The following is a 69,822-nucleotide window of genomic DNA, read 5'->3' on the forward strand; positions in this document are numbered from 1 at the left end:
GCCCAAATTTGGTGCGGAATGCAGTCTTCCACTCGTCGCCCTCTTTTATACGTACCAGGTGGTAAGCTCCTCGGAGATCTAGCTTGGTGTACACACGAGCATCTTTTACTTGGTCGATAAGCTCAGGTATCAGGGGCAAAGGGTAACGATTCTTAATCGTTATCTGATTTAGGGCGCGGTAGTTAATACAGGCCCTAAGGTCTCCTTCCTTTTTAGGTACGAAGAACAAAGCGGAAGAGACTGGTGACTTTGATGGGCGAATGAAACCATTGGCCAGATATTGATCCAAATACTGGCGCAAATGCAGGTTCTCAGGTTCAGTAAGAGCATAAATCCTACTACAAGGTAGTTGTGCATTGGGTACCAAGTCGATTTGGCAATCGTAAGATCGATGCGGAGGTAAGGTGTTAGCCTGCTCTTTCTGAAAAACGTCTTGGAATTCTTGGTATTCAGATGGTAGCTGTACAGGGGTGGAAGTTACAGAGGCTAGACCCATAGCTGGATTCCTTGGGTAACAGGTTGGTTCACAATCAGGAAAAGTTATCTTCTTTGCTCGCCAGTCTATTCTCGGATTATGTGTTTCTAACCAAGGGATTCCAAGAAGTACTTGAAATTGTGGGGCCTTGATCACATCAAACACGATTGCTTCCCGATGTCCGTCCTGACCCACCAGAGTGATTTCAACTGTGGAATGCGTTACAGGCCCTGAGGCTATTTCGGTTCCATCAACTGTAGTAATTACATCTTGGGCTACTTTCGGGCGGAGAGGAAGCTTAATCCTGGAAGCCAATTCACGGTCTATGTAATTTCCAATAGCTCCACTGTTTATGTATGCTTTTATAGCATGCAACTGCTGAGGCTGTTTTGGGTTCACAAGCACCATTGGCATGACAAAATGCGAGGTCAAAGAGTTTGTTTTCAAGCTCGGCAAGCGGACCCCTACGCTTGTCGGGCTAGGTCGTTTCCCGAACCAGGTGTCAATAACTCGTTATCAGTGGCTCCAACCACCTTCTTGGGTGGTTTAACTGGACAACTTTGAAGAAAGTGACCGGAAGTTCCGCAATACAGACAAAGTTGCATTTGTCGCCTTCTCTCTCGTTCCTTCTGCGTTAATGGTCCTTTAACACTGCCAATTTGCATAGGTTCGGAAACGTCAGTACTCTTGGAGTTAACGTGGGTCTTGATAGGTACTCTGGTTTCATACTTGAGCCGATCTGCTTTTCTATTTTGAAGTCTGTGATCAAGTTGAACCACTAAGTCTATGTAGTCTGCGCAGGCCTGGGGTGGATCTACTATCTGAGCTATAACATCTTTAAGCTCTCCGCGCAGGCCTCAATGAAACAATGTGATCCTTTTATTTTCAGGCCATCCGGTTTCCACAACTAGTCTATTGAAGGTGGCGATTTAGGACAAAAGATCCTGATTACCTTGTCGTAAGGATAGCAGTTCATTGTCAAGGGCCTGTCCCTGCGAGTGTTGAGCGAACAATCTTTCCATGCTGGCCTGGAAGCCCTGGAAATCCCGGAGAATGGGATCATCCTGATTTACCAATGGAATAGACCAATCGGCAGCACAGCCACTGAGGTAAGATAGTACAAAGGCTACTTTGGTCTGGTTGTTGGGGAAGGCCCCGGGCCTGCATAAAAAGTGTAAACGGCATTGGTTCATAAAAACGGCATATTTCTTGGGATCCCCCGCAAAACGTTCCGGCGGGGCCAAAGGCATGTGTCCAGGTAGATTGATTTGTACCGGGTTATTCGAACCCATTGTTGTAGAAATATCTCCGGAAACAGGTAAAGGAGTGTGCTCTGCCTGGCCCTGCAATAACCTTTTGGCCAGATCATCAGTTCTTTCCTTGGATAGGATTAGTTCCCTTCTGAGAGCATTAGTCTCCTGGCGGGCTGAGTGCACTTCTGCCCGTAATTCCCCTAAAAGATGGGCCAGCTGATCTGTCTCGGAAGTCTCCATAGCGCCCAGGTGGGAAATTGTGGTAAGGCTTTGCGTTCTGTAATGCTCACCTGGTTCCCACGGAGGCGCGGCGTCGAAGACGCAGAACTCTGAAGATGGACAGGAAGGGCCCCTCTATTCTGGCTTCCCTGGCTCGTTGGATACCCTCCTGTGCGTGAAAAGGGAGTATTACCAACTGTGGAACAATGCTCAAGCCTCCCACTCCCTTCCAACCCTCCACGATACCTCCTCCACGATTCCCCGTGAATCCTCACCTTAGGGTTTGGAAGGATGAGCTCTCCATCCTGCTTCTGATGCAGGGGCGCGTTGAAACCCAGTTACTTCACTGGATTGAGGATTGATGGGAGTTCAGGTAAGCTTGACTGTTCAGGTAAGGCGCTGTAAAAGTTCTGTTCAAAAGTTCAAGCTTAATAATAATGTTTGTTGTCTAATTGCAGCAAGCGCTAATGCTTATGTCTTTTTCCCCTTAGGGGCCGGTGTTCGGAGTGCCGGAGATATGGCGCCGACCCGAAGTGAAACAGTTCTGGATGAGCGCTCAGGTAATGTCTTTGCATTCGCTCATTCAATGTCTTTGTCTTTTTTCCCCATTGGGGCCGGGGTCCGGAGATGCCAGGAAGCGGCAGGACCCGAAATGCAGTGGGAATAATCCAACAGGTAAGACTTAAAAGGAAACTGAGCTTTCCTTATTCCTTTTCTCCCTCTCACCTTTGTTCTTGTCTTTTTTCCTCTAGGCGCCGGGGCGTAGCTGAATCCGGAAGATCGCTGCTGAAGATGGAAGCGCCTTGCAAAGGTGAGTAAAATGCAGCGCTGCAGCGATCGAAACGAAATGCCTTTAAAATGATGTCTTCCTTTTCAGGGCCGTTGGAGAAATGACTCCGGGATGCAGATTTAGCAGGTAAGGGCTTTTCTTCTCCTATTCTCTTCCTTTCTCCCCTTGCAGTTGTTCCAGGGTGCTGGCAGGCGTGGCTGAAGTCAGGATGCAGGAGCTGACACGGTGAGCATCCAGCTGCTAGGTGCAGAACAACGCGAAGCATGTGTGGCTGTTCGGGTGGGGTTTAAATAGCCTTGGAAGAAGTTCCTGGTATGTATCCTTCCACCAATCAGGTATGTATCCTTCCCCGACCACACCCGGGTGGTGAAGTAGTCCTACAGGTTAAGTAGTCCCATTCAAGCCTCAAGAGGGCCTGGATGAAGCAGCAAGGTCTGCATCAGGTAAGTGTGCACCCAAGCACTTAAACACATATCCTCTTCTATGAGCCTGGCGCCTAAGGCGCCAGGACTGGGGTCCACTATGAGCCTGGCGCCTAAGGCGCCAGGACTGAGTCCAAAGGGCCCCGACTTGGGCCCGCTGAGACTTCCCTGGGGAAAATGATGTCTGCCTCTGGGGTTGCTGGGCCCGGCCTGGCTCCTTAGAAGTAGGCATCATGACAAAAGGTGGAGGAACAACTCTCAGATGCAAGAGGCTGAGCCACTGCAGGCAGCAGCCTTTATACTGCCTAGCCCAGCACAGAGGCAGGCTAATTGGTTGCACCTGGCTAAACACACCTGCAGGCAATCGGCCACCTCCCTTTCTGTTCCTGGGCTGGTGGAAGCAGGGCAAGTCTCTAGGGCTTCTGGGGGGTGTAGTTCCATTGATAACCAATAGGAACAGCCAGGAATCAATGCTTGTAGCCAGGTGCATTATGGTATGCGTAGTTTGTTGGAAATAATAATTAAGCAGCAAAGTCTCGCAAATGGGAAATAAAGTTTCCAAAGTAAATATAGATAGATCCAAGAGTCTGTTGTAAATAAATGATAAACATATAGTCAAAATTGAGCGTAAATGGATGCGCCCATGGCGCAGGCATGACACATGGTAATAAAAAATGTGATGAAACAGAATGCTGCAACACTCTGAGTAAGCCTGTAGGGGTGAAACAAGTTTGTGTTTGCTATATAGGATAATAAAAGCATATTTTTCAAACAAAAAACTGATGCAGTGTCTGAAATTAGCTATCAGTTTCTGGATGTATGTTTCATCGAGTGCAGAACCCTCTAAGTGTTCTAATAAATATATAATAACATAAATATATATGCATAAAAAAAAAGTACCATAGGAAACCCTGAAAAATTAAGTGCCAATAACTTGACTCATCCGACGGATTTGGCTTATATTTTGCAATCAAAATTGTACTTCCGGGCCCCATCAGACTGGAAAGTTTGGGAAAGATCGTTAAAAAATAAAGACGTTAATAAGAAAACAAAAAAAAACTGTTTCTGCCTAGTCCCCATTTATTTTCCCACATAAGAAAATGTAATTTTTTTTTGCTCGAGTGCACATCTTAAACTGCTGTATGAAACAACTTGGACGTGAAGCGTTGACTCGATTTCCAGAGGGGAATGGTGGCGGGGCGTTTTGGGGTTATTGCGTCCAGTAGCTTTTTAAAATATTTGACAGAGAAGGGGGTGCCCCTTTCTCCCAAAATTATAGTGATATCTCCCATGGTGCTTTGCAGCAGAGAGGCTGACAGGATTTTCAGAAATGAAAAAGCAAGCATTATTTACCAACATTCGATTGCGAATAACTTTTGACTTGCTGGTTGGGTTTGGATGAAATTCTCAAAACAGAAAGCCGGTTAAGAGCCCCCTGCCCTCCCAACTGCACATTTTAGGGAACAATACGTTATCAAATGTAAAAGTTATTAAGAAAACAAAACACCACAATTTCACAGTTTTCAGCCCATTTCATTTTCCCTTGGAGAAAAAGTGCAGTATTTGAAGAGCCGTAGCATGAAAACTGCTGGGCAGATTTGGACCGAATAAGAAACAACTTGGGCATAAAGTGTTCACCTAAATTTCTTGACTGGTTTGGGGTAAAGCCATCCAGTAGTTTATACAATATTCAACAGAGAAGGGGGTGCCCTCTGCTCATTAAAACCTTTATATTGGCCTTTGTGTTTTTTACAGCAGTGAAGGTGAGCGAGACTAATAACTTTTGACTTGCTGGATGGATTTGGATGACATTTTCCAAACAGTCTGTCAAGAGCCCCACTAAACTAGACATTTTGGGAACAATAAAAAAGTTATTAAGAAAACATAAAAACGCTGTTTTCAGCCTACTCGCATTTATTTGCCCATAGAGAAAAAGTGCAGTTTTTGAAGAGCTGTAGCCTGAAAACCGCTTGGGAGAGTTGCACCAAATAAACAATTTGGGCACAAAGCATTGAGTTAATTTTCTTGACTGGTTTGGGGTAAATGCATCCAGTAACTTTTCAAATATTCAGCAGAGAACGGGGTGCCCCCTGCGCCTTAAAACCTTTATATATGTCGTGGTGCTTTGAGAATGAGAATAAAGAAAAAAAGTATTTGGACAGCTACAGTGAGGTGGGAGGTGGAAAGTGGACACAGCCGGAGGCCATGGCGAATGGGCCGAAAGTGTTTTAAAATATACAATGGGCACATGGCCCTCTAGTGGGAGGAAAAGAAACATATAGGGGGAACATGTGCAGTGAGCACGGCCGTGGCCATCTAGTTGGACGAAAATAAACTAATTGGGGGAACATGTACAGTGGTCACACCCTGGCTAGTGGGCCCAAAAAACATGAATAGAGGCCATGGTCAAAGGCCGTGGCCACCTAATGGGTGTAAAACAAACATATTGGGGGAATATGTTATATATTGGGTATACAGTGAACATGGCCGAAGCGGCTTTGCAGTGCTGTAAAATATACAATGGGCAGGGCCTAAGGCTGTGCTTACTAGCCAGAGCCAAAGACCCTAGCTAGTGGGCCCAAAAAAAGAGGGTGAACATGTGCATGTGACCACGGGCAAAGGCCAAGGCTAGTGTCCCGGTAGTGTTTTAAAATATAGAGTGGGCACAGCGAAAGGCCCTGGCTAGTGGGCTCGAATGACATGGAAAGTGGGCATGGCAAAATAAACATATTGAGGAAACATATAAAGTGGCCATGAATGAAGGCACATAAAAAAAACGATGGTATAACAAAACCCTTGAAACACGCCGACTTAAGCTGATCATGACTTCCCACATTTGCTGAATTTCAAGGATTTTGTTATGATAAATCGGGTCAACTTTATATATAATACTAATACTGGTCTATCTCTCCATGCCAACACCTGTCATCTTGTATCATGCAAAAAATCCATTAATTACGGTGAATTCATCCGGTATCGGCGTAACTGTACGAACATTGCCTGGTTTGACCATCACTGTGCATTGACAGCCAGGGATTTTTTGAAACAAGGGTACGATAAGAGAACTATTGAAATGGCTTATCTCCGAGCACGTGGAATGTCCAGAGACAAATTACTGTATGACACCAATTCTAAAATTGTTACCAACGACGACCCTAGACTCATTATTTCATTTGATACCGCCTCCAATAACATACGGAAAATCATTGAAAAACATTGGCATGTTATTACTTTAGATAATGATCTCAGGCCTATTTTGGCCAATCGTCCGACCATGACATACAATTGTGTGCCCTTCCTGAGAGATAAACTTGTGTCCAATTTTCTATTCCCAAGTGGTAAGAATCAGCTTTCTACTACCTGGCTCCCCACTTCTTCAATGGGATTCACCAAGTGCATGAAATGTAAAGCTTGTGCCCATGCCACCGTACAGAAAACATTTGTACATCCGGTCACAAAAACTCAGCAAAAGATCAAATTTTCTATCAATTGTGACACTAATTTTGTCGTGTATGTGCTTTCCTGCCCTTGCTCGAGATGGTATGTCGGGAGTACGACATGTAAACTGAAACTCAGAATTTTGCAACATCTGAGAGCCATTAAGAACTCTGACCCGGCATACCCAATGGCCAAGCATTTTAAAACTGAACATGACAATAATTTGAAAATGTTAACTTTTTTTGCAGTGGCACATGTACCTCCTCACCCTAGGGGAGGTGATTGTGTTCTGAAATTGAGACAACTTGAAACCAGATTTATTCTGGATTTCGATACCAAGTATCCCAAGGGTCACAATGTAGATGAGGAGCTGTATACTTTCCTGGGCACTTGATGATCTATTGTTTTTCATATTTATATGTGAAATTCTGTTTCCACCTTGTTATTGCTTTCTTTTTGCTTTCTTGTTTCTTCATTTGTTTGTCCATTCGGACTTTATTTTTCTGTCGCTGTATGGCTTCCTTAGTTGTGGGTTGATTATCTTATTTTTCATTCCTTTCCTTATTTTCCTTGACTTATGTTTCAGCTGTATATTTTGCAATGTAAGGGGAGTGGTACACTTTATGTCATGTCATGTTTACATCACTGAGGTATATACGCAGTCCTCTATATGTCTGTGACTCTTGCTCTTTTGGGTTTTTGCCCACTGTGCTCTGAATAGTGGTTTTTCCAGTTTTATCCCTTGATCTATCTTTATTATGTCATTCTGGGCTTTTTAACATTTTGTGTCCATCAACATCCCCCGATTGAGGTACTGGACCATTGGGAATGTTTTTTGCTGCTGATGCATTTGCACTTTAATACAGCCTCATTATTATGAGGCTGGATAGACACACTGTTGTCTTGCTGCTACATATGCACTTTAGTTAGGAAATTGCACTTGCACTTTTTTGAACACAATGTTCTATTAGCCGCTTTTTTTCAGCTGGTTTTTCCACGTTCGATTAATGGACACAGTATAACTAATTGATATATATGATTATTTTTTATTATTACTTCTGTGGCTTCATCATGCACATTATGGCCTGGTTACATTTGTTAGATGCTTTGATGGTTTTAACACTGGACAATCATTATTTTTACACTAATTAATTGCTAATATGGGATATTGGGCTGCTTTATGTGCATGTACATTGTAATTGATGAATTAGTTGCGATCTTCAATGTCATATTCATGTGATCTATTGATTATGTATTTACATTTTCAAATCCCTTTGCTAGTCTGGTCTGATGTTGGGATTGCATATTTTATTTTGTAACGTAATTTGTCTTGCATAATTTGATGTTACATTTTAACATGTATACAGCCTATTTATGCACTGTGCATTTAGCCTGCAGCCCTGTCTTCCCTGTTCCCTCTTCCTCCATTTTATAGGGGTTTGTTCCAGTACCTTTACCATTTGCATTACTTGCCTCCATGCATTCTGACCCTCTTCCAACATGGCCGCCCGTGTTTCTTCATATAGCCATAACCCTTTGTTGTTACAGACATAGTCAAAGGACTGTTGTTTCCATGTGTATTTATACTGACTAACCTTTCCTCCCCTCACGTGATCAAGCGCTTAGTTAGCGCGAAACGCGTTGTTTGCAGGCTGTGTACCACGGATCCTGCTTTTGTTCGTCTCTATGTTGCTGCTCGTGTGTTGTGCATTACATTTTACAATGCATTTTTTTATCTGTTAAACATTAAAGACACCTATATTTTTCATACGGTGTCTTTGTATGTTTGTCCGGATCTTTGGAGGGTGCTATTAATGCCTGGCCCGCGGGAGTGCGGTTCGCCATTTCCTCTTTCTGTTTCGATATATATATATATATATATATATATATATATACACACACACACACCAGGCATCAAGAACAAAGTGGCAGTCTGTTTGTCAAGACTCATGAAACAGATGGAAGAGACGAAAGAGGACAATAAGGAACAAGTCCTGGTAGTGGAAGCAAACCTATTATCCCCACAAGAGGTGGGATGACAGTATGGATGATATCCCAGGTCTTAGAAGCACTCAAGTTAGGAGAATAACCATAGTACAAGTAAAGGCCAATGGGTTGTAAGAAATGGAGCCAGATAAGTCCCGGGAGGATAGCTCAGCGGCAACGTGCTCCCCTTGGAAGCAGGACGACACGAAGCAACACAGGTTCGATCCCCGGGTCAGCGCTTAGAAACCTCTGGGTATTTAAGCGCACTATAAATACGCAACTAAGACAAAAAAAACAATTACACAACTAAAAAACAAACAATTCCTGTAACAGCGCCTCGATGCCTGCGGGCTGTGTGAGCGCTTTAAAAATGCAAAATAAATAAATAAAAAATAAGGGACAAGCTACAAGCAGTTTGGTGTGCAGAGTGTGAAGAATCCTGCGTATTCTTCACTAAAACCCTGCCCAAAGTCTCCTCCCAGGTGGCCAGGGGAGGGCAGACGCTTCCTGATCCCAATCCTGGGGGTGGTGTACTGCAGGAGGATCACCTGGGTGGAGACAGGGCTCAGGGTAGTGAGGACATTCTGTGGGATAGGATACAGTATTTTTCCTCTGAAAGGGATACTCTTACCACTATGCCAAATGAGGCTGTGGCTTATTGTCATTTTGATATCTGTCAACCTTCTAGTAAAATTGGGATGGTAAATTCTAAGGTTGTAACCTCACAGCCTGTGACTGACGTGTGGCGTTCAGGTTCACTCAAAAACCCTTGCCGGTAACTGTTATCAGCTCTAAAGAGGCTTGCGTATGAGTAAAAGCGAGTATAAATTGTTTGTCGTTGTGAAAGCTTTTCTTTTCAATGGAAATGTATCAAGTGCACTTCTAGTAAAATGTATAGTGCTTACATACAAAGAAAAGCATTTCATTTCCATTTTTGAAGTCCTTATGTTGCCGGAAAGGTCACGCATCTCTAATAAAAGGGAGAAGCTTGATAAATTGCTCAGAAAACCCTAACGCAGACTTTTACTATTGTTACAAGATCTTATGGCATCAAAAGAAGGTCATGTGTGACTAATTGTGATTCCTGATCGGAGTGTGAAAGTATCTCCATGTTAATACGTGGGAATACAAATCCTTACAAACATTTAAGGTTAGAAATCTACCTTAAGGAGTGGTCTCCTGTGCCTAAATTTGTTTCTCCTTTGAACGTTAAGAACAAGTATTCGCTAAACTCAGAATTGTATTAACAAGAAGAACAAGCATTACCCAAGCCAGGAGGCGAACCATTTCTATAGTGAAGAAAAGCCTGTTTAAATCTATCCACCTACCTGATGAAGTTATTAAAGGTCCAGTGTCCTCTGATCCACGAGTGACATTGCTATATGAATTTAGAAGTGTGGCAATACAGCTTCAAGGGAGCTACTGGAACCAAGAAGGTGTGAACAAAGCTGAGCAAGGGAGCTCAGTGCTTTTAAGAAGTTGAACAAATCTGTAATGCTGAGACTGGTGAAGTGGAGAGAAAGTCAGTCTGGAAGTAGAGGCAGGTCGTCCCTGTGGCAGTAAGGCAGACAGAAGAGGCAAAGGGGCTGCCCTTTTCTTGGAGCTTAGGAAAGAAGAATGCCTTGCCTACCTGTAGAGGTCGAAGTGTCTTGTCTTTTAAATTGCCTAATCATCCTGAAGTATAAAGTTGAAGCAGAAATACCAGAACTGTGGTTGGGTATAATACTGTCAGTGGATGTCACATTGAAGTTGGTTGAAATAGTGGCATACTGTGGAACCACAGAAGTTGTTCCCAAAATAACAGTAGTGGCAGGGTGGTAGTCAAGAGGAAAGCAACAACCCAAGAGAAGCATCCTGACAAATATACCAAATGTACTGCAGAGGTTACGAACACTTGTAGAGTTGTAGAAGGAGAAGTTGATAATATATTCTTTTGAACTGTGGCAAAACAATCTTGGAAGGAAGATGTCCAGCATTAGCATTGGTGCTATTTTCTTGGCTGTAATTGGAAGGGGAACATTTCAACAGAAATTTGAAGAACTGTTACCAGTGGATTTTTGTTTGGTGAACTTTTTGTTTCATTTGGTACTTAAAAGAACTGGTTCAAGACTTTACTTTTCTTTTAGAACATTTGGGTAGAAATTGACTTTGAACAATCCTGGGTAAGGGATTTTTCCTAGGACAGCTGAAGGCCATCCGAATTAATGGTTATTTGGTATTCAAACATTTATTTTGTTTATGATTTACAAGAAATATGTACGGGTACGATCCTTGGTTGGAAGGCGCTAAGATGCCGTAAGTAATTAGAGGATGGAAGTCTGCGCAGTCCCAAGTGACCCAAAAGGCTACCCGAAGGCCTAAAAAATGGTAAGTAACTACTGGGTATTTTACCCAAACAACAATTCCTGAACCATAAGACATTTATGCTACATGTTCTGCAAGTGATTCCCTCTGTGAATTTAAGATTAAGGTGCATTTTACCTAGCATCACTTGCCATTATCGAACTTGTGACATTGTTATGGGCACTATAAGACCTAGGATTTTTCTGAAAACTTGACTGGCCTTGAGGGCGACCGAGTGTTGGTCGAAACACGTGGCGGCTGTTCTGAATTTCAATTAAAACATTCACTACATAATGGGATGCTGACTTTGTATTTGAATGAACCTGTATTAATTGCAATTTGTGCAACTAACTAATACGGTAGAGCGCTGTTACCATAAGACCCTACACCCCCAAAACTCTTACTTACCATTGTTTATTATTTACTTTGTATGTCTTGTTTGAAAATTGTGGGATGATTGAAAGGGTTCTTAGCGCGACATAATCTGTGTGTGAAAAATAATTTCAATGATGTAGTCGCTACCACCTGTCACAGTGCGTGCTGGCAAAAGAGTTAGCCCACTAGACTCTCATTTGGTTCAATGTAAAAAGATGCCACCACGCTGTCTGCGCTAGTTTACATATGTAATTTAATAACAGATGTCCAGTACATGACCTGTGTTTCCACCTGTGGCCTTCCTCAGAACTGGACTACAAATGATTCAAACATTATCAACCATATATACAAAAATGATAATGCAGTTACATAAATCATCACAATTTGCATTGCATAATTGTAGAATAGTGACAAAGAATGAGGGGTTGGACAAGGGTAGGATATGTTTGGTAGCCAGAGAAGCACACAGAAAGAAAAGGAAAAAGATATAAAATATATTAAATAATAACACCAAATGAAAATCTGGTATACATATAAGAACATGTTCACTGAATGTTTCTGATATATACCAAATATATAGGAAGTGTTCCTCTACCTGTCTCATTATCAATGTTCCAATGTGTCATTCTTTGTTTGCTACTTAGTATAAGATGCCACTTATTCAGATAGTCATCCAAGTCTGCTTGATACCCATTAGGACACTTAAGTATAACTAAGTTAGCTTGTTTTATTTACTTTAAAAAAAAGACTTGATAATCTATGCATGATCCTGCAACATATTGTGCTGATTGCCCAGTGATGATTTACGGTTGAACAGGCAAACTTACCATTTTAAGTATTAATAGGCATACATTCAGTCGCTAATGCCATATTTAATGTTCCGGTGTGAATTCACCATACTGTAAATATCATCAGACAAAGAGAACTCTACTCATAATACAATAAATATATCTGGTTGTCTATTGTGTGAAAACGATTTATTCAGTGCCGTTTGCTGCTAATTGAGTCCAAGAAGCAAAGCCCTCAAACTTTTAATTCTGTTGTATCAGATCATTGTAATGGGTTTTGATGAGCCCTAATTCCGACAGGAATTCCATTCTTAGAATTCCTTAACTGCTATTCGTGAAGAGAAAATTACTTATGAAGAAAACTCTAATTGTCTGTCTCTAACTTTCCAGACATATTGCAAACGTTTGTGTCAGCACGACCCGTATAGCATGCTGTCCATAATATTATACCCGTTTTCTGATTTAGAGCAGGATCCTCATACACCAACGCCGCGACCGAGGGGAAGTGGCAACACCAAAACAAGGTAGAAGTGTAGGTGCGTCATTTTGGTTGTATTGTGAGAATTCAGTCATCGTTTAAGAGTGACATGGAGCAAGTAGGAGTGTGCCACAGTGTGGTGCTGAGAGCATACATATACATATAATGGTGAATATATCAGGGCCCATTTTGTTCTAGCCTCAGCCTACCATTAGGTGGAAAGACTGGAAGGAAGACTTTTTAAAATTAGCTTTGGCGGTATATAGGCCTAATTACTCTGTGGAAAGGAAAGATGCATTGCTTAGGGCATGCTGGTCAGGAAATATTCAAAAGGTTGATCCACAGCAACCTGAGGACAGAGTGGGTGTGAACATGTTTGAGACTAGCATTGCTAAATTGGACAAGCATTTTGAAGTGAACGAAAACAAAATATTAGTTAGGTACCATCTTGCCATGAGAAAACAAAAAAGAAAGGAGACCATTGATATTGATATTGATATTTTATTTCTCTTGCGCTCGTACACAAGTGTTTCAGAGCGCGACAAGATAAGGGTAGGGGAACAGGGGAGAACAAAACAACGATCTTACTAGGCCCAGTGACATTGAGTACGCGCAGGTGCATGGGAGAAGGGGAGGGGAAAAGTGCATGGAAGGGGGAGAAGTGGAAAGTGTGAAGCAAAGGAGAATGTGTGGTTGTTTTGAGGGGCCTTGTGATCAAATGTCAATTTGGACATTGTCAGGAAGGAAACCTCAGGAAACAGTTTATGATTAAATGTGCTAATGATCAAGTGCAGGAGGAATTGTGGAAAGAAAAGGATCCCAACTTGGATTGCGCTCTAGAGATTGCCAAACAAGTGAAACATACAGCTTTGTGCATTGAAGAATTAAACCAGGAGGAAGATAAAAGTGCTGGGAAGAACAATGTGGTGCATAAAGGGAGGAGTACATTGAGCCAGGGTTATGGGGTTAAGAGGGATGCTGATTCGAGAACTAGAGACAAAGGAAAAGGGAGAGGTTTTGCTTTAAGGAAGAAGGGATCTAATGATAGTAAATTTAATCTTCAGCCTGGGAAATGTTACATATGTGGCAACACACAGCATCTTACCATGGACAAGGAGTGCACTGCTGTATATGTTGAATGCAGGTTGTTTGGTAGGAGTGGTCATCTGGCCAAACGCTGTAGAGTGACAACAAATCGAGCTAGTCATGTGAATGAGAATGCCTCTGAAGACGATACAGAATCTGTGATATATGATGGTTTGGAAATCATACAAGTTGTTATTGCAGTCATGGGGGGTGAAGATAAAGAAGCCCATATCTGTGATTAAAATAAACAGCTAGGGATAAATATGTTAATTGACAGCTGAGCTGATCATACGCTAATAGGGTAAGAGACCTGGGAATCCAAACTGGGACATTGCATAATATGAGAGGCTAAAGTTCAGGTGAATGGCTATCGTGAAAATCCAATTAAGATTAAGGGACAAATGCAGGGTGAGTTAACATTTCAAGAGTGCGACAAGTAGGATGTGTGTAACAAGTGTTGGAGGTGACTTGAGTTGTCAAGGGGTACTGGGGATTAAGTTAGATCATAATGCGACAGAACAAGTATACACTGACAGTGGAAAAGAAGTTGCTGTGGTAGAGACGAACAAGAGGTACACAGTTGGGCGAAAAGTGTATTTGGCGAGAGGAAAGGTGTCTTAAAGGGTTTAGTCACAAAATCAAACTTAAAAGAGGAGCAACTTCCACTGTAGAAAAAGTAACAACAGTACTGTTGTCTCTCAGGAAGGACGTTGAGTTAGAATTAAACAGGATGTTGAGTGAGGGTGTGATTTAACGTACAGATGTGTTTGAAAGGGTTAATCCCATTGTTGTAGTGAGAAAAAGTAATGGAGCTGTTACGATTTGTGTAGATTTGAGAGAGGTCCACAAGAATGTTGTGGCAGAGGGTTTCGTTTCCAAAGATTGGTGAGCTTATCACTGATTTGTCTGGGGGAAACTGTATTCTCTTCTTGAACTTAGGTCACTGTATCACCAAATTAGGTTGCACTCAGAGACATCTGATTTTACAACTTTCATAATACTCAAGCCTCCCACTCCCTTCCATGCGTATGTTTAAATGTGCTAGGATGCTGTTTGGCTGGATATCTGTGGCAAGTGTATTTCAGAAAGTATGGGCAACATTCTGGTATTCGGAAGGGTACCTGGTTACTGCCTTGCTCTGCCCAGGTCGGTACAATAATATCAAACGAATGAGCAAGGTCAGGTTGATCTCTGCTGAAAAGTAACCACTGCTACACCCTGAGTGGGTAACCCCTTGTGTGGGTGGTCACAGAATTCTCATGAAACTGTTCTTCTGTACAAAAGGGTTTTATTTTGAAGTGCAGTGGTAACACACTGGTATTTTTCGAAAACATAGGACATTCACATTTGAGGACATACAAGGTGTAGTACCTAAGTACGAATGATCAAGTAGTCAATATTTGAGACCTCTACTTGTACAGTTTGTTCATTCTCTATAGGTTCCTTGGGAAGGAAGCTTAGAGAGTTCAGTGGAATCATAGACAGGTAGGGGGCCCATAGAGTGTGGGCACAATCAAGAGTTGAACAACAACATATAATACACGTCAACACGACAGTGTTTTGGCCATTTTGCGTGGAGCTAGGTGAGCTCTAATGGCGTAGGCCTTCACCAGGACAGGAGTGTCTTTACGAGTGGAAGGTCCTATGTGGTCTGTAGGAGTGAAACAGACAAAGAACGTGTCAGGATGAACGTGGTCAGCAAAAGATCTAGCAGAGAGAAGTTATGAATACGAGGTAAGGCGGATGCCAGTGCTTACCGAATCCGAGGAGCTTAGTGGCTCAGATTAAGAAGTAGAAGGATCCACTTCTTTAGGATGCAGTCGTCATCTTGTCAACAGGCACGGTTAGGTCTGTCAGGGGATAAGGAGGTAGGATTACTAAATGGCTCCCCAAGGGTGCGGTTCCTCTCTAGCCCATAGTTAGCGTGTGACTAGGGAGGTGGTGGTGTAGGTCTTAATAGATTTGGTGAGAGTAGACCTAGTGGTGGTCCCACCAAACGTGGAGTGCACTTAAATGGGATAAAAAGGGCTTCTGTGGAATCACAAATGCCGTTTAACAAGTGCACAGAGAAATTAGTGCAAATCTGTATTTAATACAATGTGATTAAAAAGAGTGCCCCTTCTCAACGCTCCTGGGGGAAGGGTGGACCGTGATCTATGTGGGCTGTGCAAGTTCTGGATTACGGTGCCGCAACACGTGTCATGCAGCCTATGGTGTAGGTGGCACGATGGGCTATGGGCGTTTAAATGTGCAGAGTCATACTGTTTAGAGATTCCTTACAGTGAGGGTAGGCCTACCAGTTTCTGTGCATAAAGCCGCGTGCAGTAGAGCTTACCTATTGCCAGTGCATTCAGCTGTCAAGATCGTTGAAGCAGCAGTGTGTCGTCTCAGATGTCGAGGATGCAAGTGTGTAGAATGCAGGCTAGGGCCATGTTAAAGAACAAGGGCCCTGTGGTGGGGTGACTACCTAGATGCCCGTTTGGAGTTGATGCAGGTAGTCAGTCGGGCCAAAATGCAAGTCATGCAAGGTGTGGCGCAGGATGATGATGTTAGCCCCTGTCAATCCCATTGGGTGTCTGGGGCTAGGGCCATGTTGAAGAACAAGGGCCCTGTGGTGGGGTGACTACCTAAGTGCCTGTTTAGAGTTAATGCAGGCTGTCAGTAGGGCCAAAATGCAAGTCATGCAAGGTGTGGCGCATGATGATGATGTCAGCCACTGTCAATCCCTTTGGGTGTTAGCTGTCATGTAGTATAGAATCAGGCCTGTGTTACTTCATTCCCACATGTTGTTCATGACAGGTATATGACATCAATGGTTTATATCAATTTACAGATGTTATTACTTTAAAAAAAAAAGATTTGACACAAAATCAAAAAACAAATTGTTACACAGTGCAAATTCTTGTTTTTCGAAAATGGAAAGTCTGGCCAGATGCAAGGTGGATGTGGTTTCTCAGAGAGCATCTGCAGCCATATTGTATAAAACACATTGCTGTAGACAGGTGTTCTGTCATAGGACATACATACTGTTACCATATTTTACAGGAAATGCTTCCACTCTACAGTTATGTTCAAACCCTCTTTGACAGTTCATAGTTTGTGGACCCATTTCTGTTCTAGTCTGGTCAGGGTTTTGTCAATGTCTCCACCTCTACCGGTGGTGTTCACTTTCTGTGAGACACACCACTTTATATCCATGTTGGTGTGGTTCTTCTTAACATAGTGTTCAACTAGTGGTTTGTCCGGTACCTTGTTTTTTATACAAGACCGGTGCTCGCCAATTTGGGTATTCACAGCTCTCATGGTTTTCTCAACGTATAGAAGTCCACATGGGCATTCAATGGTATAAATAACTTGTTTGGTATTACAGTTCGTGTGATCCTGTAAGGTCCACGAGATCTCTTTGTGTGTGAATACTTTGGTTGTCTCGGTGAACTGACAGGCCATGCATTTGACACATCGGTAGTGTCCTTGGACAGGTGGTAAGTTCCATAGAGTATTGGGTTGTTTTGGAGTTTCAAGAAACGTATGGACCAGTGACTCTTTGATGTTGCGGTTTTTCTTGAAGGCAAAAAGGGGCACTTTTTGGAGAGATCCAGTGTTCTTGATCAGAGGCCAGTGCTGCTTGCTTGTCTTTTTGATCAAATTGCTGAGGGCACTGTAGGTTGTCACGCATACCAGTCTGTCCAGTTCTTTTTTGGTGGTTTTGGTGAGGCAGATAGTACGGTCTGTGTTTGCTGCTCGTTTGCTTGCGTGTTTCACGGATTTCCTCGAGTAGCCTCTGTTGAGAAGGCGGTTTTGTAGATCTGTGGCGTGTTTCTCATATGTGTCACGGTTGGTGCAATTCCTCCTTATCCTCAAGAACTGTCCGTAGGGCAGGTTATATTTCAGACCTTGATGGTGATAGCTTCCAAAGTGTAGTAAGGTGTTCCGGTCTGTAGGTTTCCGAAATAGTTCCGTGTGTAGATAGTCTCCTGACCTGTAGATGTGGAGGTCTAGGAAGTCAATCCCGTGGAAGTCCCAGTACATCGTGAAGTTGATGTCAGGATTGCATAGATTGAGCCATTCCTGGAATGCAGTTAGGTCTTGTTGGTTCCCCTGCCAGATGAGGAGCACATGGTCGATGTACCTTTTCCACAGCTTGATGTTGTTTCTGTAGGGATTAGTGTCTGCCATGACGTTTTCGGTTTCGTAATGTGCCATGTACAAGTTGGCAATATCTGGTGCAAAGGTGGCCCCCATGCTGACCCCTTTGATTTGTTTGTACAATTGGTCTTTGAATAGAAAGACATTTTCGGTCATTGCAAGTCTCACACATTCTAGTATGAAGTCTGTAGGGACGGTTTAGGTGTCCTTTCTTTTATCCAGAAAGAGTTTCAATACCTCTAACGCCTCTAGTTGTGGGATTGAAGTGTAGAGGGCCTCTACATCCAGGGTGGCTAAGATGTAATCTTGTTTCATGTTGATGGTCCCCAGCATGAGGATGGTGTCCGTGCTGTCTTTGAGGTAGGAATTCATTTGGTTCACAAAAGGTTTCAAGAAGAGGTCCATGTAGACTGATAGGGGTTCGAAAATCGAGTCACAAGCCGATACGATCGGTCTTCCAGGAGGTTTTTGTAAGTTTTTGTGTATCTTTGGCAGTATGTAGAACGCCGGGATTCTACAACCCAATACTCTATGGAACTTACCACCTGTCCAAGGACATTACCGATGTGGCAAATGCATGGCCTGTCAGTTCACTGAGACAACCAAAGTATTCACACACAAAGAGATCTCGTGGACCTTACAGGATCACACGAACTGTAATACCAAACAAGTTATGTACACCATTGAATGCCCATGTGGACTTCTACACGTTGGGAAAACCATGAGAGCTGTAAAGACCCGAATTGGTGAGCACCGGTCTTGTATAAAAAACAAGGTACCGGACAAACCACTAGTGGAACACTATCTTAAGAAGAACCACACCAACATGGATATAAAGTGGTGTGTCTTACAGAAAGTGAACACCACCCATAGAGGTGGAGACATCGACAAAACCCTGACCAGACTAGAACAAAAATGGGTCCAAAAACTACAAAATGTCAAAGAGGGTTTGAACATAACTGTAGAGTTGAAGCATTTCCTGTAAAATATGGCGACAGTATGTATGTCCTATGACAGAACACCCGTCTACAGCAATGTGTTTTATACAATATGGCTGAGATGCGCTCTGAGAAACCACATCCACCTTGCATCTGGCCAGACTTTCATACAGATCCTTTCCATTTTCTAAAAACAAGAATTTGCACTGTGTAACAATTTGTTTTTTGATTTTGTGTCAAATCTTTTTTTTAAAGTAATTACATCTGTAAATTGATATAAACCATTGATGTCATATACCTGCCATGAACAACAAGTGGGAATGAAGTAACACAGGCCTGATTCTATACTACATAACAGCTGACACCCAAAGAGATTGACAGTGGCTGACATCATCATCATGCGCCACACCTTGCATGACTTGCATTTTGGCCCTACTGACTGCCTGCATTAACTCTAAAAAAGCGCTTAGGTAGTCACCCAACCACAGGGCCCTTGTTCTTCAACATGGCCCTAGCCCCAGACACTCAATGGGATTGACAGGGGCTGACATCATCCTGCGCCACGCCTTGCATGACTTGCATTTTGGCCCGACTGACTGCCTGCATCAACTCCAAACAGGCATCTAGGTAGTCACCCCACCACAGGGCACTTGTTCTTTAACATGGCCCTAGTCTGCATTCTACACACTTGCATCCTCGACATCCGAGACAACACACTGCTGCTTCAATGATCTTGGCAGCTGAATGCACTGGCAATAGGTAAGCTCTACTGCACGTGGCTTTATGCACAGAAACTGGTAGGCTTACCCTCACTGTAAGGAATCTCTAAACAGTAAGACTCTGCACATTTAAACGCCCATAGCCCTTCGTGCCACCTACAGCATAGGCTGCATGACATGTGTTGTGGCACCATAATCCAGAACTTGCACAGCCCACATAGATCACGGTCCACCCTTCCCCCAGGACCGTTGAGAAGGGGCACTCTTTTTAATCACATTGTTTTAAATACAGATTTGCACTAATTTCTCTGTGCACTTGATAAATGGCATTTGTGATTCCACAGAAGCCCTTTTTATCCCATTTAAGTGCACTCCACGTTTAGTGGGACCACCACTAGGTCTACTCTCACCAAATCTGTTAAGACCTACGCCACCACCTCCCTAGTCACACACTAACTATGGGCTAGAGAGGAACCGCACGCTTGGGGCGCCATTTAGTAATCCTACCTCCTTATCCCCTGACAGGCGTGACCGCGCCTGTTGACAAGATGATGACTGCATCCTAAAGAAGTGGATCCTTCCACCTCTTAATCTGAGCCACTAAGCTCCTCGGATTCGGTAAGCACTGGCATCCGCCTTACATAGTATTCATAAATTCTCTCTGCTAGATCTTTTGTTGACCACGTACATCCTGACACGTTCTTTGTCTGTTTCACTCCTACAGACAACATAGGACCCTCCACTCGTAAAGACACTCCTGTCCCGATGAAGGCCTACACCATTAGAGCTCACCTAGCTCCACGCAAAATGGCCGAAACACTGTCGTGTTGACATGTATTATATGTTGTTGTTCAACTCTTGATTGTGCCCACACTCTGTGGGCCCCCTACCTGACTATGATTCCACTGAATTCTCTAAGCTTCCTCCCGAAGGAACCTATAGAGAATGAACAAACTGTACAAGTAGATGTCTCACATTTGACTACTTGATCATTCGTACTTAGGTACTACACCTTGTATGTCCTCAAATGTGAATGTCCTATGTTTTTTAAAAATACGAGTGTGTTACCACTGCACTTCATAATAAAACCCTTTTGTGCAGAAGAACAGTTTCATGAGAATTCTGTGACCACCCACATAAGGGGTTACCCACTCAGGGTGTAGCAGTGGTTACTCTTCAGCAGAGATCGACCTGACCTTGCTCATTCGTTTGTTGATATGGGCAACATTCTGGGCAGCATTAAGGGTGTGAAATATTATCAAAATGATATGATTAAGTTTGGAATGTGATGAAGTTAAGCACAGTGAATAACCGAGGAAGGTGTTGGGGAAATTGGGACTGTCAGGGCTCACTTTGACATTGGAAAAGTGCAAATTTAGGAAGTCAGAGGTTGACTATTTGGGCTACAGTTTGTTTGGTGAAGGAGTAATAACAAAATGCACTGCAGTCAAAGGGCCTCATCACGAGTTGGGCTGTATTCCCGGCTGTAATACCGCTGACTGTAAAAGCCCTAGCACCGACCGGTCCGGCTGTATTACCACCGGATCACGAGTTGGGTGTTAATGGTAAATCCCCATTCCCCATTGGGTCCATTGGATTCAATGGGGTATTTTCAGCGCTAATTATGCGGGCTAATACAGCCGGCGGTAATACAGCCGAAAACAGGGGATTTTCACCTCCAGAGAAAGGCTGGAGGTAAAACAGCCCATTTAGCGCCCAACTCGTGATAAGGCCAGCCCTTAAATGCGGCTGTAATACCTGTCACGCTCACCTGATTCCCACGGAGGTGCAGGTCTGGCTTCGAGTGCTGATGCTTCTTCAATGGTGAAGCGCAGGACTCTGAAGATGGACAGGAAGGGCCCCTCTACTCTGGCTTTTCTGGCTCGCAGGAATATTCCCCTGTGCGTGAAAAGGGAGTATTACCTACTGACGGAATAATGCTCAAGCCTCCCACTCCCTTCCAACCCTCCACGATACCCTTCCACGATTCCCCGTGAAGTCTCACCTTAAGGTCTGGAAGGATGAGTTCTCCATCCTGCTTCTGATGCAGGGGCGCGTTGAAACCCAGTTACTTCACTGGATTGAGGTTTGATGGGAGTTCAAAATAAGCTTGACTATTCAGGTGAGGCACTGTAAGAGTTCTGTTGCAAGTTCAAAAGTTCAAGCTTAATAATAATGTTCATTGTCTTATTGCAGCAAGCGCTAATGCTTATGTCTTTTTCCCCTTAGGGGCCGGGGTTCGGAATGCCGGAGATATGGCGCCGAGCCGAAGTGAAACGTGCAGTTCCAGTAAATGACAGGTAAGTTCTGGATGAGCGTTCAGGTAATGTCTTTGCATTCGCTCATTCACTGTCTTTGTCTTTTTTCCGCATAGGGGCCGGGGTCCGGAATGCCAGGAAGCGGCAGGACCCGAAATGAAATGGGAATGACCCAACAGGTAAGTCTTAGAAAGAAACTGAGCCTTTCCTATTCCCTTCCTTCTCTCACCTTGTCTTCTTGTCTTTTTCTCTCTAGGGTCTGAGAAGTGGGTGCGGATCCGGATGATCGCTGCTGAAGATGGAGGCGCCCAGGAAAGGTGAGTGAAATGCAGCGCTGCAGCGATCGAAGCGAAATGCTTTTAAAATGATGTCTTCCCTTTCAGGATCGTCGGTGTGATGTCTCCGTGATGCAGCTTTAGCTGGTAAGGTCTTCTTTCTCACCAATTCTCTCTTATCTCCCTTTGCAGGCGACCCAGGATGCTGACAGGCGAGGCTGAAGTCCAGATGCAGGAGCTGACAGGGTGAGCGTCCAGCTGCGAGGAGCAGAACAACGCGAAGCGTGAGTTGCTGATCGGGCGTGGTTTAAATAGCTTTGGAAGAAGTTCCAGGTATGTATCCTTCAACCGATCAGGTATGTATCCTTCCCCGACCACACCCAGATGGAAAGTAGTCCCACAGGTAAAGTAGTTCCATTCAGGCCTCAAGAGGGCCTGGATGTAGCAGCATGGTCTACATCAGGTAAGTGCACATTAAAACACTTGAACACATGTCTAGCTTTAGCCTGGCGCCTAAGGCGCCAGGACTGTGTCCAAAGGGCCCCAGCTTGGGCCCGCTGGCACTTCCCTGGGGGGAATGATGCCTGCCTCTGGGGTTGCTGGGTCGGACCTGGCTCCTTGGAGGTAGGCATCATGACAGTACCCCCCCTCAAGGCCCCTCCCAAGGTTGTTCCCTCCGGGGGTTTTGGCTTGTTCGGAAATCTCCGGTGGAACCTTTGTATTAATCGGGGTGCGTGAACATGGTTACTAGGCTCCCACGATCTCTCCTGAGGTCCATATCCCTTCCAGTCAACAAGATAGAAGAGTTTTGACTTTAACACCTTGGAGTCTAAAATGTCTTTAACTTCGAATTCTAATTCCCCTTCAATTTGAACTGGGTCTGGAGGCTTGGACAGTCGGGTCCCTGGTTGTACTGGCTTCAAAAGTGATGCATGAAAAACTGGATGAATACGCATGCTAGACAGTAAATCCAGTTTAAAGGCAACGGATTGATTATAGCCTTGATGGGATAAGGTCCTATGAATCTGGGATTGAAGGTTCGTGGGCCCTTGAGGGGTAAATGTTTCGTTGCTAGCCATACCTGGTCTCCTACTTGGTAAGGAGGAGTTTTACTTCGGTGCAAATCAGCGTTTTCTTTATACTTTTTCTTGGCTTGATGTAAATGAGTTGCAGCTTCTTTGAAGGCTCGGGTTATTGTGGAATGCAGATGATTTACTGCGGGCATTTCCAGGGTCAGAGGTGGATCTAGGTCAGAGGTCCGAGGATGGTGACCATACAAAGTATAAAAAGGAGTTTGTCCGGTTCCAGAATGCACTGAATTGTTGTATACATATTCTGCGATCCAAAGGATGTCTTTCCAATTTAACTCGGATTGGTGTAACATGCACCGAAGATATTGCTCGAGAGTCTGATTGGTTCTCTCGGTTTGTCCGTCGGTCTGGGGGTGGTGGCTGGTGGATAACCGCACATCTATTTGTGCTAGTTGGCAACACTTCTTCCAAAAATGGGAGATAAATTGACTTCCACGATCCGAGACTAATATGGAAGGGAAACCATGTATGCGAACTATATTCTCCAGAAATTCCTTGGCCAAGGTGGAAGCTGAAGGCAAGCCTTTTAAAGGGATAAAGTGGGCCATTTTGGAGAATAGATCCACAATTACAAGGATAGCTTTGTAACCAGCACAAGGAGGCAGGTCAGTTATAAAGTCCATTGACAAGGTGTGCCATGGTGCCGGTGGAATATCCAAGGGTTGAAGTAGGCCGGCTGGCCTTTTCTTTTGACCCTTGTTTTGGGCGCAAATTCCGCAAGACAATACAAAAGACTTTATGTCTTTTCTCCAAGAAGGCCACCAGAAGTGGCGTTTGATTTTTTCCTCCGTTTTAGCGATACCAGGGTATCCTTCCATTAATGATTCATGATGATGGGCAATAACCAGTTCTTGCAATTCTTTACTTGGCAGAAACAACCGCTCCTGGAAGTAGGGTAAATCATCCTTAACGGTGTAATGAGGACTCTTTTGACTCCATTCCAGTAAGGCTGAAGAGTCTAGAAGTTGTTTTACTTGCGTTTGGATGTCCTCAATAGTTTGCAATGAAGTTAGGCCTAAGATTCTTTGTTCAGGTATGATTGGCACAGGTTCTAAACTCGAATTGGGTTCTTCCATGCCAATCCGGGACAAGGCGTCCGCTTTACCATTCTTGCAGCCAGGGCGATAGGTAATTACAAAATCAAATTCCGCAAAGAATAGAGCCCATCGGAGTTGTCGTGAAGATTGAGCTTTGGCCGTCTTTAAATACTGTAAATTTCTGTGGTCCGTAATTACGGTGATGGTGTGTCTTGCCCCGAGAAGGTAGTGACGCCAAGCCTTGAAAGCAGATTTAATAGCCAGTAACTCTTTGTCGGTAATTGCGTAGTTGATTTCAGGAGGAGAAAATTTCCTGGACCAAAAGGCCACAGGGTGTAGTTGGTTAGTTTCTGGGTCTCTTTGCGACAGGACAGCTGCCATGGCCGAACTGGATGCGTCAGTTTCCACAATGTAAGGGAGATCTGGGTGCGGGTGCTTCAATACAGGTGCAGAGGTGAATTTGGTTTTCAGGTCCTGAAAGGCTTGTTCGGCCTCAAGAGTCCATTCAAAGCGTTTGTTTTTCTTTAGGAGAGCTGTGATGGGTTGGACTGTTCGGGAAAATTCCGGGATGAATCTTCGATAGAAATTGGCGAAGCCGAGCATGCTCTGAACTCCCTTCACCGAGCTAGGAGATGGCCATTTGAGGATGGCGTCCACCTTTCGCGAGTCCATTCGGACTCCTTGAGGTGTCAGGATGAATCCGAGAAACTCAACTTCTGTGGTATGAAAAACGCATTTTTCGAGCTTTGCAAATAGTCTGTGCTGGCGCAATTTCTCAAGAACTGCCCTAACATCTTTTCTGTGATCGGATTCTGAAGAAGAGTACACCAGGATGTCGTCAATATAAACAATGACACAGACATCGATAAGTTCCCGAAGAACATCATTCATAAAGTACTGAAAGGCGGCAGGTGCATTGCACAAACCGAAGGGCATCACCTGATATTCGAAGAGCCCAAATTTGGTGCGGAGTGCAGTCTTCCATTCGTCGCCTTCTTTTATACGCACCAGGTGATAAGCTCCTCGGAGATCTAACTTGGTGTACACACAATCGTCTTTCACCTGGTCGATAAGCTCAGGGATCAGGGGCAGAGGATAACGATTCTTAATCGTTATTTGATTTAGGACGTGATAGTCTATACATGTTCTAAGGTCGCCCTCTTTTTTCGGCACGAAGAACAGAGCTGAGGAGACAGGAGACTTGACGGGCGAATAAAACCATTGGCTAGGTACTGATCTAAATACTGACGCAAATGCAGGTTCTCAGGTTCCGTAAGAGCATAAATCCTACTACAAGGTAGTTGAGCATTGGGTACCAGATCAATTTGGCAATCATAAGACCGATGGGGAGGTAACGTGTTAGCCTGTTCCTTCTGAAAAACGTCTTGGAATTCTTGGTATTCTGACGGTAGCTGTACAGGGGTGGAAGTTGCTGAGGCTAGACCCATAACTGGATTTCTTGGATAACAAGTTGGTTCACAATCAGGAAAACTTATCTTCTTTGCTCGCCAGTCAATTCTGGGATTATGTGTTTCTAACCAAGGAATTCCAAGAATTACTTGAAATTGTGGGGCCTTGATCACATCAAACACAATTGCTTCCCGATGTCCATCCTGATCCACCAGTGTCATTTCAACAGTGGAATGCGTTACAGGCCCTGAAGCTATTTCGGTTCCATCTACTGTAGTAATGACATCTTGGGTTACTTTCGGGCGGAGAGGGAGCTTAAAATCCTGGAAGCCAATTCACGGTCTATGTAATTTCCAATAGCTCCACTGTCGATGTATGCTTTTATAGCATGCAACTGCTGAGGCTGTTTTGGGTCCACGAGCACCATTGGCATGACAAAATGCGAGGTCAAAGAGTTTGTTTTCAAGCTCGGCAAGCGGACCCCTACGCTTGTCGGGCTAGGTCGTTTCCCGAATCAGGTGTCAATAAATCGTTATCAGTGGCTCCAACCACCTTCTTAGGTGGTTTAACCGGACAATTTCGAAGAAAGTGACCGGAAGTCCCGCAATACAGACAAAGTTGCGTTTGCCGCCTTCTCTCTCGTTCCTTCTGCGTTAATGGTCCTTTAACACCGTCGATTTGCATAGGTTCGGATACGTCGGTACTCTTGGAGTTGGCGTGGGTTTTGATCGGTACTCGGGTTTCGTACTTGAACCAATCTGCTTTTCTATTTTGAAGTCTGTGATCAAGTTGAACCACCAAGTCTATGTAGTCTGCGCAGACCTGGGGTAGATTTACAATCTGAGCTAGAACATCCTTAAGCTCTCCGTGCAGGCCTCGATGAAACAATGTAATCCTTTTGTTTTCTGGCCATCCAGTTTCCACAACCAGTCTATTAAAGGTGGCAACGTAGGACAGGAGATCCTGATTACCTTGTCATAAGGATAACAGTTTGTTATCAAGGGCCTGTCCTTGAGAGTGTCGAGCAAACAATCTTTCCATGCTGGCCTGGAAGCCCTGAAAATCCTGGAGAATGGGATCATTCTGATTTACCAATGGAATAGACCAATCGGCAGCACTGCCACCGAGGTAATATAGTATAAAGGCTACCTTGGTCTGGTCGTTAGGGAAGGGCCCGGGTCTGCATAGAAAGTGTAAACGACATTGGTTCATAAAGACGGCATATTTCTTGGGATCCCCCGCAAAACGTTCAGGCGGGGCCAAAAGCATGTGTCCAGGTAGATTGATTTGTACCGGATTATTCAAACCCATTGATGTGGAAGTACCTCCGGGATTAGGTAAAGAAGTGTGCACTGCCTGGGCCTGCAGTAACCTTTTGGCCAGGTCATCTGTTCTTTCCTTTGATAGGATCAGTTCTCTTTTGAGAGCGTTAGTCTCCTGGCGGGCTGAGTGCACTTCTGCCCGTAATTCCCCCAAAAGCTGGGCCAGCTGATCTGTCTCGGAAGTCTCCATAGCGCCCTGGTGGGAAATTGTGGGTAGGCTTCGCGTTCTGTCACGCTCACCTGATTCCCACGGAGGCGCAGGTCTGGCTTCGAGTGCTGATGCTTCTTCAATGGTGAAGCGCAGGACTCTGAAGATGGACAGGAAGGGCCCCTCTACTCTGGCTTTTCTGGCTCGCAGGAATATTCCCCTGTGCGTGAAAAGGGAGTATTACCTACTGACGGAATAATGCTCAAGCCTCCCACTCCCTTCCAACCCTCCACGATACCCTTCCACGATTCCCCGTGAAGTCTCACCTTAGGGTCTGGAAGGATGAGTTCTCCATCCTACTTCTGATGCAGGGGCGCGTTGAAACCCAGTTACTTCACTGGATTGAGGTTTGATGGGAGTTCAAAATAAGCTTGACTATTCAGGTGAGGCGCTGTAAGAGTTCTGTTGCAAGTTCAAAAGTTCAAGCTTAATAATAATGTTCATTGTCTTATTGCAGGAAGCGCTAATGCTTATGTCTTTTTCCCCCTAGGGGCCGGGGTTCGGAATGCCGGAGATATGGCGCCGACCCGAAGTGAAACGTGCAGTTCCAGTAGATGACAGGTAAATTCTGGATGAGCGTTCAGGTAATGTCTTTGCATTCGCTCATTCACTGTCTTTGTCTTTTTTCCGCATAGGGGCCGGGGTCCAGAATGCCAGGAAGCGGCAGGACCCGAAATGAAATGGGAATGACCCAACAGGTAAGTCTTAGAAGGAAACTGAGCCTTTCCTATTCCCTTCCTTCTCTCACCTTGTCTTCTTGTCTTTTTCTCTCTAGGCTCTGAGAAGTGGGTGCGGATCCGGATGATCGCTGCTGAAGATGGAGGCGCCCAGGAAAGGTGAGTGAAATGCAGCGCTAAAGCGATCGAAGCGAAATGCTTTTAAAATGATGTCTTCCCTTTCAGGATCGTCGGTGTGATGTCTCCGTGATGCAGCTTTAGCTGGTAAGGTCTTTCTCTCCAATTCTCTCTTATCTCCCTTTGCAGGCGACCCAGGATGCTGACAGGCGTGGCTGAAGTCCAGATGCAGGAGCTGACACGGTGAGCGTCCAGCTGCGAGGAGCAGAACAACACGAAGCGTGAGTTGCTGATCGGGCGTGGTTTAAATAGCTTTGGAAGAAGTTCCAGGTATGTATCCTTCCACCGATCAGGTATGTATCCTTCCCCGACCACACCCAGGTGGAAAGTAGTCCCACAGGTAAAGTAGTTCCATTCAGGCCTCAAGAGGGCCTGGATGTAGCAGCATGGTCTGCATCAGGTAAGTGCACATTAAAACACTTGAACACATGTCTAGCTTTATGAGCCTGGCGCCTAAGGCGCCAGGACAGGGGTCTAACATGAGCCTGGCGCCTAAGGCGCCAGGACTGTGTCCAAAGGGCCCCAGCTTGGGCCCGCTGGCACTTCCCTGGGGGGAATGATCCCTGCCTCTGGGGTTGCTGGGTCAGACCTGGCTCCTTGGAGGTAAGCATCATGACAATACCGTTACCACCGCATTTAAGGGCTACAGCCCAACTCGTGATGAGGCCCAAAGTCATAGCTGAGATGGCTACTCCAGGGAGCAAGATGGAAGTAACTTTGTTTCTAGGATTGATAGAATACTATGCTAAATTTTTCAAAAGCTTATCAAGTACAAGTAATGTGAGGAAGCTGACCACAAAGGCGTGAAATTAGAGTGGTCCGAGAAGTGTGAAACTGAATTTAGAGGTGCAGAAGATGATATCATGAGTGCACCCATTTTGAAAGGTTACATGGATGAATTGAAAACCATTGTCTATTCTGATGCATGTGAATTTGGATTGGGAGCTGTATTGATGCAAGAAGATGGTTCAAAGGAAACTACCATTGTGTTTGCTTCCAGAGCGCGCAAGGATGTAGAGTTGTGTTACTCATTTATAGACTAACAGGTATTGGCTGTTGTATGGGCGATTATGGAATTAAAGTTTATTTATACGGAAGACCGTTTCTTGTCTAAGAAGATCATAAGCCTCTTATAGCGATAGTCAACAAGAGGGGTTTGGATGGTGTGTGAAGAAGAATTGTCAAGTGGGTTACAAATTTGCATGGGTTGGATTTTGTGGTAGAGCATGTATCTGGTAATGAAATTACAGTGGCTGCTAATTTGTCCAGCAATCCAATTGTAGATGATGATGATGATAGTGTAGAAATGAGCTCAGAAGACAATATCAGAGATATATTTACTGTGGAAGAATGTCTCAAAGGGGAGGATTGGATCAATGCATGTTTGGAGGATGATATTTATCAAGCGATTAAGAGGAAGGTATAAAACAAATGGATTAAGAAGGGCGATGAGGGAGTTAAAGGAGATTGTGAGTTCCAAAAATATTAGAGAGTGAAGGATGAGCTGGGTGTTCAAGGGGAGTATGTATGCAGGGACAAAGATAATTAGCGCCACATGGGAAGAGGGAAGTGATTGTAAAACTGGGGCAGGAAGGACACATGGGGATCTCCAGGACAAAATCCATAATAAGAACAGATTTATTGTGGCCCGAGATGGATGAATTAATTGACACTTAAATTAAAGAATGTGGAGAATGTAGAGACAGTGACAACGAATTAGAGACTAGAGCGCCTCCGATGGTTGTACCACAGATGCCTAGAGTTTCATAGGGGACAATTGCGGTTGACTTGTTGGGTCCATTGAACTTTGCAGGTGCTCGAAATAGTTATGTCATAGTAGTGATGGATTTGTTATCCAAATGGCCAGCGGTGGGAGTTCTGAGAGATGTCACATCAAAGAGCATAATTAGGTTTTTAGAAAATGTGTTTTGGAGTGAAGGGTTACCTTCGAAAATATGAAGTGACAATGGTCTGTGGTTTATTTCAAGAGATTTTCAAATATGGTTTAAGGATGTTGAAATTGTACATAAGAGGACCTCCTTGTATCATCCCTAGAGTAATGAATGCATCGAGAGGTTTAATAGGACAGTGATGGATGGTATAAGTTAAGGTGAATAAGAACTGGCAAAGGGCTTTAATGTGCTGAGTGTTTCAGTACAGAGAAACTCCCCATGGTACAACTGGTGTATCTCCTTTTGAAGTGCTTAGAGGTCGTAGACCAAATACAATGTTGTCGCCAGCCTGGCTAAATTTGTTTAGAATGATAAGTGTCAGATGTTGAATGTATCAGGGACCGGATCAATAAGAGTGGAGAAATGTCTAAATTGAGATGATTGATTGTAAAAGTGAAAATGTTTATCAAGGAGATAGAATAAAGATAACTTAACCAAGGGAAGGAAGGAAATGCGAGTCTATATTCCCTGATGAGAAGATAGTTGAGGAAGAGTATGTGCTGCGAGGGTGGCAGGAGGTGAGGTCTGAACAAAGAGTGGCTAAATTGAAAGAATTAATGCATGTATGTTCACACAGGAGGTGAGTAAAAAATTGTTCATATATCATATATTGCATATGCTTTTATGCCAGCCACAGTCACTTACTGTTAACACATTTGGGCCTCATCACGAGTTGGGATACCGCCAGGGCTAATAGCGTTACTGACAAACCCCCCCCCCCCCCCAGTGCTATTAGCGCCGGATCACGGGTTTGGGGGAACGGGAATTCCCCATTTCCCAATGGGCCATTCGGGAATTCCCCATTGAGCCCAATGGGGAATTTTTCGGTGTGACTACCGTCGGCGGTATTGCCGTGCAGTAATTACACCAGAAATTGGCGAATTTGCAGCAGATTTACCCCCAGCTCAAAGCTGGGGGTAAATCCTGCCAAGGCCGTGATTTGGCAGACACTTAAATGCGGCGGGAATACCGCCGCATTTAAGGGTTACCGCCAAACTCGTGATGACCCCGATAGTCTCTTGTACACATTTTTAATAGTTCATGTGTAAACGTTGAAGAGGGAAGGAGATGTGTTATATAGTTATCCTTAAGATGCAGTTTATAGATATCCTGCTTGACAGGAACACTGTGGGCCTGATTCATGGAAGTGTTTTATAATCGGGCAATCCCATAGGAAAACGTTCCATGAATCAGGCCCCATGTGTTTATTGTTCCTATACAGAATGTCGTTCAGTTTAAGAATACAAGCAAAGAATCGTAATGTAAGGTGTGGGCAGTTAGGACCTGGAGCTGTAAGAGGGAGGTTGCTCTGCAGTTGTTTTTTACCAACTTAATTAAAGAGGTTATCTTCAACTAAAAGGTTCTTGTGCTTCATAATAGTGAAAAAGTCTGTGCTCTTTTTATCTACTAATGGGGAAGAAATTTACAATCGATTCCAACAGAATCTGCCTTCTTTGAGCAGGTGCTAAAAAGAGGTAAAACCTGAGTAATACTGTGCACTAATTCCAGTGATACTGTAATTTTATCCCGGGCCCTTTCCCAACCTGGAAAAAATCTGCAAATGCTGCAGAGTGTTAGCACCTTTCTTAACAGTGTAGAAACCTGGAAAAGAACCCTCTTTGTGGCTGTTGGATGCACGTAAATGTCATTATGCAGAGAACTATCGAAGTGAGATGTTTTTACTTGTTTTATTCGGCCATTAAACACAGCGGAGAACCTAGTCATGGAACTCTTTTCTGCAAAGTTTGATTTGAATGTTGTTCAGAGCTGTTTTTATTTCCTCGTGCAGATTGGACAATTGGCTGCAAGTGGGTCGGCATCCCAGCATCCAGAACCCCCAATTCCTTACAGCATCAAAGTATGGCGCGCCTGAACTGTGGACAGAAAGAGAAAAGGCGATTAGTTTCTCGCTGTAACAGATTTGATACATTTTAAATTTTATTGGATTTGCAGATCAATTTTATGTTCACTTTTTTTTTTTATTTCTTACATTTTATAAAGTGACAAATTCTGCCGATACTGATTCGGAGCACCGAGAAAGAGGGTTGCTGTCCTATAAATTGTATTTTCCCATATTGTTTTAGCAACCAAGGTTGCACCTGCACATTTCCCTACACCTGCTCTGCCATTTATGATCCTTCTGCAGGTTCACCTACTGAAAAATTGCTACGATTTTTACTTCTCAGGAAACGGTTCATAATCCTACCTCTTGGTCAATATGATTTGCTAGGAGGCAGCAATTTCAGTGCGTTCAAGTGGTTAGGCTATTGATTTATACGCCAATGATGCTGTTCCAAAGATTAAAAGCGAATGGAGCATTGTTCCTGCATCTTGAAATCACCAATTCAGGTTAGCTTCTTTACAGATCATCCAATTCACAGCAATTTTGCATGCATTTACCAAATCCAAAATGTGCAATTTTTCTGCAAGTGGTCAAGGGCCTTGAAGAGGCTGCAAGGTGACACAGAACGCTTGCCACCAGCCAAAACAGCCAACCTCCAAGCGTGCACAACACTAATAAACCCACACTGACATTCATCAACTGCACTACCACCAACCAACCCACAGAAGCAACCATCAACTGCTGCAACAAACCCAATATAGGCAACCAACGCAATCACCCTCTAATGTCAGGACAACCGAGTATCGCCCACAGGCAGATTACAGGCTGGCAATACAGGTCCATGCTATCTTAGCAACACCAGGACTCATCCCTCGCGAAGGCTCCAGTTCCTGCACAGTGATATCACTGTGGATAGAAAAGTCTTGAATGCACCATGCTGCATGCTTCACGCCAAATGGGCTTTTTCTGGGCACATGGTGACATTACCGCAACTTAAAGTGAAAACACATTTTAAAGACATAATAGATACAGAAATCATCTTGTGTCAGAAGAAATAGTGACTTTTTTTATTGTGTTATAGTCAAAAACTTTTCACAAATACAGAGAATACATATACAATTATTTCTTGTCAATTAAAATACATAAAACATTTTAGGGAATGAAGAACCAAAAAGGACACAAAGATAAGGAGAAAAGAAAAAACAGTAACCAGATTAAGACTCTCCCTAAATTGAACAATTCATCATAAAAAATAAAAAAATATATAATTTGATAAACCCCAGAGCATTTAAAAATCTGAGTAACAAAACTAAACACAAAGAAATATCCGCTGTACACAAATGCTGTACACTCAGTGAATAGAGTGACGCGACTAAAGACGTCAAAAAGATCTTCTGTCAGACTATATGATTACAAATTTAGAAAACTGGCGATGACAAAAACGGTTTTTGAAAAGAATATTTTTCAAAAAAGGACTATGATACTACAACATTTTTCAGTTCTGTAATAGCAAGATATGGCCAGAAAAAAAGTGCTTGTTCATGAAAAGCTTTGGCCTGGTGAATTTCGGATTTTGGTTTCTTAGAGAATGGGTTTATTAATTTTATTACACTACCGCAAGCAACCTGCGCTACTTTACAACCACCTAACCGAGCATGCATCAGCCGCACAAACCACACAACCTCCAGCAGAGAAATCAGAATCTCTACAACACAACCGTGATCTATGCTCCACACAACATTGTCACTACGACTTAAAACCACACTTCCACCGTCCATTGTTTCAATACAACCACATAACACCCAAACATAGCGCAAAAGCTCAAAGCCAGACCCTGACCACCCCTCAGTCAGACCTCATCCCGTCATACCCCAGGATGCCAGTGTTGGAGCACAACCACTATCGAGCCACTCTGGGAAAGCGTCGCTGATGGCAACCCACCACTGGGAAAACAAAATCTGGCGTACGGATATGCCTCTACCGCTAAAAAGCCATTGAAAGAATAAATAAGTTCTGCTCTTTACAATTACTCCATAACATAACAGGACAAATGCACCATAAACAGTCGAAAAAACACCAGAAGTTCACAAAAGATGATTTTCCAAAGGTCCTGGGTTGGGGAAATAAATTCCAGTTTTGTTAAAAACACATCGTATTGAGTATGCCTGACTTTCAGTGTGCACCAGTCCTAAAATTGTAGTGTCCGGCGTGCAGCATAGCTAGTATTGTGAGGTTCTACTCTTGACCCCATGAAATACAGATAATAACAAGTTGTACTAGTGAGTCGCGCTCGCCTCAACAAATTAATACAGCCTGTATTTTCTTAAGAGTGGATTGCATAATGATCTACATATGCTATGTGGTTGCTGTTGTGTCTCACTCTGAGATTGGGTTGCTGAAATGCCTTGAGACGTGAATCAATCAATAATGAAAGTTTTTTAAAAAGTGGATTGCAATAAACCAAGAATACTGGATAGTTTCACTTGCAATAATTTGTTGATGCGACTCACTAGACTCACTAGTACAACTTGTTAACATCTTCTTAATAGAATGCAATCTTAGCGTAGGGAAAACAAACTCTGAACTCTTTTTGCTCCGCCAGCAACGTCCCTAGTTTATATAAGGAAATTCACAGAGCCCAGACCACTTTCTTTATCAGGGCCTTTTCTGACGTCACAGAAAACAAGGCAAGAAAACATTAGCAGAACGAGTCTCCACAATGGAATCAAACAATAGATTTAGTCTTTCTGCTTCTGATTTGCCAATTTAGGCATGACTAATGATGATTCATGTTGGGGTTGCAGTAAAAAAGGTGGCACACTAACTGTCCAAGAGTGGTGGGATTCTGGAGTGAGGTTCTGAACAGGTTGGACACAATATTGGGAGTAGAATTACCTAGGTCATCATTCTCAAAAATGTTGCTTTCAAACTCTGGGAGGTGCATGATAGCTAGAGAACATAGTGGGTGGATTAACAGAGTATTGATGGTGGCTGCTAAGCAAATTCTAAGGGTTTGGAAATCGAGGAAAAAGCCAGATGTAGAGGGCTGGTTGTCAGATTTGTGAATCCTGGCTAGTTATGAGAGAGTTATGCTAAAAAACACAGGAGCAGGAAGGCAAATATTCTGAAATTGGGGGACCATTTGAAGAATTGTATAGTTGAGGCAAGTATCTTTATAATGAAGGGTTGACAAGATGTGAGGGATAGGGGAATAATAAGGAGTATTGTCTTTTTGTTTGTTGGTGTCTGTTGTGTATGTATTGTCTAGCTTTGATATCTCTGCTTTTGTGTTGTACTAACGTATTGTACTGATTTATTGTCGATAAGGTAATGGAAGGTCGTTACGGTTAGTATATTATTTACATGAGTTGATGCAGCAAAAATTAGTAGTGGATAAGTATTACATGACTGTCATGAATATGTTTTTATTGTACTTCCTTAAAATGAAAAACAGTAAAAAAAAAAAAATATACCACCCAAGGGGATAAATAAACTGGAATATGCGGATGACGTCGTGAATTTAGGCGCGTGGGTTCGGATGTGTTCTTGACGGCTGAAATTCTGCTCTCATGAGCCTTCAAATACATATTGGATATATCTTGGGGTTATGCAGAAAAAAACAAATCCTTTATGAAGGTAGTCACAGTCTTTGCCACCCTAGATACATGGATGTGTCCTCTTACGGCTCACAAACACACAATCCAAGGTCTCCAGTTCCATCACCTTAAGGCATGTTATGTTATGTTGATTTATACTGCGCACCACTACCACAGAGGGGCGGTCTCCAGGCGCTCGCATGGCTCTGCAAGAAAGAGAAGGGAGTTAGATAGTGAGGGTAGAGTGATAGGATAGGGCCAGAACCAGGAGAAACTGGTGTCTGTGTGTGTTGGCTTGCCAATGGTTGATTGCGTGCACTGGCTTGTTGTATCCATATTGGTAAGGCCCAATTCCTGAGTTGTTTTCTATGTGAATGTTTGTTATGTTGCAGGGGTGTCTGTGTGTTTTATGTGTAGACAGGCTGGTATTTAAGGTTGTGGTTGTGCGCACTGGCTTGTTGTATCCGTATGGGTAAGGTCCAGTGTCTGGGGTCGTTTGTTGTATGCGAGTGTTACTTAATGTTGGGTGTGTGTTAGTGTATAAGTTGTCTGGTCAAGTGGGCGTGTATAGTATTTGAGTGGTGTGTAGGGGGGAGCAGGAGCAGGGTGGTTAGTACATTGGCTGCTCTCCAAGTTCTTCTAGGTGGTTAATCTACACAATTCTATCTAATGTGACATATGACTCATCTTCAAAATCCTATCTAGTGATACGCATGGTTAATTTCGGCGTGAGAAAAGATACCAGGCCAAGCTGCTAGCAGGGACCATTTAAACCACCCAAACTGCTCATCATTACGATAATGGATGAACAGATGGAGTGCCATATAGGCGTACTCTAGCCATCACATTCCCCACCATTTCAATTATCAATTATCAGCAGATGGAATTAATGAAGTATCATTTCTCTAGTAAGCAGGTATATTATTAGGGTATCACTCCATTACTGTGCACCCCATTACTGCGCATCCGAAAATGGCACAATTTTAAAGCCACATTTCCCCACATATTGAATTGGGTGGATGGGTTAAGTTTATAATAAATGTGGCATGGTGGGAGGGGTCTGCATGGGTTCCTCCCCCGCATACATATGCAGTGAAATGAGGTAAAACGAAATTGCGACATTTTGGGATGTGCCGTAAATCAAGTGCAGTGATCACATAGGTCCATTATTAGCAACTCCAATGGTGGACGAGAGAATGGGGTTAGAGGCCTATTTCAAATCCATTCTGGGCTTCCTAGTATTTCCTGAAGCCCAAGAGTCTCTGATAAGGAATGAAGCCTTTCTAGAAAGGGCTATAATCAGCTAAGATGCACTGAACACTGCAACACCCACCCACAAAAGCTGTGGTGAAGTCCTATGGGGGAAGCCACGAGATGGGCGTGGGACCCTATAGGCCGGGGAAGACCGCCCAGTACTGAACACTGCAGCACCCACCTACACACACTGTGGCGAAGTTGTACAGAGGCAGATGTATACGTAATCTCTAGTGCCCACCCCCTTAACTCTGTCACATTGGAAGAACAAATAGGCACTGCGCATGACACCTGGTATAGTCCCAATACCGCATCGAAGATATGAAAGACGTTATGTGCTCAGACAACCATATCGAATGTGCCCTTGCAAGGACATGGTAAAAGGAAGTCTGCAGACACCATTGAACATAGAAGAGCTAAAAGTGAAATCCGACAAGAGTAAAGTGATGTCAAAAAGAAGAGACCAGAGGACACACTGAAACAATATGCAAATACTTAAATGTGTGACTGAAGTAACAAAGTAACTGAACATCCAAAAATGAAGAAATCATGTACACTGAGAGGATGAGTGAGAAGAGATGCAGTGGATGTACATATGCAGAACGCAAGGTAGATGAGACATATTGAACCTTGCTGCAGTAGAAAATATAAAATGGGTAAAGTGGCCATGATGAAAAGGAGAGAGACTAAGGCTGCAGAGGCTGAAAGGTGCTGGAAAACAGCTTTGTGGAAAGAACAAAGAATATCGGTTTGGCTTGGGATGCCACATCAAGAAGTAATTGCAAGGCACAATCGGAGTCGAAGAGGATAAACTACATACGCACAACATATTTCTCTTAAATTAAGTAAAGGAGTGAACTTTTCCAAGTGCCAAGTATTGAACAATAAAGATGCAGAAAGAATATTCAAGGCAAAGCAACTAAGTCTCCAGCGGCCAAGAGGAGTAATAGCATCCAGTATAACTGAATCAAATAGCACTAAATAAAAAGTCAGAATGGAGAAAATCGTGGTCTCCTCACACATGGTGCACGACTGGAAAACAAGGCCTATTCATTAATCTTTGTCTGGATGTACCTTCACTCCCTTAAAAGCCCCAAGGAAAAGAACAGTCAGCAAGGTCAACTACAAAGAAGAAGCCTTGGCTTAGGGCCTAACTGATGAGAGATGGCAGGCTAATTGTCCAAGTGGACAGTGGTCAGATGGCGTTCCCCACACCTGGGTTTCGGTTTGCTTACATGCTGCTAACGAGCCGAATGTCCAAGGTTGGGAGAGAATGCCAACCAATCATGAGGGCCTATATAGCTATGTACCATACCTTGTTGCAGAAGCCAATCCGCTGCTGTTATTCTGCTATTAATCTGCATTATACGTAGTTAGAGGTAGTTCAATGCGTGCCTACCAGACATGGGGCAGCCAATTGTGTTACTAACACCTAAATGAAGTATAGGTATTTATGTTCACCTAACCGATCCCTCCTTCTGATAGGTTTCTTTCTATTTGCCACGTAGGATCACTTAATAGCGGATGTATATTGAGGTATAAAGCTTTTGTGTAATGGACATTTTTTTGAGAGTGGATGAGCTGCAATCTGTTTGTTCACCAGGTTTCTCTACTTTCTTGAGCTGATGATAAAGTAGTATTTTGCCATATTCTTTAAGTCTGTCTGGTTATTTGGCTCTGAGATCGTTTATTGGTAATTCCATCTGGCACTTTGAACGCTCCAGGTGCTACTGCACATTTTGTTAGCTGTGTGGATGATTTGGGTCCAGTTTCCCTTCCGGGCCCAGATCCAGACTCTCGGTTTTTGTGACGTATTCCACAATTAGCAAGAAGATCGCAGAGGTTCCTGTGGAGAGCAGAGGAAAAACACATGTGTGAAAACAAGCCGGTCGGCAGGTGCCCCTTTGAAGAAAATCCTGTCCGGTCCCCACGGGTGCCTAGCGGATTGAAGGAGAACTGGTCGATTGGGGAAGATTCGATACCGAGAGACTTGAGCTGAGCAACGGATGTAAGTAGAGCATCGAAAGTGGCAAATAAAGGGGAGGGATTGTTTTGTAAGTGTAAATATATACAGTAATGGGATTTGTTTTAAGAGAAAGAGAAATACCTCGATACCTAGTCCAAAGGGGACAGAAGGACATGGATTAAACTCCCAGAGGGGGTATTTGTTAGAGATTCTTTCTTCGGCTGGGGCCTTCCTCTGGAAAAGCCTCCCTGCCTCTCTGAAACTTGAGGAGAACCATCTCTGGTTCTGAAAGCACCTCAAGACCTTCCCCTTTGCTTCTGCCTTCTTTCTTCCTCTACCCTGCTGATTTCCTGTCTGATACTGCACTGGTCATCTGGTTACCCTCTGATTTCAGGTCCAGGTCCCTGTACGCTCAGTTATACACCAGCACTGCCTCCCGGCAATCCTTGGAGTTGGGGTCTGTATCTGTAACCCTTACCTGCACTTTGGACACCTGCTGCCTGCACTTACCCTTGCACCTGCCACCTGCTGGCCACACTTCGCGTTATTGTTTTGATCCCATGTACAGCACTGCCCCCTCCCCTTTCCCGTGGCGCTTTTCCCCTCCCCTCCCCTGCACTTGTGCGATCTCAATGTCACTTGGCCTAGTAAGATCGCTGTCTCGATCCTCCCTCTGTTCCCCCTTCTTTGCCTCATCGCGCCTTGAAACACTTGTCTATAGGTACATTACAAATTCAATGCCATATCATATCATATACTGTGGGGATTTTTCAGTTCTGAGGGCACTGATGTGCGAACAGACGCATAGCTTCAGACTTTGTGGGCGTGCGCATTTTCCAGAACTTGGAGACACTGCTTTGCGCGTTTATAACACACCGCAGTGGCTCACTGCAAAATTGCAATTTGATTCTTCTGAACACACGCACCAACGTAAGACATAGGCAGGGTTGGACTTAGGCATACAATCGTCTCGGGCACCAATGAAAAAGTGGCCCACAATTGCAAATGGCAATTCTTCCCTTTTGTGACACTATTTGAATAGTACCCGGGTTTTTTTTGTTGTTGATAAAATGTGATGCAAATTGTGATATTTAAGGAATATTTATTTATTCAGCAACAATGAGCAAAACGACTAGCCGCATAGTGAAGTAACACATCAAACTAGGAGGCATAGGGGGTTCTTTGTATGCATAGGGGTTCTTTCGGTTGTGTAGCTGATGGGTTGCATGCTCACTTCACATCTATAGATTCCATCACAAGAGGCATAGGGGGTTCTTTCGGTTGTGTAGGTGGTGGGTTGCATGCTCACTTCACATCTATAGATTGCATCATAGGAGGCATGGGGGTTATTTTGGTTGTGTAGGTGGTGGGGTGCATGCTCACTTCACATCTATAGATTGTATCATAGGAGGCATAGGGGGTTCTTTTGGTTGTGTAGGTGATGAGTGGCATGCTCACTTCATATATATAGATTCCATCATAGGAGGCATGGGGGGTTCTTTCAGTTGTGTAGGTGGTGGGTGGCATGCTCACTTCACATCTACAGATTCCGTCATAGGAGGCACAGGGGGTTCTTTCGGTTGTGTAGGCGACGGGTGGCATGCTCACTTCACATCTATAGGTTCCAACATAGGAGGCATAGTGGGTTCTTTCGGTTGTGTAGGTGATGGGTGGCATGCTCACTTCACATCTATAGATTCCATCATAGGAGGCACAGGGGTTCTTTCTGTTGTGTAGGCGACGAGTGGCATGCTCACTTCACATCTATAGATTCCATCATAGGAGGCACAGGGGGTTCTTTCGGTTGTGTAGGCGACGGGTTGCATGCTCACTTCACATCGATAGATTGCATCATAGGGGGCACAGGGGTTCTTTCGGTTGTGTAGGCGACGGGTTGCATGCTCACTTCACATCGATAGATTCCATCATAGGAAGCATAGGGGGTTCTTTCAGTTGTATAGGCAGTGGGTTGCATGTTCACTTCACATCGATAGATTCCGTCATAGGAGGCATAGGGGGTTCTTTCGGTTGTGTAGGTGATGGGTGGCATGCTCACTTCACATCTACAGATTCCGTCATAGGAGGCATAGGGGGTTCTTTCGGTTGTGTAGGCGACGGGTGGCATGCTCACTTCACATCTATAGATTCCATCATACGAGGCATAGGAAGTTCTTTCGGTTGTGTAGGTGGTGGGTTGCATGCTCACTTCACATCTATAGATTCCATCATAGGAGGCACAGGGGGTTCTTTTGGTTGTGTAGGTGATGGGGTGCATGCTCACTTCACATCTATAGATTCCATCATAGGAGGCACAGGGGGTTATTTCGGTTGTGTAGGTGGTGGGTTGCATGCTCACTTCACATCTATAGGTTCCAACACAGGAGGCATAGGGGGTTCTTTCGGTTGTGTAGGTGACGGGTGGCATGCTCACTTCACATTGATAGATTCCGTCATATGAGGCACAGGGGATTCTTTCGGTTGTGTAGGTGATGGGTGGCATGGTCACTTCACATCCATAGATTCCATCATAGGATGCACAGGGGGTTCTTTCGGTTGTGTAGGTGACGGGTGGCATGCTCACTTCACATCGATAGATTCCGTCATAGGAGGCACAGGGGATTCTTTCGGTTGTATAGGTGACGGGTGGCATGCTCACTTCACATCTATAGATTCCATCATAGGAGGCATAGGGGGTTCTTTCGGTTGTGTAGGCAGTGGGTTCCATGCTCACTTCACATCTATAAATTCCATCATAGGAGGCACAGGGGGTTATTTCAGTTGTGTAGGTGGTGAGTTGCATGCTCACTTCACATCTATAGGTTCCAACACAGGAGGCATAGGGGGTTCTTTCAGTTGTGTAAGTGGTGAGTTGCATGCTCACTTCACATCTATAGGTTCCAACACAGGAGGCATAGGGGGTTCTTTCGGTTGTGTAGGTGATGGGTGGCATGCTCACGTCAAATCGATAGATTCCGTCATAGGAGGCACAGGGGATTCTTTCGGTTGTATAGGTGACAGGTGGCATGCTCACTTCACATCTATAGTTCCATCATAGGAAGCATAGGGGGTTCTTTCGGTTGTGTAGGTGGTGGGAGGCATGCTCACTTCACATCTATAGATTCCATCATAGGAGGCATAGGGGGTTCTTTCGGTTGTGTAGGTGGTGGGTGGCATGCTCACTTCACATCTATAGATTCCATCACAGGAGGTTCTTTTGGTTGCGTAGGTGATGGGTGGCATGCTCACTTCACCTCTATAGATTCCATCATAGGAGGCATAGGGGGTTCTTTTGGTTGTGTAGGTGATGGGTTGCATGCTCACTTCACATCTATAGATGCCATCACAGGAGGCATAGGGGGTTCTTTCGGTTGTGTGGGTGGTGAGTGGCATGCTCACTTCACATCTATAGATTCCATCATAAGAGGCATAGGGGGTTCTTTCGGTTGTGTAGGTGGTGGTCGCATGCTCACTTCACATCTATAGATTCCATCATAGGAGACACATGGGGTTATTTCGGTTGTGTAGGTGGTGGGTTGCATGCTCACTTCACATCTATAGATTCCGTCACAGGAGGCATAGGGGGTTCTTTTGGTTGTGTAGGTGGTGGTCGCATGCTCACTTCACATCTATAGATTCCATCATAGGAGACACATGTGGTTATTTCGGTTGTATAGGTGATGGGTGGCATGCTCACTTCACATCTATAGTTCCATCATAGGAGGCATAGGGGGTTCTTTCGGTTGTGTAGGTGGTGGGTGGCATGCTCACTTCACATCTATAGATTCCATCATAGGAGGCATAGGGGATTCTTTCGGTTGTGTAGGTGGTGGGTGGCATGCTCACTTCACATCTACAGATTCCATCACAGGATGTTCTTTCGGTTGTGTAGGTGGCGGGTGGCATGCTCACTTCACATCTATAGATTCCGTCATAGGAGGCATAGGGGCTTCTTTCGGTTCTGTAGGTGACGGGTGGCATGCTCACTTCACATCTGTAGATTCCATTATACAATGCACAGGGGTTCTTTCGGTTGTGTAGGTGGTGGGTTGCATGCTCACTTCACATCTATAGATTTCATCATATGAGGCACAGGGGGTTATTTTGGTTGTGTAGGTGGTGGGTTGCATGCTGACTTCACATCTATAGATTCCATCACAGGAGGCTTAGGGGGTTCTTTCGGTTGTGTAGGTGGTGGGTGGCATGCTCACTTCAAATCTATAGATTCCGTCATAGGAGGCATAGGGGGTTCTTTCAGTTGTGTAGGTGACGGGTGGCATGCTCACTTGACATCAATAGATTCCGTCATAGGAGGCACAGGGGATTCTTTCAGTTGTGTAGGTGACGGGTGGCATGCTCACTTCACATCTATAGATTGCATCATAGGATGCACAGGGGGATCTTTCGGTTGTGTAGGTGACGGGTGGCATGCTCACTTCACATCGATAGATTCCATCATAGGAGGCACAGGGGATTCTTTCGGTTGTATAGGTGACGGTTGGCATGCTCACTTCACATCGATAGATTCCATCATAGGAGGCACAGGGGATTCTTTCGGTTGTATATGTGACGGTTGGCATGCTCACTTCACATCTATAGTTCCATCATAGGAGGCATAGGGGGTTCTTTCGGTTGTGTAGGTGGTGGGTGGCATGCTCACTTCACATCTATAGATTCCATCATAGGAGACACATGGGGTTATTTCAGTTGTGTAGGTGACGGGTGGCATGCTCACTTCACATCTATAGATTCCATCATAGGATGCACAGGGGGTTCTTTCGGTTGTGTAGATGACAGGTGGCATGCTCACTTCACATCGATAGATTCTGTCATAGGAGGCACAGGGGATTCTTTCGGTTGTATAGGTGATGGGTGGCAATCTCACTTCACATCTATAGTTCCATCACAGGAGGTTCTTTCGGTTGTGTAGATGATGGGTGGCATGCTCACATCACTGCTATAGATTCCATCATAGGAGGCATAGGGGGTTCTTTCGGTTGTGTGGGTGGTGGGTTGCATGCTCACTTCACATCGAACGATTCCATCACAGGAGGCATAGGGGGTTCTTTCGGTTGTGTAGGTGGTGGGTGGCATGCTCACTTCACATCTATAGATTCCATCGTAGCAGGCATAGGGGGTTCTTTCGGTTGTGTAGGTGGTGGGTGGCATGCTCACTTCACATCTATAGATTCCATCATAGGAGGCATAGGGGGTTCTTTCGGTTGTGTAGGTGGTGGGTGGCATGCTCACTTCACATCTATAGATTCCAAAACAGGAGGTTCTTTCGGTTGTGTATGTGATGGGTGGCATGCTCACTTCACCTCTATAGATTCCATCATAGGAGGCATAGGGGGTTCTTTTGGTTGTGTAGGTGACGGGTTGCATGCTCACTTCACAACTAACGATTCCATCACAGGAGGCATAGGGGGTTCTTTCGGTTGTGTGGGTGGTGGAAGGCATGCTCACTTCAAATCTATAGATTCCATCATAGGAGGCATAGGGGGTTCTTTCGGTTGTGTACGCGGTGGGTTGCATGCTCACGTCACATCGATAGATTCCGTCATAGGAGGCATAGGGGGTTCTTTCGGTTGTGTAGGTGGTGGGTGACATGCTCACTTCACTTCTATAGATTCCGTCACAGGAGGCATAGGGGGTTATTTCGGTTCTGTAGGTGACAGGTGGCATGCTCACTTCACATCTATAGATTCCATCATACGATGCACAGGGGTTCTTTCGGTTGTGTAGGTGGTGGGTTGCATGCTCACTTCACATCTATAGATTCCATCATAGGAGGCACACGGGGTTATTTCGGTTGTGTAGGTGGTGGGTTGCATGCTCACTTCACATCTATAGATTCCATCACAGGAGGCATAGGGGGTTCTTTCGGTTGTGTAGGTGGTGGGTATCATGCTCACTTCAAATCTATAGATTCCGTCATAGGAGGCACAGGGGATTCTTTCGGTTGTGTAGGTGATGGGTGGCATGCTCACTTCACATCTATAGATTCCGTCGTAGGATGCACAGGGGGTTCTTTTGGTTGTGTAGGTGACGGGTGGCATGCTCACTTCACATCGATAGATTCCGTCATAGGAGGAACAGAGGATTCTTTCAGTTGTATAGGTGACGGGTGGCATGCTCACTTCACATCTATAGATTCCATCATAGGAGGCATAGGTTTTTTTTCGGTTGTGTAGGTGGTGGGTTGCATGCTCACTTCACATCTATAGATTCCATCACAGGAGGCATAGGGGGTTCTTTCGGTTGTGTAGGTGGGGGGTATCATGCTCACTTCAAATCTATAGATTCCGTCATAGGAGGCACAGGGGATTCTTTCGGTTGTGTAGGTGATGGGTGGCATGCTCACTTCACATCTATAGATTCCGTCGTAGGATGCACAGGGGGTTCTTTTGGTTGTGTAGGTGACGGGTGGCATGCTCACTTCACATCGATAGATTCCGTCATAGGAGGAACAGAGGATTCTTTCAGTTGTATAGGTGACGGGTGGCATGCTCACTTCACATCTATAGATTCCATCATAGGAGGCATAGGTTTTTTTTCGGTTGTGTAGGTGGTGGGTTGCATGCTCACTTCACATCTCTAGATTCCATCATACGATGCACAGGGGTTCTTTCAGTTGTGTAGGTGGTGGGTTGCATGCTCACTTCACATCTATAGATTCCATCGTAGGAGGCACAGGGGGTTATTTCGGTTGTGTAGGTGGTGGGTTGCATGCTCACTTCACATCTATAGATTCCATCACAGGAGGCATAGGGGGTTCTTTCGGTTGTGTAGGTGGTGGGTGGCATGCTCACTTCAAATCTATAGATTCCGTCATAGGAGGCATAGGGGTTCTTTCAGTTGTGTAGGTGACGGGTGGCATTCTCACTTCACATCAAAAGATTCTGTCATAGGAGGCACAGGGGATTCTTTCGGTTGTGTAGGTGACGGGTGGCATGCTCACTTCACATCTATAGATTCCATCATAGGAGGCATAGGGGGTTCTTTCGGTTGTGTAGGTGGTGGGTGGCATGCTCACTTCACATCTATAGATTCCATCATAGGAGACATAAGGGGTTCTTTTGGTTGTGTAGGTGCTGGGTGGCATGCTCACTTCACATCTATAGATTCCATCACAGGAGGTTCTTTCGGTTGTGTAGGTGATGGGTGGCATGCTCACTTCACCTCTATAGATTCCATCATAGGAGGCATAGGGGGTTCTTTTGGTTGTGTAGGTGACGGGTTGCATGCTCACTTCACATCTATAGATTCCATCATAGGAGGCATAGGGGGTTCTTTCAGTTGTGTAGGCGGTGGGTTGCATGCTCATGTCACATCGATAGATTCCGCCATAGGAGGCATAGGGGGTTCTTTCGGTTGTGTAGGTGGTGGGTGGCATGCTCACTTCACATCTATAGATTCCATCATAGGAGACACATGGGGTTATTTCGGTTGTGTAGGTGGTGGGTTGCTGTTCTGATCTTGATGGTCGTGCAGATTATTGAACCTCCGTCCCCAAGTACCGCACAGACAGAAAGGATACACTGTCTGTGGAATCTTTGAGGCCACAGGTGTGTTGAGCTGTCAATCAGGTAGCAGGAACGCCGGAAGGACCCCTGACCGCTGCAAGGCAATAGTTAATGGTTAAACAGGAGCCGTGCAATTGATACGGTTAGCGGGTAACAATCAGTATTAACAAGGCTTACCCAGGAGTGTTGCAAGTGGTGTCCTAAATGTGGTAAAAGCCACAGATTGTTGGTGGTGAAAGAAGCGTTCTGCACGGCTCGAAGGTGGGACACACCTGGGTCTGATGTAGATGGACCAGTAAGGCAGGAAGTTCAAAAACCAAGTTCCAAGATTCTAGATTCAGAGAGGATAATCCAAAAGCAGTCCAAGAGTGTTCCAAGGTCAAGGTGCCAGGGAAAACAAGGTGGAATCCAAATAACAGAAATCCGAGGGGCAGGCAAGACAAATCCAAAGAACAGTCCGAGGTCGCAAAATCCGTGATCAGAAACAGGTAAACCAAGGCGCTACACAATCCTCAAGAGATCAGCAGTGAAGCGCTGTACCCACGTTGCCAGGATGCTTTTAAACTGATTAAGCAACCACGTGATGTGTCTCACGGACGTGTGAGACGTGACGTGATCACGTGGTCACGGAACGCTGGATGTTCGTTGCCGTGGGAGTCTCCGTGGGCGTGACCAGCCGTGAGCGCGCCTCCATGGTAACTGCCAGCGAAACAAAGGACGGTAGACTCCGGGGCTACAGGCTGGTGTCCTCCTACGCCAGGCAAACTGCTGGTTCTTTCTATGTGCAGGGACTGCTCTTCTTGTTAGGTGTGGTGTGGGGCTTGTGGTTGTGTGATTCTTAATGGGGCGAGCAACGGGAGACGTAACAGTTGCATGCTCACTTCACATCTATAGATTCCGTCAGAGGAGGCATAGGGGGTTCTTTTGGTTGTGTAGGTGGTGGGTGGCCTGCTCGCTTCACATCTATAGATTCCGTCATAGGAGGCATAGGGGGTTCTTTCGGTTCTGTAGGTGACGGGTGGCATGCTCACTTCACATCTATAGATTCCATCATACGATGCACAGGGGTTCTGTCGGTTGTGTAGGTGGTGGGTTGCATGCTCACTTCACATCTATAGATTCCATCATAGGAGGCACAGGGGGTTAAATTGGTTGTGTAGATGGTGGGTTGCATGCTCACTTCACATCTATAGATTCCATCACAGGAGGCATAGGGGATTCTTTCAGTTGTGTAGGTGGTGGGTGGCATGCTCACTTCAAATCTATAGATTCCGTCATAGGAGGCATAGGGGGTTCTTTCAGTTGTGTAGGTGACGGGTGGCATGCTCACTTCACATCGATAGATTCCGTCATAGGAGGCACAGGGGATTCTTTCGGTTGTGTAGGTGACGGGTGGCATGCTCACTTCACATCTATAGATTCCGTCATAGGATGAACAGGGGGTTCTTTTGGTTGTGTAGGTGACGGGTGGCATGCTCACTTCACATCGATAGATTCCGTCATAGGAGGAACAGGGGATTCTTTCGGTTGTATAGGTGACGGGTGGCATGCTCACTTCACATCTATAGATTCCATCATAGGAGGCACAGGGGGTTCTTTCGGTTGTGTAGATGGTGGGTGGCATGCTCACTTCAGAACTATAGATTCCATCACAGGAGGTTCTTTCGGTTGTATAGGTGATGGGTGGCATGGTCACTTCACATCTATAGATTCCATCATAGGAGGCATAGGGGGTTCTTTCGGTTGTGTAGGTGACGGGTGGCATGCTCACTTCACATCTATAGATTCCATCACAGGAGGCATAGGGGGTTCTTTCGGTTGTGTAGGTGGTGGGTGGCATGCTCACTTCACATCTATAGATTCCATTATAGGAGGCATAGGGGGTTCTTTCAGTTGTGTAGGCGGTGGGTTGCATGCTCACTTCACATTGATAGATTCCGTCATGGAGGCACAGGGGATTCTTTCAGTTGTGTAGGTGGTGGGTGGCATGCTCACTTCACATCGATAGATTCCATCATAGGAGGCATAGGGGGTTCTTTCGGCTGTGTAGGTGGTGGATTGCATGGTTGTGTAGGTGGTGGGTGGCATGCTCACTTCACATCTATAGATTCCGTCATAGGAGGCATAGGGGGTTCTTTCGGTTCTGTAGGTGACGGGTGGCATGCTCACTTCACATCTTTAGATTCCATCATAGGATGCACAGGGGGTTCTTTCGGTTATGTAGGTGACGGGTGGCATGCTCACTTCACATCGATAGATTCCGTCATAGGAGGCACAGGGGATTCTTTCAGTTGTGTAGGTGGTGGGTGGCATGCTCACTTCACATCGATAGATTCCATCATCGAGGCATAGGGGGTTCTTTCAGTTGTGTAGGTGGTGGGTTGCATGCTCACTTCACATCTATAGATTCCGTCATAGGAGGCACAGGGGATTCTTTTGGTTGTGTAGGTGATGGGTGGCATGCTCACTTCACATCTATAGATTCCATCACAGGAGGTTCTTTCGGTTGTGTAGTTGATGGGTGGCATGCTCACTTCACATCTATAGATTCCATCATAGGAGGCATAGGGGGTTCTTTCGGTTGTGTAGGTTGTGCGGGTGGCATGCTCACTTCACATCTATAAATTCCATCACAAGAGGCACAGGGGGTTCTTTTGGTTGTGTAGGTGGTGGGTGGCATGCTCACTTCACATCTATAGATTCCATCATATGAGGCATAGGGGGTTCCCTCGGTTGTGTAGGTGGTGGGTTGCATGCTCACTTCACATCTATAGATTGCATCATAGGAGGCATGGGGGTTCTTTCAGTTGTGTAGGTGGTGGGTGGCATGCTCACTTCACATGTATAGATTGCATCATAGGAGGCATAGGGGGTTCTTTTGGTTGTGTAGGTGATGGGTGGCATGCTCACTTCACATCTATAGATTCCATCACAGGAGGTTCTTTCGGTTGTGTAGGTGATGGGTGCAATGGTCACTTCACATCTATAGATTCCATCATAGGAGGCATAGGGGGTTCTTTCAGATGTGTAGGTGACAGGTTGCATGCTCACTTCACATCTATAGATTCCATCACAGGAGGCATAGGGGGTTCTTTCGGTTGTGTAGGTGATGGGTGGCATGCTCACTTCACATCTATAGATTCCATCACAGGAGGTTCTTTCGGTTGTGTAGGTGATGGGTGGCATGCTCACTTCACATCTATAGATTCCATCATAGGAGGCACAGGGGGTTAAATTGGTTGTGTAGATGGTGGGTTGCATGCTCACTTCACATCTATAGATTCCATCACAGGAGGCATAGGGGGTTCTTTCAGTTGTGTAGGTGGTGGGTGGCATGCTCACTTCAAATCTATAGATTCCGTCATAGGAGGCCTAGGGGGTTCTTTCAGTTGTGTAGGTGACGGGTGGCATGCTCACTTCACATCGATAGATTCCGTCATAGGAGGCACAGGGGATTCTTTCGGTTGTGTAGGTGACGGGTGGCATGCTCACTTCACATCTATAGATTCCGTCATAGGATGAACAGGGGGTTCTTTTGGTTGTGTAGGTGACGGGTGGCATGCTCACTTCACATCGATAGATTCCGTCATAGGAGGAACAGGGGATTCTTTCGGTTGTATAGGTGACGGGTGGCATGCTCACTTCACATCTATAGATTCCATCACAAGAGGCACAGAGGGTTCTTTTGGTTGTGTAGGTGGTGGGTGGCATGCTCACTTCACATCTATAGATTCCATCATATGAGGCATAGGGGGTTCCTTCGGTTGTGTAGGTGGTGGGTTGCATGCTCACTTCACATCTATAGATTGCATCATAGGAGGCATGGGGGGTTCTTTCAGTTGTGTAGGTGGTGGGTGGCATGCTCACTTCACATCTATAGATTCCATCATAGGAGGCATAGGTGGTTCTTTTGGTTGTGTAGGTGAAGGGTGGCATGCTCACTTCACATCTATAGATTCCATCATAGGAGGCATGGGGGTGCTTTTTGTTGTGTAGGTGGCATGCTCACTTCAAATCTATAGATTCCATCACAGGAGGTTCTTTTGGTTGTGTAGGTGAAGGGTGGCATGCTCACTTCACCTCTATAGATTCCATCACTAGAGGCATAGGGGGTTCTTTAGGTTTCGTAGGTGATGGGTGGCATGCTCACTTCACATCTATAGATTCCATCATAGTAAGCACAGGGGGTTCTTTCGGTTGTGTAGGCGACGAGTGGCATGCTCACTTCACATCTATAGATTCCATTCTAGGAAGTACAGGTGGTTATTTCGGTTGTGTAGGTGGTGGGTTGCATGCTGACTTCACATCTATAGATTCCATCATACGAGGCATAGGGGGTTCCTTCGGTTGTGTAGGTGGTGGGTTGCATGCTCACTTCACATCTATAGATTGATTCATAGGAGGCATGGGGGGTTCTTTCAGTTGTGTAGGTGGTGGGTGGCATGCTCACTTCACATCTATAGATTCCATCATAGGAGGCATAGGTGGTTCTTTTGGTTGTGTAGGTGAAGGGTGGCATGCTCACTTCACATCTATAGATTCCATCATAGGAGGCATGGGGGTACTTTTTGTTGTGTAGGTGGCATGCTCACTTCAAATCTATAGATTCCATCACAGGAGGTTCTTTTGGTTGTGTAGGTGAAGGGTGGCATGCTCACTTCACCTCTATAGATTCCATCACTAGAGGCATAGGGGGTTCTTTAGGTTTCGTAGGTGATGGGTGGCATGCTCACTTCACATCTATAGATTCCATCATAGTAAGCACAGGGGGTTCTTTCGGTTGTGTAGGCGACGAGTGGCATGCTCACTTCACATCTATAGATTCCATTCTAGGAAGTACAGGTGGTTATTTCGGTTGTGTAGGTGGTGGGTTGCATGCTGACTTCACATCTATAGATTCCATCACAGGAGGCATAGGGGGTTCTTTCGGTTGTGTAGGTGATGGGTGGCATGCTCACTTCACATCTATAGATTCCATCACAGGAGGTTCTTTCAGTTGTGTAGGTGATGGGTGGCATGCTCACTTCACATTTATAGATTCCATCATAGGAGGCATAGGGGGTTCTTTCGGTTGTGTAGGTGGTGCGGGTGGCATGCTCACTTCACATCTATAAATTCCATCACAAGAGGCACAGGGGGTTCTTTTGGTTGTGTAGGTGGTGGGTGGCATGCTCACTTCACATCTATAGATTCCATCATATGAGGCATAGGGGGTTCCTTCGGTTGTGTAGGTGGTGGGTTGCATGCTCACTTCACATCTATAGATTGCATCATAGGAAGCATGGGGGTTCTTTGAGTTGTGTAGGTGGTGGCTGGCATGCTCACTTCACATGTATAGATTGTATCATAGGAGGCATAGGGGGTTCTTTTGGTTGTGTAGGTGATGGGTGGCATGCTCACTTCACATCTATAGATTCCATCACAGGAGGTTCTTTCGGTTGTGTAGGTGATGGGTGCAATGGTCACTTCACATCTATAGATTCCATCATAGGAGGCATAGGGGGTTCTTTCAGATGTGTAGGTGACAGGTTGCATGCTCACTTCACATCTATAGATTCCATCACAGGAGGCATAGGGGGTTCTTTCGGTTGTATAGGTGATGGGTGACATGCTCACTTCACATCTATAGATTCCATCACAGGAGGTTCTTTCGGTTGTGTAGGTGATGGGTGGCATGCTCACTTCACATCTATAGATTCCATCATAGGAGGCAAAGGGGGTTAAATTGGTTGTGTAGATGGTGGGTTACATGCTCACTTCACATCTATAGATTCCATCACAGGAGGCATAGGGGGTTCTTTCAGTTGTGTAGGTGGTGGGTGGCATGCTCACTTCAAATCTATAGATTCCGTCATAGGAGGCATAGGGGGTTCTTTCAGTTGTGTAGGTGACGGGTGGCATGCTCACTTCACATCGATAGATTCCGTCATAGGAGGCACAGGGGATTCTTTCGGTTGTGTAGGTGACGGGTGGCATGCTCACTTCACATCTATAGATTCCGTCATAGGATGAACAGGGGGTTCTTTTGGTTGTGTAGGTGACGGGTGGCATGCTCACTTCACATCGATAGATTCCGTCATAGGAGGAACAGGGGATTCTTTCGGTTGTATAGGTGATGGGTGGCATGGTCACTTCACATCTATAGATTCCATCATAGGAGGCATAGGGAGTTCTTTCGGTTGTGTAGGTGACGGGTGGCATGCTCACTTCACATCTATAGATTCCATCACAGGAGGCATAGGGGGTTATTTCGGTTGTGTAGGTGGTGGGTGGCATGCTCACTTCACAACTATAGATTCCATTATAGGAGGCATAGGGGGTTCTTTCAGTTATGTAGGCGGTGGGTTGCATGCTCACTTCACATTGATAGATTCCGTCATGGAGGCACAGGGGATTCTTTCAGTTGTGTAGGTGGTGGGTGGCATGCTCACTTCACATCGATATATTCCATCATAGGAGGCATAGGGGGTTCTTTCGGCTGTGTAGGTGGTGGATTGCATGGTTGTGTAGGTGGTGGGTGGCATGCTCACTTCACATCTATAGATTCCGTCATAGGAGGCATAGGGGGTTCTTTCGGTTCTGTAGGTGATGGGTGGCATGCTCACTTCACATCTTTAGATTCCATCATAGGATGCACAGGGGGTTCTTTCGGTTGTGTAGGTGACGGGTGGCATGCTCACTTCACATCGATAGATTCCGTCATAGGAGGCACAGGGGATTCTTTCAGTTGTGTAGGTGGTGGGTGGCATGCTCACTTCACATCGATAGATTCCATCATCGGAGGCATAGGGGGTTCTTTCAGTTGTGTAGGTGGTGGGTTGCATGCTCACTTCACATCTATAGATTCCGTCATAGGAGGCACAGGGGATTCTTTTGGTTGTGTAGGTGATGGGTGGCATGCTCACTTCACATCTATAGGATTCCATCACAGGAGGTTCTTTCGGTTGTGTAGGTGATGGGTGGCATGCTCACTTCACATCTATAGATTCCATCATAGGAGGCATAGGGGGTTCTTTCGGTTGTGTAGGTGGTGCGGGTGGCATGCTCACTTCACATCTATAAATTCCATCACAAGAGGCACAGGGGGTTCTTTTGGTTGTGTAGGTGGTGGGTGGCATGCTCACTTCACATCTATAGATTCCATCATATGAGGCATAGGGGGTTCCTTCGGTTGTGTAGGTGGTGGGTTGCATGCTCACTTCACATCTATAGATTGCATCATAGGAGGCATGGGGGTTCTTTCAGTTGTGTAGGTGGTGGGTGGCATGCTCACTTCACATGTATAGATTGTATCATAGGAGGCATAGGGGGTTCTTTTGGTTGTGTAGGTGATGGGTGGCATGCTCACTTCACATCTATAGATTCCATCACAGGAGGTTCTTTCGGTTGTGTAGGTGATGGGTGCAATGGTCACTTCACATCTATAGATTCCATCATAGGAGGCATAGGGGGTTCTTTCAGATGTGTAGGTGACAGGTTGCATGCTCACTTCACATCTATAGATTCCATCACAAGAGGCATAGGGGGTTCTTTCGGTTGTGTAGGTGATGGGTGGCATGCTCACTTCACATCTATAGATTCCATCACAGGAGGTTCTTTCGGTTGTGTAGGTGATGGGTGGCATGCTCACTTCACATCTATAGATTCCATCAGAGGAGGCATAGGGGGTTCTTTAGGTTGTGTAGGTGGTGCGGGTGGCATGCTCACTTCACATCTATAAATTCCATCACAAGAGGCACAGGGGGTTCTTTTGGTTGTGTAGGTGGTGGGTGGCATGCTCACTTCACATCTATAGATTCCATCATATGAGGCATAGCGGGTTCCTTCGGTTGTGTAGGTGGTGGGTTGCATGCTCACTTCACATCTATAGATTGCATCATAGGAGGCATGGGGGGTTCTTTCAGTTGTGTAGGTGGTGGGTGGCATGCTCACTTCAAATCTATAGATTCCATCACAGGAGGTTCTTTTGGTTGTGTAGGTGAAGGGTGGCATGCTCACTTCACCTTTATAGATTCCATCACTAGAGGCATAGGGGGTTCTTTAGGTTTCGTAGGTGATGGGTGGCATGCTCACTTCACATCTATAGATTCCATCATAGTAAGCACAGGGGGTTCTTTCGGTTGTGTAGGCGACGAGTGGCATGCTCACTTCACATCTATAGATTCCATTCTAGGAAGTACAGGGGGTTATTTCGGTTGTGTAGGTGGTGGGTTGCATGCTGACTTCACATCTATAGATTCCATCACAGGAGGCATAGGGGGTTCTTTCGGTAGTGTAGGTGATGGGTGGCATGCTCACTTCACATCTATAGATTCCATCACAGGAGGTTCTTTCGGTTGTGTAGGTGATGGGTGGCATGCTCACATCACATCTATAGATTCCATCATAGGAGGCATAGGGGGTTCTTTAGGTTGTGTAGGTGGTGCGGGTGGCATGCTCACTTCACATCTATAAATTCCATCACAAGAGGCACAGGGGGTTCTTTTGGTTGTGTAGGTGGTGGGTGGCATGCTCACCTCACATCTATAGATTCCATCATATGAGGCATAGGGGGTTCCTTCGGTTGTGTAGGTGGTGGGTTGCATGCTCACTTCACATCTATAGATTGCATCATAGGAGGCATGGGGGGTTCTTTCAGTTGTGTAGGTGGTGGGTGGCATGCTCACTTCACATCTATAGATTCCATCATAGGAGGCATAGGTGGTTCTTTTGGTTGTGTAGGTGAAGGGTGGCATGCTCACTTCACATCTATAGATTTCATCATAGGAGGCATGGGGTGCTTTTGGTTGTGTAGGTGGCATGCTCACTTCAAATCTATAGATTCCATCACAGGAGGTTCTTTTGGTTGTGTAGGTGAAGGGTGGCATGCTCACTTCATCTCTATAGATTCCATCACTAGAGGCATAGGGGGTTCTTTAGGTTTCGTAGGTGATGGGTGGCATGCTCACTTCACATCTATAGATTCCATCATAGTAAGCACAGGGGGTTCTTTCGGTTGTGTAGGCGACGAGTGGCATGCTCACTTCATATCTATAGATTCCATTCTAGGAAGTACAGGGGGTTATTTCGGTTGTGTAGGTGGTGGGTTGCATGCTGACTTCACATCTATAGATTCCATCACAGGAGGTATAGGGGGTTCTTTCGGTTGTGTAGGTGGTGGGTGGCATGCTCACTTCACATCTATAGATTCCATCATAGGAGGCATGGGGGGTTCTTTCGGTTGTGTAGGTGGCATGCTCACTTCAAATCTATAGATTCCATCACAGGAGGTTCTTTCGGTTGTGTAGGTGATGGGTGGCATGCTTACTTCACATCTATAGATTCCATCACAGGAGGCATAGGGGGTTCTTTCGGTTGTTTAGGTGACGGGTTGCATGCTCACTTCACATCTATAGATTCCATCACAGGAAGCATAGGGGGTTCTTTTGGTTGTGTAGGTGGTGGGTGGCAAGCTGACTTCACATCTATAGATTCCATCACAGGAGGCACAGGGGGTTATTTCGGTTCTGTAGGTGACAGGTGGCATGCTCACTTCACATCTATAGATTCCATCACAGGAGGCACAGGGGGTTCTTTCAATTGTGTAGGTGATGGGTGACATCACATCTATAGATTCCATCATAGGAGGCATAGGGGGTTCTTTCGGTTGTGCAGGTGACGGGTTGCATGCTCACTTCACATCTATAGATTGGATGTTTAATAGCTGTCATGACTCGCGTACCGTGGAGGCTGTGGACGACATGGAAAAGGGACTAACGGCCTCCACGGGAAGCGTAAGAAGCGGTCTAGTTTTTCTTCTGTTGGTCCTCGTCTCGCCCGGCAGTACAAGTGCATGCCCACGGCGGCGCAACGAAACGTTGCAACCCTTGTTCGTTCAGGGTTTACACTCTTGTCTCCCGCTCCTGTCCTCCGGTGCTTTCAGCAATTTTCCCGTCTCCCCTGCTTTCTGTCACCTGCGCCCCCCTCTTCCCTTGGCTCCTTTCTGTCCTATGTCCCCGCTGGAATCCCTGTCTTGGCTGCCTACCTTCTTGCTCTCCTTGTGCTTCCCGGCTGATCCAGCCTCCTCGGAGTGTTGTCTACATTACGCTGGTGTTCCGCGGCAGCTTCTGGATGCCTTGAACTCCCGCTCACTAGTCAAGTATTCCCAGCCTCATTCCTACGGCTGGTTCTGGGCAGTCCCAGCCTCTACAGAGCAGTTATCAACATTGCGCTCAAGCTTCACTTCATCTTCTGGAGCCCCCGTTCGCTACATGATTTCTCCAACAAGCGAGTTCAGTCATCCAGCGCAAAACCAGGGTTTTTTAGCGTGGCTTTTCCCTGGTATTGGGGCTTGCTCCCTGGGGGTCCCACTGCTAAGCTGTTAGCTTTCTAGCAAGGTGGCCTCCAGTCGAGCGTGTCCTAAGAACATCATAAAAAAGCCAGAGACTGCTTGGTGAGAAAGGAGGACCATATCTCCAGAGGATTCTTCAAAGGACCTTAACACAGGTGAGGAGGAGGAGAAGGTTGGTCCTGGGATAAAACAGAGAGTCCCTTCAGTACGTTGAGAGTTCCCCACTGAGTTCTGAGAATAGTACACAAAGGCTACATCAAATATCCCCTCCCCTATTCCCGGAGACCACGTGATCATGACAGCGCCACTATCAATAGAGCACTCTACACTCTGAGGGTCCCATTTTGCAAGTCCCTGTAGTGCAGAAAAGTGGGGCAAAAAGGAAGTTGAAAGGATTTACGCCTACTTTAACGCCCCTTTTTACACTCTGGGGTATTTCGATGGCTTTGCAGGCAGGGCGGGGGAAAAGCCTGGATGTTCTGTTCCTGCAGACTCCTACACTCTGCCAGAAAACACCAGGTGGCTTTTCTGTTCCTGCCAGACTCCTAGACTCCGCCAGAAAACACCAGGTGGCCTTCCACCACCAGGTCATTTTCCTGCTGGCAGAAAATCGATGGGTTCTTCTGGAATCTACCTGAGTTAAGCACCTGCCAAAAGTATGTGTAAACCTTCTAATTTGCATATGGATTGCACCAACAGAAGTGACTTCACAGAAAAGGACATTGCAAGGAGCATCATCAGTCTTTGACACTTGGAGGCACCATGGAAGTGACTTTAGAATAAATTGTCATAAGTAAGCCAAGTGGCAAATAACTTTGTGGTGCAACATACCTAAATTGCACTATTATATATGGAGCAACTCTATGGTCATTAGGCCTTAAAAAAACAGCATATATTAACATACGCTATGAAGTGAATCAGAATCACTTACAGAGCTGCAGATAAGACGCAGTGCGATTAAATGTTTTGCCCAGGATCACACACTTTGGTGAAATGGTGAAACCGGGATGTGGACAATTTAAGCAACTGAGCACATCTTCCTAGGTTTAGTTGATATTAAGGTGTTGCTTTGTATTTCATGTGCAATAGCAATGCCTTGGAAGCAAAACACATTACATAATAAATTATCCTTTCTTAGTAAACTAACTATACACTATAGAAATACGTTGAGCAATAAAAGAATGCATTTAGTTTTCTTCTCCCATCCTGCATGCAAAGTCACAATAGCATCATGCACATTCATGTCAGCCTAAAAGATACTGTATGGGTTTTAAAGGGATAATCATTATTTCATAAAGCAAGTAGCATTATGCGCCCTTCTCACCTCTGATCACTCCCTCCCATTCCCATTTCTAAAAAGACAAAATTCCCTGCTAATATGCACCCCCCCCCCACACCCCACACTCCATCAGTGCCTAATGGCTTACAGTGTAATGCTCTGTTGACCCAGAGCAACGCGAGACCCGTTCTGCTGCTGCCTGGAGCTCCTTGGGGCAATGTCCTGGCAGCGGGACACCTCTCCCGTTCAGAAAGGGTAAGGTGTCCTGCTGCCAGGACATTGAGCATGCTGAACAGGAATTGCTTGGCACACATTGCCCTGGTGTACTAAAACAAAAAAAATGTCATAAATGGTTCTAAATATAAGGGGAAAAAGCTTTTAATGAATCAGGTCCAAATGCTTCCCTTTAAATTGGGACGTCAAGACAGCCATTGTATTCCTGAGGGTCACAAGTAAGGATGGTTCAGTTTATAATGTTTGTATAGCTAACCATAAACTTAACTGGTAAGATAGTTCAGCGGGTTGAGCACTTGCTGCTGCAATCTATGTGTGATCTGCAGGTCCCAGGTTCGATAAATGGGTACCAACTTTGGATGGGCGATATTGTATATGTTCCCTGTAAAGCGCTCCCTATAAACAACACATCATCATAACCAGTCAAAATCACTATTATCCATTCTTTTGTAAGGGAACAAACTCAAATATCTAAACGTGTCTATCCATTTCTCCTTTGACCTGACTTTTTCTTCAGCTCCCTTTTTGGGTTTGCCTTTTCCTCTTTCTCCCCTGCCTTTTTTAACATCTCCATCAGTTCTTTTGTCTCCCTTCCCTCTTCGGCCATTGTGCCCATTCCCTTCCGGGCAGCCCGTCCTCCTCCCTTGGTCATCTCCCCATTGGCATTATACCTTTGCGTTGGCTGGTTCTGGTCTCTTTCTTGTGCCAGTCCCCCTCCCTGGGTCATCTCCCCATTGGCATTTTACCTTTGCGCTGGCTGGCTCTGGTCTCTTTCTTGTGCCCATTTCCTCCCAGGCAGCCCGTCCCCCTCCCTGGGTCATCTCCCCATTGGCATTATACCTTTGCGTTGGCTAGCTCTGGTCTCTTTCTTGTGCCCGTCCTCCTCCCTACAGCATCTCCCCATTGGCATTATACCTTTGCGTTGGCTGGCTCTGTTCTCTTTCTTGTACCCGTTCCCCTTCCTGGGTCATCTCCCCATTGGCATTATACCTTTGCGCTGGCTGGCTCTGGTCTCTTTCTTGTGCCCCTTCCCTCCCGGGCAGCCCGTCCCCCTCCCTGGGTCATCTCCCCATTGTCATTATACCCTTGCGTTGGCTGGCTCTGGTCTCTTTCTTGTGCCCGTCCCCATTCCCTACCGGGCAGCCCGTCCCCCTCCCTGGGTCATCTCCCAATTGGCATTATACCTTTGCGCTGGCTGGCTCTGGTTTCTTTCTTGTGCCCCTTCCCTCCTAGGCAGCCCGTCCCCCTCCCTGGGTCATCTCCCCATTGGCATTATACCTTTGCGTTGGCTGGCTCTGGTCCCTTTCTTGTGCCCGTCCCCATTCCCTACCAGGCAGCCCGTCCTCCTCCCTTGGTCATCTCCCCATTGGCATTTTACCTTTGCGCTGGCTGGCTCTGGTCTCTTTCTTGTGCCCATTCCCTCCCAGGCAGCCCGTCCCCATCCCTGGGTCATCTCCCCATTGGTATTATACCTTTGCGTTTGCTGGCTCTGGTCTCTTTCTTGTGCCCGTCCCCCTCCCTACAGCATCTCCCCATTGGCATTATACCTTTGCGTTGGCTGGCTCTGGTCTCTTTCTTGTGCCCGTCCCCCTTCCTTGGTCATCTCCCCATTGGCATTATACCTTTGCGCTGGCTGGCTCTGGTCTCTTTCTTGTGCCCTTTCCCTCCCGGGAAGCCCGTCCCCCTCCCTGGGTCATCTCCCCATTGGCTTTATACCTTTGCGTTGGCTGGCTCTGGTCTCTTTCTTGTGCCCGTCCCCATTCCCTCCCAGGCAGCCCGTCCCCCTCCCCGGGTCATCTCCCCACCGGCATTATAACTTTGCATTGGTTGGCCCTGGTCTCTTGTCCCCATTCCCTCCCTAGCAGCCCATCCTCCGCCCTGGGTCATTTCCCCATTGGCATTATACCTTTGCGTTCGCTGGCTCTGGTCTCTTTCATGTGCCCATCCCCCTCCCTGGGTCATCTCCCAATTGGCATTATACCTTTGCATTGGCTGCCTCTGGTCTCTTGTCCCCATTCCCTCCCTGGCAGCCCATCCTCCTCCCTGGGTCATCTCCCCATTGGCATTATACCTTTGCGTTGACTGGCTCTGGTCTCTTGTCCCCATTCTTTCCCTGGCAGCCCATCCTCCTCCCTGGGTCATCTCCCCATTGGCATTATACCTTTGCGTTGACTGGCTCTGGTCTCTTGTCCCCATTCTTTCCCTGGCAGCCCATCCTCCTCCCTGGGTCATCTCCCCATTGGCATTATACCTTTGCGTTGGCTGGCTCTGGTCTCTTTCTTCTTCTTGGCCGCCCCTCTCCGCAACTTCTTTTCGATCACTGTGCTCTTTTGCACGTTCTTCGTGATCATCCCCCTGTATTTCTTGACTGTCTTCATATTTATTTGTTTTAAGAACAGCAAGGATGTTTGTGACCTGATTGGTTGCTGTAAACTAAAAGCAGCCACTCTCAACCTTGCAGATGAACTCATCCGGGCTATTATTACACGGTTGATGACCCGGTAGGCATCTGTGATGTTGTCTGCTCTGTGCAGTGCTTTGCAGCATTTGTAACATGCCCTGGAAAAGCGGCATCGGATCTTTGAGAAGCTTCTTGGGAGTCAGGAAGTGTACCTTTTGCCATAGGCAGTCGTAGAATTCCATGCCTAAAAATCTGGCAGTCGTTCCACATTTTGGAAGTCAATATGCTCCCATGCTCAAAGTTAATAATCACAATGGCAATAAAAACATGGACGTTCATAATGGGGCCAGGTGAAAAGAGGAACTTTCCAGCCTTCTGTTTTTCAACAGAAGAAAAGCTCCAAGACAGGAAGTGGCGGGTAGCAGGTCATGGAACAGGAAATGGTGGGGGTGGGGAATCATTAAGATGCCCACCAGGGATAATCTGGCCATTACACTACAAGGAGGCTTCTGATGCGCCACAGCTGCACGTGACACATTGAACATAGTGTCATCTACGAGGTCCTTAACATTTTGACTCCCATTTTTTTTAGATTTTTAGACCCTTACAAATTCCCATAATTGCTTAAATTCAGCATTGCCCCTTGGGTTTAACAAAGCTTCATCCACCTCGTTTTTCACAGACTTGCCTTTGCCCAGAAACAATATAAAAGTGTTAATGTATGGCTCGGGATAACTCTATAATGTGAGATTGTAATTAGCACCAAGGCCTGGCCAAAGTGCTTCAACCATGCTACCGAAGACCCCATTCTATGCATCTATGTCAACACCGCAGTCAGGCTGGGGGTCCCGCATCCGTGCATTTGCAGCTCTCAATCCATGTGGCGGAGGAGTGGGTAGCACCTGGCAAGGCTGAAGGGTCTTCAGTCATGCTATGGAAGCTTACAGTCTATGGGTTGTGAGTGGTTAAAACCAGACAGGTGCCGAAGTACCTCCAGCCGTACCATGGACGTGCCTTCAGCCATGCTATGGAAGCTTACAGTCTAGGGGGTGTGAGTGGTTAAAACCATACAGGTGCCGAAGTACCTCTAGCCGTACCATGGACATGCCTTCAGTCATGCTATGGAAGCTTACAGTCTATGGGGTGTGAGTGGTTAAAACCAGACAGGTGCCGAAGTACCTCCAGCCGTACCATGGACGTGCCTTCAGTCATGCTATGGAAGCTTACAGTCTATGGGGTGTGAGTGGTTAAAACCAGACAGGTGCCGAAGTACCTCTAGCCGTACCATGGAAGTGTCTTCAGTCATGCTATGGAAGCTTACAGTCTATGGGGTGTGAGTGGTTAAAACCAGACGGGTGCCGAAGTACCTCCAGCCGTACCATGGACGTGCCTTCAGTCATGCTATGGAAGCTTACAGTCTATGGGGTGTGAGTGGTTAAAACCAGACAAGTGCCGAAGGTCCTTCCAGCCGTACCATGGAAGCGTCTTCAGTCATGCTATGGAAGCTTACAGTCTAGGGGGTGTGAGTGGTTAAAACTAGACAGGTGCCGAAGGACCTCTAGCCATACTATGGAAGCACCACTACCATGAGTGAGAGAGGGAATAATCCTTATCCCCTGCCAGATTTACTTCAGCCATGATGCTCTAGCCTCTGCCTGAGGAACCAGTACCACCAATGGAGCATTGGTTAAACTCTGATTAAGTGGTCCTGGGGGCAGCAGGTGGTGGTCGTTTTCGGGATCATCGGAAGGGGCCCGATATGTTACATCGTTTAGGAAATAAGGGTTATACGGCAGCACAGATTGGCTTGGGAAAGGAATGTACTGTTGGTACAATGTATAACTAAGCTCTGAGAAGATTACAAACACATTTTAGGAACAAAGCATTGGGTAGTACTGGAATGTATTCACTCCACAATGCAGGCAGAAGAGAGAACAAAAAAAACGGGTACAGATCTGTGCCACATGAGATGGTGGTAGCTGCAGCCCTACAGATAAGGGGTATATCGGCCACTTTTACTCCCTAGAAATAGGCAAATACTCCCAAAAAATAAACATAGGGAGTAAAAATACTCCGAACAAAACATAGCAAACAGGCGCGTAGAACCTTGCGCCCCTGCTTTCAGCCACAGCTGCGTGGATGTGTTTGGACCAGTAGTGCACATAGTAGCACAGGAAGAAGCTATTATTACTACTGCCTGCCTGGAAGAAGTAAACATGTATCCTTTAATGTGCCCGAATAACTAGGTGCAAAGAAATCATTATTCCCAAAACATTACCGTTTTCCAGTTAACACATATATTTGTACATGCTTTTAAAATACTCCCATTGGGATTTGGACTTACATTTTTACTCTCTCCAAAATCATTTTACTCCCAACTTCAAAAAATAGGGAGTAAAATACTCCCACTTCAAAATCTTATCTGGAGCACAGGGTGGGTGTGAGAAAAGGCGAGAGTTGCCATTTCAAAGTGTAAATCTAGGAAAAGAGTTGATCAAAAGCAAAAATAAGCTAAAAGCTATAGAAGACTGGTGCATGAGCGGAGAAAGGGCATGAGATCAAAGCAGGAAATGTAATAAGTAGGTAAAAAGTGGCTGGTGAGGACTGAGCATTGCAAGAGCAAGGCATTAGACAGGCCAATGGAATATTCAGGTAGCTTCCTACAGTGCTATGGGGAATGGAAGCTCATAACCCTGCACAGAGAGTAGCAAGAACAGTCATGATCAAAGGATACCAGTGTGGAAGGAACCAGCCCAAGGACAGGCACGAAAGCAAAAGAAGATGTGTTAGGCAAGCAAAAATCCAAAGACATATCAGGCTGGAGAGCCAGCAATAGCCAGTGAAAGTAAGTAGGCGTCAAGGACACCAGACACTGAAGGACAAGAGCCTCGAGCATCTGCTCACAAGAAGATCTGATGAGCAGAAGAATTCTCTGCAAGATCAGGGTTTCTATAGGCTGACTGCTCAACATGGCCTGATGGGATCTGTAGATCGAGTGCAGACAAATAACACATCAGCATGCTCTGGTGCTATTGGCACTAGTGGTCTACTGCCATGTGCTCTCCTGTCTTGTGCCCCATAACCACCACCCCTGGAACCTCCCTCTACCAAGTCTACTGGAACGAATTGCTGACTTCATGCCCCCCAAAGAAGGCTCTTTCTTCTCAGGGTCAATGGCCATGGAACAGTCCACATATTTCCTTCACAGGACCAGAAAAGTGGAGGAACAGAATGGAGTGATGTGGGCGTTGGTTTCGGATTTGGTGCTGGTGCCTGATAATGGGGAGAAGTCCCGGTGAAGCTGCTGTCTTGACTGATACGAAGATTCAAACTGGTATCCAGAAAACCAACCTGCTGAGTGAAAGCCGGTGGATGTTGGACTACCAAACACGGTGCAGGCCTGAGCATGGAGATCGGCCGCGAGGCAGAGAACTGTAACAGAAAATCTAGAGGCGAGGGTTATGTAGAGTCACAGGGACGAGACCAAGAAGGAAGCCCAGTGCGGAGGGAGGCGGCAAGGTGAACCAGTGCAGGGTGATGAGCACAGACAGAGTTCAACCCTGGTGGTGGGGAGTAGCACACCAATCAAGAGTTCAGCTCACATGGTGAACAAGAAGAGAAGAAAGACTCTGCTATGCAGAAGAAAACAGGTAAGCCGTTGATGCCTTATACGACCTTGTAAAATAGAAGTGGACAGAAACCTCGACGGAGCAATATACAGGAGGGAAAGTAGGGACGTCATGGAAGAGGGGGCGAGCCTGCAAGCAAAGAGACACATTACGAGTTAGGCAGTATTCCTGCGGTAAATCAACGGAATTCATTACCGCTACTTGGACCGGCAGAATTACCGCCAGATTACAAGTGGCGGTGGCAGAGTTAATCCCCATTTTTTGGGAGTCCATTGAACTCCATTGGGCATTTTTAGCGGAATTACCGCTGCAGTAATTCTGCTGATTTTCGCCGGAATGATGCTGGAGGTAAATCCCCCACCCCAGGGCCAGAATTGTAGTATGGCGGTGCGGGAAAAGTGGCGGAAATTTGGTTACCACCAATGTTTTCCCACACCACCCTACTTGCAATGAGCCCCAAAGTGGGAATTTAAGAAAGTGCTAATTGTGGGATCAGGAAAGAGAATTCCAAGAGTGAAAAGTGAGACACACAATTCATTTTTGCAAACTGCAATGGAATGTAAAGAGATATACATTTGGAAGGGAACGGCAATGCTACAACTTTGGGATGATTTGCTACAGGGTGAAGTGAGATGCTGCGAAAAAGAGAAGCTGGTACAAGTTGGGAAGTTAAAGGGAACACTTCTAGTCCGTTTCGAACTGTTATACACTGAAATTCCAGTTAAAGGCAACACTTAGGTTTTGTGATAAACCTTTGACAAACTGAAAGGCCAGGATGAAAACGTGGCATCATTTTGGAACTGCAAGGAAACATTAACAATTGATGCTTTGTTGTAATGTGCCTATCTTTCGGATCTCCATGGCATGCTGTTTAGGTTGTTTGTTTGCATGTATGAGGTAACGAGATCCCAGAGTACGGGATGCCCTGCGAGTGCACTGCTTTCCCTGCACGACTCTAAATTCTTTAATACAGCATTATGAACCCTCCCAATGGTATGTATTTTGCCAACCTCTGAAGCCTGTAAAGTAAATACGCGCATGCTTGACATGTGTCCAAGTTTGCACTCGACCTGCAGGGGATCTGGCCTGCTGTTGAATCTCAGTTACCAGTTTATTGGCATCCACTACAGAGTGTAATTTGATTTCTGACTTTGAGAAGATTCTGACATGTAATTGCTCATTTTACTATAACTGGTAAGATAGCTATAGCCGGTAAAATAGCTCAGTGGGCCGAGAGCTCGCTGCTGCGATGTGTGTGTGATCTGCATGTTGTGGATTTGAATCCCGGCAAGGCCAACTCAGCCATTCACCCTTCTGAGGTTGATAAATGAGTACCAAACCAGGTTGGGTGATATCGTATGTATATTTGTTCTATATAACGCATTTAAGCATGAGTGCTATATAATAACACATCATTATCAATTGGCCTTGGACGTCTGCTTGCATTCACAGTAATTTGGTAATATGGGCCTATACATACTCATATTAATGATACATATGGTAATCCATTCTTTTATGAAATGTGTATCACATTACAGTGATATCGTAACCATATTGTTCGTAGTTTACTTCGGAACAATGCTATGTGAGGCCGCTTCCTGTTTTGTCAAGGGGCCGTGTTCCATCGCTTCCTGTGAAGCCACGTCGGGGTGAGGTCAAATGACATCACTTCCAGTGATGTCATCAGAGGTCAAGGGTTGTGTGATGTCACTTCTGCTACCCCTGGCATTTAGGTGAAATGACGTCCCTGAGGAAAGGTTTTCCTTTTGAGAAGAATTTTTAAATTGAGACACCACAATGAAAAGGTGTAACGATTTTGAGATTTTAGGAAATGTTTGCCAGGTTGTACTGAATATACTAATGCATACACTGCCAAGTTGTGTTTAAGATCACAATGCATCCTGGAACTGGATGGAAAGTTCCTCTGTGTCAACCAGCAATAAGAACAGATGTACCATGGAAACCCCAAGGTGATATTACAGAGACAGAGGAGAGACTGTGTAAGAAAACCACCACATAGACAGCAATGGAAATAATACCTTTGGTTGTTAACGGCATAGTGCGTGTGCCATCTTCCTTGTATACACATTCCTAAGATCCATGGCTGCATCAGTTACTGCCCAGTGCTCTCCATGCATCTGGCTTTAGCCATGACATCAAGAGGCAGCAGGATGTCTATGGTGTTCCTTTCTACTGGGCTTCAAAACTTCCTCCCCCCAAAGTAGCCTCCTAAGAAAACACCATTCCAACGTATTATAGGCCATAGTCCGGCATGAACCTTCTCCAAGAAGCCCCCCATAGCAGCCTCCTAAGAAAACGACACTACAAGGTATTATGGGTCTTAGTCTGGCATGAACCTTCGCCACAAAGCCCCCCATAGTGGCCTCCTAAGAAAGTGCCACTTGCCACTCCAAGGTATAATGGGTCTTAATCTGGCAGGAACCATCTCCTTGAAGCCCCACAGAGTAGCCTCCTAAGGAATGCCACTCCAAGGTATTATGGGCCTTAGTCCGGCATGAACCTTCACCACGAAACCCCACATAGTAGCCTCCTAAGAAAACGCCACTACAGGGTATTATGGTCTGGCGTGAACATCCTCCGCAGGATTCCATGACGTACTCGCTGGGCCCATACCATTTCCAGTAGATCAAATATTATAGCCAGCCAACTAGAGTAGGATCTTGCAGGGTACGTTCATTCATCTGGCAGCCTTAATAGGGGAATGTAGCATATAGGGTGTATTTGCCAACCCTCAGGTCACCGTAATTGCATAGTTATTTATTTGTTGGTGACTTCTAACATTCTCATGCAAGATGGAAATATCAGTTTATGCTCATGAGGCAGGAAGACGGGGCCTGTGATGCGGCGGATGAGAGAAAAGGAGTAAGTGGGTGTGGGGCATCACTGAATGCTTCAGATGATGAGGTAAGACAGATGAGGCTTGAGCTTCTTTCTGAAGATGGGGAATACTTCCTCAAGGCTCAGATGAAAAGGTGCAGAATTCCAAAGCATAGCGACTTGAATAGCAAAAGCCGACCGGCAGTCCATTGCTTAGAGAAGCTAGGCTTGCAGGGAAGCAAACCGCTGGAAGATTCAACAATCCACAAACCTTGGTGACTGTGTGAGTTTGTGCATCTGGGCTTGTGGAAGGTACCATTACAGTGTAACACTCAAAAGATGGGGCATAGGATTCTGAAGGCGATGAAGAATGAGGCTTGTAACCAGAGGAGTCGTTTCACTGATCGTGAGGTGTGGTCTTCAGGTTGGAGGTTGAAGACCATTCTCGCCAGTTTCTATTGGCTAGCTTGTAGATGGGAAGAATCAGAGCGACCCATACGGTGAGAATTAGCGTAATACAGTTTGGAGACAATAAAAGCTCTGATAAGGGAAGCACAATGGAGGGTGTTTAAAGGATTTGACAACATTGTTCATCTCGAGTGAAAATTTGTCAACAAATGGCACTCCGAGATCGCAAACAGAAGCGGCAGGGGGTGGCGCAATTTAGGAAGCTATTCAAAGGGTAAAGAGGAGGGATTGGGGGTAAGGAGCAGAACAGCTGGATTGTCTTTTGGACAATTGAGCTTGTGAGGTACGTAAAAGAAGCTTGAGAAACTCTTCCATCAAGGGTGTGGCGAGGAGAGGAAGGATCAGAGTTCCATTTGTTGGAAGTGGCTGAAGGATGTCAGATAGACCAGAGCAGTCTTTGGGATGCCAAATCCAGAGTGATGATTTTTTTCAGAGGAACCTGTGGTGGTCGATAGGGTGGGACATGATAGGCAGTGTGTAAAGAATTCAAACTGCTGTAGTTTTATTCAAGAAGGTATTCTTGTATGTCAGGAGAACCAATTCAGTGGAATTTACAGGTTTGAAACATGACTGGTGGCTATAGAGGAGGTGAAAAGACTCAGGGCAATTCTGGACTTTCTTAAAAGACGGGATGTCCATTATTTTGACAATGCGAGGGTAGTTGAAGTTAAAATGGAAGTTGGCACACGAGCTGGGAACTAGGTCGGGTGTTTAGAGTCAGGCATAGCATCATGTTTTACATGCAGGCAGAATGAGCCTACCTGGATGGACCCGTTGACGACAAGGATGAGATCCAGAGTGAGAATGTTGGAAAGTGGAATAGATGTGTGGGGCAGGGATCAGAGGTGGCACCACAGAAGCAGGGAAAATTAAAGCAGCAAGAGATCAACTCTGGGAGGTGTATGAAGGAGTGACTGGTGGATCTGGGGACATTAAAGCTTTGCCTGTTTAGGCCCGGATGTTTTTTGCAGGAGAAGACATCTTGGAGTTTGTTGGCAAGTTCCTCAGAGGTGGAAGTTTGAAGCTCTTTGGAAATGGTGAGCCAAATGGGGAGAATAAACATCATTTTGGTTTTGGAGAAGGAAGGAGAGGAAACTGAGGCCTGACCATAAGATTGGAAGCAAAGCTGTGGAGTTCTTTTTAGAGGAGTGGAAAGTAGGGATGTGATGAACTTCGGCTTAGAGCAGGTATTCAGTCAAATTCTGGCTGAAAAAAAGCTATTCGGCTCTAACCAAAAACCCTGTCTCCTTATATGAAGCCAATGCAATGACTCAGAGAGGCCAAGACAGAGGGCAGATTTCAAAAGTTAAGAAAATTAAACATTGACAGCATTTAAAGCCATGGGTTTGTGTTTTGCAGAGGAAGCATAGTGAGGACGACAGGTGATCAGGGTTTGTTCCATTGGGAAAGGTTTATGGGGAAATTGAAAATTGCACAAAAGGTAGTAGAGACCAGTAGGGCTGGGGTAAAGTCAGTTCTAGGTCAGGCAGAGAATCAGGCCTGCGCGGGATAGCAGTCCCCCAATCAGCATTTGCATCCACAATGCTAACTTCATTGTGACCCGGTTCCTTAAAGGAACATGGGGTACAAGGCATAAACAGTACTGCATTTTGAAGAGCACTTTGGGGTGAAAGAAGGGGTCATGGGTGATTGCAAGACACCATTAGACCCAATGTTCCCTCATGGGCCGTTTCCAATTTGGAACTCGTTCAGGGGTCAAAATTAAGATTGGATAAGCAGGAGTTACAAGCAGCTCCTGGGTATCTTGTACGTTCTGAATACTCACAAGGCATAGTAGGTTCTTCCTTTCTTCTCCTCTTTTGTGTATTCAATGTGTATCACTCCCTCGTTCCCTCCCTTTGCCCTGTGGGCACTTTGAAACAGTATGTACTTGCTGTATAAGCACCTAACAAGCGATCAATAAACAAATAACCAGTGACCAGGAGTTACAAACATCAGTTTGGCATTATTTATGACCCTGTTTGCTGTAAATTACACACGTGTCCTAATGTTTGTTTAAAGAGTGTCCCAAACACAGAGTTAAATTCACATAGGTGTGTTTGTTCAGCATCAGTTGGCCTGGGGAGCCAAAAGTAGTTCCTGGTAGCCACCGGTGTCAAGCTAAACAGGCTCTTCTAAGCTACAAGCAGGAGCCCTCAATTTCCATTTCAAACCCTGTGGTTATTTCTTGCCGTGGACAGACGGTCACCATTCAATTCTTTGAGACCACTGGAGCAGCCAGAAACAACTGATGCATTTCCATGGCAGCTACAAGGAAGCAGGGAGTTTAACTTTCCGCCGAACGTACCTTGCCATTCACAAGAGGTTGCAATGTGTGTGTATCAAAATGGCAATTTCACATTGCAATGTCCACTCTTTTCATTGCAAATGCAGCTTTCATTCGTACATCTAAGCCCGGCCTGTATGTTAATCTATTTGTCTCTTGTTTGTATGCTTTAAATAAGGATGTACCAATAAAAACGAAGAGAAATACATAAACATGGTAAAACATTAAAGTAGTGCGTTGTTTTTAAACATTGCATTTGTTAGCTATGGAATAAGTTTTATCAAATAAAACCACTATTTCATAATCTAAGG

At 45.5% G+C, this 69,822-nt stretch overlaps 1 long non-coding RNA gene across 1 annotated transcript; it reads right to left on the bottom strand.

The window, feature by feature from the left end:
• Positions 1–31,537: 31,537 nt before the first annotated feature.
• Positions 31,538–60,349, bottom strand: LOC138527260 (uncharacterized). Its single transcript, XR_011283838.1, has 2 exons — positions 60,140–60,349; positions 31,538–31,737 (listed from the first exon to the last, which is right to left on the bottom strand). It is a non-coding gene; the product is annotated as an uncharacterized lncRNA (long non-coding RNA).
• Between the last annotated feature and the right edge of the window lie 9,473 nt (positions 60,350–69,822).

The sequence above is a fragment of the Ambystoma mexicanum genome, chromosome 14 (assembly GCF_040938575.1).
Source record: "Ambystoma mexicanum isolate Mex_15411 chromosome 14, UKY_AmexF1_1, whole genome shotgun sequence".
NCBI lineage: Eukaryota > Metazoa > Chordata > Amphibia > Caudata > Ambystomatidae > Ambystoma > Ambystoma mexicanum.